Consider the following 72,089-nt stretch of genomic DNA (forward strand, 5'->3'; position numbering starts at 1 on the left):
GATATAAGCACTGAATCCTGTCCCTCCCCAGGAAGGCAGCACTTGGGATATGGGCCAGGCCAGCCTCCGTGCACCGCAGGTCTACCATGGTGGACCACCCAACACCCCAGACACCATGGCTTGGATCAGGCACCTTCACAAGTGGGGACACCAGGCACGCGTACCACCCCACCCAAAAGGCTAAGTCAGCTACGGGGATAGACTAGTTTCTAACCAGGATGGTAATCTTGACCCTTTCCTGTCTGGTGACAGCAATAGCGTTAAATTTTGCCCATGGATCCTGTCCCCTACATCCACCCCATCGTCCCCAGAACGCCTGCAGCCCCTGCTATGTCATAAAGCTGACATCATACTCGGGGGTCCCGACGGGATGGATGCAGGCAAAAAGATCCGCTGGGACGAAACCAAAGGAGGAAAAAAAAACCTTCAGAAAATCACCTCTATTTGAGGGTTCTTTCCCCATGTACCTTAGCTGTACAACATTCCTTCTCTTGGGGGGTTGGCCTGTGAGAGACAGGCCCCCAGATTGAGGACCCCTAGGAAAAGGGCCACAAGAAGGAGGCGCCACAGGTCTTTGTGCACCAGATACCACCCGGTCATAAGAAATTGGCCCAGGAACTGGACCTATGTCACGCTGTAGGCCTATGAAGGCTGAAGATAATTAGACACTAACCGGTATTGGCGCAACTGGTCAAACAGGCGCAAAGTCTAACGTACCCCTTGTGTTCACCAGGGACCCTCGCAAGGAGGTTTGGACTTCGCAGCAGAGAGCACGCAGGTCGCGGTCCTATTATCCAGTTACCAGTGTAGCGTAGAGAGGTCAGACGGTTCCGGGTCACAGAAATCAGGAATATCAGGTACAAAGGGTAATCCAAAGGAATAGTCGCCAAGCCGAAGTCACAGTACAGAATGGGTCACACAGAAGAGTAGAATGGTCTCCAAGCCAGGGTCACAATAGGTAATCAGGAAGCAGAATACTCAGGAGTATGGAGTATAAGGAAGCCAGGAACACTGGTGGTGAACCTGTTACTCTGGCACCCTAATGGCGCCAGAGACAGGTTTAAATAGAGGGCTGACTGCAGTGATTGGCGGAGAGGAGGAGGCGGAACTGGTAGGAGAAGCGGCGTCCCGTTGCCTAGCAACGGGACTGAGAACAGGGCGCATGCGCCCGAGTACCCGGAAGCGGAGTCCCACAGCAGCCGACAGGGAAGTCAGACTTCCGTTCCCCGTCTGACAGGGGATCAGCGGGGACGGCGTCTGACAGTACCCCCTCCCCTCCTCCCTCTTGGAGAAGGATTAACTTTCCTCAGAAATTTTGCAAGGAGACGAGGAGCATGAAGGTCGGCTTCCGAGACCCACGATCTCTCCTCCGGACCGTTACCTTTCCAGTGTATTAGATACTGAGGTTTGCGCTGGAAGAAACGTCTCTTCAGGATCCTCTCAATCTCGAATTCCTTCCCTAGAGATGTTTTAATAGGTGAAGGAGGAGCAGGTTCTCTGAAGAATTCGTTGAGAATTAGTGGTTTCAGCAATGAAATATGAAATGTGTTATGGATTTTAAGAGACGGGGGTAATGCAAGTTTGAAGGAAACAGGATTAATGACTTGTGCTATGGAAAAGGGACCAATAAACTTAGGAGCCAATTTCATGGATGGGACCTGAAGTCGAAGGTTGCGCGTAGACAACCAAACACGGTCTCCTACCTCAGGACTGGAGCAACTCTTCTATGAAGATCAGCCGCTCTCTTCTGTCTCTGTACTGAAGTTGACAGTGCTTCTTTGGTTTGAGACCAGATTTGAGAGAAGTCATGGATGAGAGTATCAGCCGCTGGTACTAGAGAAGAAGGAGCTTCGGATAAGAGAAGAGGAGTGGGATGTCTGCCGTAGATAATGAAAAATGGAGAATGCCCAGAGGAGGAATGTAGAAGATTGTTGTGGGCGAATTCGGCCCAATATAGAAGATCATTCCATGTTGTTTGATGATCAGAAGCAAAACACCGTAGGAAACACTCCAAGTCTTGATTCACTCGTTCTGTTTGTCCGTTAGTCTGGGGGTGATAGCCGGAAGAAAATTTGAGACTGACTCCAATCTTATTACAAAAAGCTCTCCAGAACTTATCGACAAATTGTACTCCTCTGTCAGAGATGATCTCTCGAGGACATCCATGAAGACGGAAGATGTTCTTTAGAAACAAATCTGTGAGCTTAGGAGCTGAAGGCAGACCTTTACAAGGAGTGAAGTGTGACATTTTTGAAAAGCGGTCTACCACGACCCAGATGGTATTGTAGCCATTGCTCAAAGGGAGATCGGTGATGAAGTCCAGGGAGAATACGGAATAGGCAGAGGAAGGAGAAGACCAGGAGGGCTCTGTCTTGGCACCTTGTGGCGTGCACAAGCCGAACATGCAGATACGAATTTTTGAACATCTAAAGCCAGTTTAGGCCACCAATAATATCTGGAGAGGAATTCTTTGGTTCTCTTGTAACCGGCATGGCCGGCAAATTTGGACTCGTGAGCCCAAGATAGTAGTTTAGAGCAGAGATGAGGTTCCACAAATGAACGCCCTGGAGAGGGAGAGGTCACTGAAGAATTGGTAATGGCCACTGTTTGTATTGGGTTTAGAATCATTTTGTTGTCTAAACAAGTGAGAATACCATCATTATCAAAGGACCTGGAGAGAGCATCGGCCTTGGAGTTTTTGGAACCGGGACGAAAGGTGAGAATGAGTTGGAACCTGGCAAAGAAAAGAGACCAGCGAGCTTGACGGGGGTTAAGACATTGTGCCTCCTGGAGATAAGTAAGATTTTTATGATCTGTCATGACCGTGACGGGATGTAAGGCACCCTCTAGTAAGTGACGCCACTCCTCAAGGGCAATCTTGAAGGCTAATAATTCCTTGTCACCGATTCCATAATTTAGTTCAGTGCTAGAGAATTTCTTAGACAGGAATCCACAAGTCTCTAATGTTCCTGAAGCAGATTTCTGGGAAAGTATTGCTCCAATCCCGACTGAAGAAGCGTCCACTTCAATAAAAAACGGTCTCCCCTGGTCTGGCTGTTTGAGTATAGGGGCCGAAAGAAATGCTTCTTTAAGAGTTTTGAAAGCCAATATGGCTTCAACAGGCCATGGTTTGCTGCAGGCACTTTTTCAAGTTAAAGCTGTAATAGGACAAATAATGGATGAAAAGCCTTTAATGAACTGCAGGTAATAATTGGCAAAGCCGATAAAGCGTTGGGTAGCTTTGAGACCAATAGGTAATGGCCAGTTGACAATGGCCTTCACTTTCTGCGGATCCATCAGCAGGCCGATGCCTGAAACTATGTATCCTAGAAATGGAACTTGTGAACGCTCAAAAAGGCATTTCTCCAGTTTGCAATATAAGGAATGTTTCCGGAGACGAGAAAGAACAGTCTTGACATGGAGACGATGAACATGTAAGTCAGATGAAAATATCAAAATATCGTCCAGGTAGACAATCACAAATTGATACAGAAGATCCCTGAAGATCTCGTTGACAAAATCTTGAAACACTGAGAACGCTCTTGAAGGCGAATATCTGAGATCCCGCCTTCATCAACCGATCTCACTGGCATTACATTACACATCTCACTCATACCTGCCTCCTGGAGAAAGGAGCCTGATGCTACTGCATCTACCCTCAGCCTCGGGATACCCGGATCAGGACTGCCAGCCATGACCGGAACTGACGCCAGAGGTAAGACCGCCGAACCAGCCGCAGTAACTACGGCCGATGCAACAACCACCCCGGCATCAGCTACAGCCCCCACAGGTTCCTTCATGGGCGGCTCCCCCTCCTGCCTCCTGATTTTATCATACAGGGAGTCTACCCCCGCATCAACAGGAGTACCCATCACCGGGTTAGAAGGTAAACATGATTGATCACAGGCAGAGGCATCCACATTACAGGACTCCATGTGTTGTAGTTGCTCAGTCAGGCGTTGCAGATTTTGTTCTTTCAGTAACAAATTAGCCAAAAGTTCCTCTATCTCCAAACGCATGACTACTCTTTCCCTGCTAAAAGCCCGATTGCTCTTTCTTTTCAGTGCAGATATTTGTCTTTTCAACCTCGCTATATCAGCGATCAGCCCCTCATGACGTTCCCTGGTAATTGGCTCTTCGACCTCTCCCTCCGATTTAGGTAAGTCAATACTACCAGGATCCACATCAACGACAAGAAGTTTCTCTCCTCGGGACATGGCGTGATCCACTGACAGGCTGTCCCGGATTTCTGCTTGCGGTAACTCCGAATCGTCCGCACCAGTTGTAATTTCATGGGTCTCATCAGGCGGTACCACGGTTGCTGGGGAGTCTGACTTGTTAGACTGAACAGACGGGCCTCCCACAGTCCTCGGTTGTGTAGACACTGGGACTTGTTCACTTGTACCACTCGGAGAGGAGTCTGACAAGTTAAGCAGCACAGACGGATCTATTGCGGTCCCCAGTTGCATAGTCACTGGGACCACATTGGCTTCATTCGCTTTTCCCACCATGTTTAATTTCACAAGTGGGAGTTCAATGCCGGCACCTATTTGCCTCACTAGGGACTGTACATGGGATGGGTCCTCAGATACAGCCTCCCCTGAATTCAAGTCCATGCAGGGGGAGCAATCTTCACCCAAGGTCATAGCCAGAGGCCCCGAGATCTCCCCCGTGATATTGCTTGGGGGGTTCATCATCAATAAGGCTGAAAGCTTGACTGTGGCTTTTCATGCTAGAGGGGTCATCAACCATGCTGGCTAAGACATTTTGAGGCTACAGAAGGGAAGAATTTATCCCAGAGATCACACTTTCTGCAGGTGGAGTAGGCCTGGAAACCTGGGGACTTTCCTCCTCACCTCCCCCAGGATCCTCCATCCTTGCTGGATCAAACGAAAGTACTATTCTGGGTCTGCAGGAGCTCTCCAACACACAACCTACTCAATGGAATTCACCCAGCTGTAATGCCCTCACAATATTGGTGGAGTTATCAGAAATGACATATGTTGAGGAGAGTCCAAGCGGAATAAGCCATGTTGCAATGACATCCCTTAGTTTTTGCAAAAAATAGACTTAGGGAAGCCGGTGATACACAGAGTAGCCTGCCTCTGAAAAATGTGATGTAGCTGGGTACATGCTGCTGCTGTTCCTTTTGGTGAATGTGAATCACCAATCCAGTGTGCTTCTTGTACAGGTGAGTAATAGCTTTTCTAGTAAAATGGTGTTGTAATGGAATTTGGTAATGGGTACACAAGACCTCAATTAACCTTCTAAAACTAGCTACATTAGTAGTGGGTATTAGAATCAGATCTAATACTAGCATTGTCGCTATTGCGTCTGTAATCAGCTTTGCGACTGGGTTTCAGCTTTCATACTTGCTTCCTCTTGCAAAGGATTGTTTAACAATAAATTGTTGTAAACTACTAGTAGTCTTCATCTTGGTCTGCCTCTGGGATGAAGATCCACCTCCAGCAGCAGCAGCAGTGGGACTAACGCTCAAGAATTCTTCTGAGAAATCCTGGATAGTGGAGGAGTCATCAAGCCTTAGCAACTTGGATGCAGGACTAACTCCGATTGCTGCTGAGGATATTGATGAGGAAGGTGTTGTGGGTGTAGATTGCAGGTGCCGGAATCTAGTTGAGAGAAGGGACCTAACTGATGCTGGACTGCTTGCTGTTATTTTTAAAGCATAAGTTTCTGATTTTCCTAACCGCTTGTCATGAACTCGCTTCAAATGGCGTAATACGGATGAGGTGTCTAGATGGTTAAGGTCGCTACCTCTACTGACTGTGGCTTTACAAATGCTACAAATGGCTAGACAACTGTTGTCAGGATTTGGGTAAAAAAAACCTCCACACATAAGAGGTGGATTTTTTTATTTTATGCCCAGGCATGACAATGGTCTTCTTATTGTCACGTGCAAGAACTGTTTCCACTGTTGCAGTACTTACACAAACAACATCATCCTCATCAACATCCTCATTAGCGCTGTTGTCAGCTATACAAATATCCCCCTCATCCTGTTGCAATTCCAAAGTGGCATCCTCAATTTGTGTATCACCGGCTATACGTGGGCTGCTCATCCACACATCTGCAGAAATGCTGAAAGGAGGCTTCTTTAGGAGTACAGTATCAGAAAGGTCAGGCTTACACATAGCACTCCTGGAGAGACTCTCCTCAGGGATTTGTGTCATTTCTGAATCTGAACATACAGCTTCGTCTAATGCCTTACTGTTTTCTTCCAGATCGGCTTTTACACGTATAAGTATTTGGGCGCCACTTTTTGAGTCAGAATGACAAGGTCTTGCATATACATTACTGACCTTACAAGAAGATGCCTCACTGACAGTTGCAGAACTAGTACTCATAGAGAAAGGTGAAGGCCTGATTGTTTCCTTGTCATTGTGTGTGTAGAATGGCATGTTGGTAATTAAATTTTTTTCTGCAGTTAACTCTGCCTTGATTACGGGTGTTTTTTTCTTTACCAAGGTAAAAGGTGTTTTTTTTCATTTTTGTTTCCTTGACATAAAAAACATTATGCAGTTTAACATAGGCTTTACCAGATGACGTAAAGGGATTACTATCATCATGACTGGTACCAGCAGCTGCTTGGTGGTCCTGGTCTTCTGTGGACTGATCTGAATCCATTTTGATGACATAGTACATTGTGACTGTAGACTTTTAAGAACACTGACAGCCCAATTATTTCTCTTTTAGCACTGACAATGAGTAATGGCACGTGGACTGTAAATTGGCAAGAAAACTGTAACCTCTCCTGTTTCTGTGTGAGCTATAATAACACAGTACAATGTAACTGGAAAATTTTAAGAACCCTCCACCTCTCCTGTTTGTGGGTGAGTTGTGGCACAGTAGAATGTGGCTGGAGACTTTTAAAAACACTGCCAGCCCCATTATTTGAATTTCTGTTTCAGCACTGAACATTGCCACCTCTCCTGTTTCTGGGTGAGCTATGGCACAGTAGAATGTGACTGGAGACTTTTAGGAACACTGGGCCTGATTCATTAAGGATCTTAACTTGAGAAACTTCTTATTTCAGTCTCCTGGACAAAACCATGTTACAATGCAAGGGGTGCAAATTAGCATTCTGTTTTGCACATAAGTTAAATACTGACTGTTTTTTCATGAAGCACACAAATACTCGATAGTTTATTTGTACAATGAAATTTAAAGTTGATATTTGTGTGCTACATGAAAAACAGTCAGTATTTAACTTATGTGCAAAACAGAATGCTAATTTGCACCCCTTGTATTGCAACATGGTTTTGTCCAGGAGACTGAAATAAGAAGTTTCTCAAGTTAAGATCCTTAATGAATCAGGCCCACTGCCAGTCCTATTATTTGACTTTCAGCACTGAACACTGCCACCTCTCCTGTTTCTGTGTGAGCTATATCTCTGTAGAATATCACTGGAGCCTTTGAAGAACACTGCAAGCGCTATAATTTCTATTTCAGTACTGAAAACTGCCACCTCTCCGGTTTCTGTGTGAGCTATAACTCTGTAGAATTTCACTTGAGACTTTGAAGAACACTGCCAACTCTTCTTTTTAACTTTCATTAATAATGCTGCCCAACTGCACTGGAGACTGCCAAGAACCCTGCTACCCCTTCTGTGTCTCTCTGTGAAATGGCGCCGGATCTCCGTGGAGGGCGGTACTTATAGAATCCAAGACTCGTGAGATCCAATGATACGACAATGAAGTTTTGCCTAGTTTTCGTGCAAAAGTACAGAGGCTTAACTCGGTACTCGGATCGGCGATGTTCAGGTGGGCTCAGTTTTCGAAAAAACCGAGCCCGAGCATCTCTATTGTCAAGGCATGTGATTATCCTCTCGGTGGTAATCATGTCACTGATGCTGACATGTCCGACACGCTTTATTCCTACAAAAAAAAATACGAAATGTGACAAAAATGACTAGAAAATAAAGAGAATTACCTGAAAACCGAAGGTCCACCTCTCTGATCGAAGCGCCATGCTGACGGGCAGTGATTCCGAACACACACGACTCCAGCCCTTCCCTTTTACGTCAGAGCCACCTAAATGAAGGTATATTTTCAACCGGCAATGTGTGGACCTCGCAGGTTAAGTGTTTAAACACTTAGCCTGAAGGGTCCACACATATATATAAATATATATATATGTATATATATATATATATATATATATATATATATATATATATATATATATATATATATATGTGCAAGGAACGGTTGCACACAAATCTCAAACTGTACAATTGCGCTGTGCATTGGAGTAATTTTTTTTCACATTATAGCTGCTGTGTACAATGCACATTTCATTCTAGCTACTTCAATATTTAGGACTGGTCCAGTCATCATTTAAAAGCTCTGCCTCTACATGTTGTCAGACACAAGAACACACTGTAGTTGTATCCAACTATAACATCATGGGTGAGACATCCCAATAGCAAGGGTTGTTGACCATGATGGTTTCTCTTTTTATTATTATTAACTTTTATTTTTAAGGCACCTCAAATGGTCCACAGGACCGTACATGACATATACAGAAAGTTGAGATCCATAACACTTTACATGATACTTGATGATACTTGATGAGCAAACCACAAAGGCACATCTATTTAGAGTGAGGATAACTTATGGTGAGGAAATGTAATTGCTAGCGATGAGCCAGCTGCGCTCATTATTGGGCACTATGATACCTGAAAAACCTCTATTTTTCATCGCACCTCTATGGGTTGAGACGAAAAATTTGTGATGTTCCATCACTGTGGAGTGCATTCGCGATTGTTCCTAAGGCACATTCCTTGCAACTTAATTCCCCCCATGGAGCGCAAAACAAGTAAAGCTTAGAGCAAAATAATTTTTGGCGGTGCTGTGTGCTTGAATGTGAGCAGGTGCACCAAGACTTCCATTGTTAGGAAGAGTTGGGTGGAGAGAGTGTGTTCCTTGCTAAGTACGGAGTATTTATGCAGTAGGATGCATAGCTAAACAGATTTCAATGTTGCACCAAGTTGGAGCTGCTGATGATTAGGTCTCATTTTAATGGGATGCATTTTAAGCTATCCAGTTTCACTAGAGCCAAAATGTGAATTTGTAGGCGTTCTTTGCCCAATGTTAATATAGGCTTCAAATACAGAAAGTGCCACATGCAAAAAGACAATCTCATGATTAATTCACGCCATAAATCAGGCTAAACTGAGTATTATATTAGGAGAAAAATGTAAAAGTGAATATAATGCAATAGTTGTGGCTATTAAACAGTGGGAGATTGGACTGTTATGTGACATTTAGACTTTTGCACAGTGCACCTCTTCAGGTTTTTCCAAAAAAATCCGCAAACCTAGGTTCACTTTTTTTGGCAGAGGTGTCTCCTGTGAATAAAGAGTAGGTTGGCGCCCTAAAGTGTACTGGTTACAAAGCCTTTTACTGTGAGGTTTGAGTGCATGGCGTGAATGAAGCCCATTTTACTTTTCTACAATTTACAAGATGTGAGCATTTTTTTAATGTGTGTATAAGCATTGCACAAAATATTCAGAGAGGCCAAATAAAAAATGTTATATATTTGATTTCAAAAGTATTAAAGCATGATATGGCATTCACAGTCAAAACGAGAGAATGCGTTCACTATCATTTTAGTCACAAACATAAGGGCGTCAGCCCTTCATTAGCCATTCATCAGTCATTTATTAAGGAAAGTAAAGCAAAAAAATTAGTAACTTTCTACCTTGGTAAAACCATGTTGGATTGGAAGAGGAGGTACATTTATTATGTGAGAACAGATTTATAATTGGGGTAGAGCATGCCTTAGATCAACTTTTAATTTCAGTGTAAAAATAAAGCTATCAAGTATTTTCAAGTTCTACATGAAAAAAAAGTCAGTATTTGTGCAAAATAATAAACTCTTTTGCACCCCTTGCATTGCAACATGGTTTTACCAAGGTTCAAAAGTTACTAATTTTCTTACTTTACTTTTCTTTAGGAGTCAAGCCCAAGATGTTTAAGGGATTTTATAGGGGTTTACAAGTTTATTAAATATTTTGCGGAAATCTATAATAGAGTTATACATGTTATTTGTTGCCTCTTTTAGGCTTTGTAACTATGGATTTTTGTGGCATTGCACACACTTTTTTACATAGAGTGCTATGCTATGTATGATACAGAAGAATACAATATATGCAGTAATTAGTTGCATCAATAGCAGGAAGTTAACAACATTATATTAAAATAAGACAATAGCATATTTTTTAGTACTCATATTACTCAAAAGCATTTACGCAACATTGCTGAGATATACCATGTTTATTATATATTTGACAATCTGGTTATAGGGATGTTACTGTGATCACTTTGGCACAATTAAACAGACTTCAAAGACTCTACAAAGTGACCATCCATAGCAGAGAAGTGACAAATATAATTGCATATTTACATCTGGTCCTGCACATGCATTTCTGAGAGATATCCAGCATGTCTGCACCTGTAGCCTCCACTGTGCTGACATGTGTTATTTCCTTTACACAGACAGCTCCATGGTGATCTCATTCAAAGTACTCCATTAGGGGGTCTTTTCTAAATATATTATTCTTTCTCTAGGGTTTCACATGTTGCTCACCCAACTATTCTTTAGTACAGCACACTTCATAGTTTTTTGCTGTCAGTTTGTGATAGGGTTCTTTTATTCAGAATAACTTTTATTCTCTTTCCAAAGATTTTCTCCAACTATAAATACAAGTACAAATAAAGACTAACACATTGTGGGGTCGATGTAGAGTTAGAAGCAAATATATCTAGTGGGTGACAAATTCGCACCTGGAAAAACAATTTTGTGTTGCAGAATGGGGGAATGACAAATGCAAAACCTGATCTAGAAACGCGTTTTGAAAAAATGCATTTGCTGCATATGTTCAGTAGGACACATCTTAGGAGACATCTGACTGTACATCACTGGCATATGTGCCAGGTTTACAAGTGGGTATATTTGCGTGTCATGACCGCATAGAAAAAGTGTAGAGATATCGGAGAAATACATAGAGATGTGACTTTACAGTCTTAGTAGTAAATGCAAAAGTCAGATTATCCTATGGGTACACATACAATGATATAATTAAGTGTTATATACGTAAGAGACAATAGAACTTGACAATGTTATTAATAAACGTGAAAGTCACATTTACCATTTAAAATATAATTAAATACAAGCATAAAATACAAAATACAAATTAAATTGAATTAATTACAAACATCTGTTGTTTTCCCCTTTACAAATTAAATGAAAAACTTAATTTGTGTCGCAATCCAAATGGAAATATCAATTAAGTAATGTGAAATTATATAATATAGCAGCCACTTTAATGAATGAAGTACTATCAGCTACATGGGTCAGTACAAAATCAGCCAATCAAAGGAGACTAGATAGTGCTGCTAATCATCATCACCATCATTATCATTGCATCTTATTGCACCTCCATCACCCGCAAGATATATGCACCTCTAAATCAGCTCCAGTATGTTTAGTCTAATCCTATAACTACAGTAACTCGTTCTACTCCTAAACCCAAGACCACATACATCAGAATGTTATAAGCTTGTGACTCAGTACAAGGTGTGAGTCTGAAAAGGGAGAATGGTTTCATGACACTTGGGACATTGCTGTGTCACTTTGGGTTGTGCCAAGTCGATAGGAGGCATGCCTAGCACTTCTGAAGCACTAGGATGCCCAAACCCCCTTGCCCTCCCTTAATAACACACCTCCATTGCTGTGCACACAAGTCAGCAATGGTGAGCAGGACATACCTTCCTGCAGTCCCAGCAGTCAAGATAAAAATCATGAGAGTCCTTTATAGCACCAAGGCAGGTAATGGGAGATATAGGACCAGACTGACTACTACTGCCTATGAGCAGCTTTTATAGCTATAAATTCTCAGTACACAATGCTTCCAAAATAAATATAATTTGAATATATGCAACTACTTATACATATAGGTCCTGATTCATGTTTGGACATAAGTCCGCTTGTGTGCCGTTTCTTGCATGAAATAGCTCTGTGCATGCTCAGAAAAGGACCTTATGCCAATGAATTCAATTGCATGCCACTTACTACTATCTACGACTTAAAGGGCAGAACATGAGTGGGAAGGGATGGGCGACCATAAGCAATGTACAGTAAGGGCTTGTTGAGGCCGTTCTGATAAAGATGCAGCTGATTCAAGTCCTGGGTTTCTTTTAAGTATGCTTGTTTCAACTGTATCATTTGCACCAGCTACAGGTCAAGTGTAAGTGCAGACTGATAGTGATGACTGGCATAATCTTTGTTTGGAAAAGTACACGTATGCGAGTCACTAGATAGCACAGAATATGTGTATGCAAGTAAGAAATAAAATAATAAAATATACTAATGTATGTACAGTACACACTAAAAGCATCTTGATTTAAAAAAAAAAAATGAAAGATATATTATTTTAAGCCAACCATCTTTTTATTAATGATGATACTATTTATAGTAGTTCATTTATTTTAATATATATTTTTTATGCATTCTGATGTGAACTTATAGGACACATATACTTGTGTGTATACTGCAGTCTGCTCTGTCTCTTATGGCAAGTACTGCTTAGGCAGAGCATACTTAAACCAGAATTCAAATCAAAATGTATCTTTAGATCCAGTCAGAACTATGCTTATGTTCTGTGCTTCTTTTTAAACCAAAACCTGTGTGCAAGATGGGTTTTCGACTTGAATCAGGCCCATGGATATTTATTTACACAATATATTTAAGTAAAGTATTCATGTGAAACAACAAAAAGATGGTGGTTATCAACAAAATGAGTCCCTAAAAAAATGTAAGGCAATGTCTATACTAGTGATGTGCGCAGACCCCTATGTTTTGGTTTTGCTTCTAAAATCATCTTCATGTTTTGGCTTTGGCTCTTGTTTTGCCTAAAAATCCTCATGTGCTTTGGTTTTGGTTTTGTAGTCGGAATTAATAAAAAATTGTGAAAAATAGGCAAAATTATGTGATTTTGACCTGTTTTTGTTCCTACGTTACTATTTGTAGTACAAACAGCAATGAAATAGTGCTTCCATTATAGTGTAATATCAACTGCCTTACACTAATAAATTGTAATAAGCCACAGCACACCACAATTTGTAGCGTCAGGGTTAATAACAGTATCCGCACTACTAATAAACCAGTGAACCATATAAGTAATAGCAATACCCCTGGCATCGCCTCTTACATTTCTAATGAATCAGTTGGATGGTTATGCAAAAAATGACTGTATTTATTCAAAGAATGTAAGAATGAAAATGATCTTTTAGATCATTTTCAATTAAAAACAATGGCATAACACAGGATGTACTGGTTTCGATTTATGGAAGGCAACTTTTGCCAGTCAAATTGTCTTCTTCCTTGCACCTATGTTTCCAAACCCCCTTTACCCTTGTCCTATTCCTTCTTCACCCTTCCCGCTCCGGCTGGCATCTTGCCCCTCCAATTGCATCATTGTAATCGACTATGGTCTGACTACTATTGGTACCAACCATGACTTTTTCAATAATGACCATTAATGTTAATGGTCTCAATACTCCACAAAAACGCACAATACTGATACAGTATTTAAAACGACACTCCCCGCAAATTGTAATGCTCCAAGAGACACATTTTAAGCATACTCATCCAAATTTACAATGTAAACAATACCCCCAGGTATTTTGCTCTACCTCTTCTCAGAAGGTCAAAGGTACAGCAATTATTCTTCATCATACCCTTCCTCTAACAATAGAATCCAACCATATAGACCCCCAAGGACAGGTTATCATTCTCAAAGGCTCTCTTTCACATACACCCTTAACTTTAGCTACATTATATGCTCCCAACACCTCCCAAAAGGTGTTTTTTTACTCACTTTTTTGCCAGACTTTCACAGCTTGGGGCGGGGAGAGTGATCATAGGTGGAGACTTTAATACCGTCTTAAACACTTGACTAGACAGCTCGCAATCAGCACGTGGTGGCAGTCACACTACTGATGAAGGATTAAAACTGCAATCCTTGCTTACTCAGGCTAATCTATACGGCGCATGGAGAGTACTTTACTCCGGTGATAGAACCTTCACACACTACTCAGTACCACATGGTACTTACTCCAGAATAGATATGCTCTTTGTAGATGCTCAGACGACACAGCACTTGAAATCAGCCTCTACCGCATCGGTCCCTTGGTCTGACCACTCGGCCATGACTTTGCGACTTGATATTTTGCCAACTTGTATCCCACGTATTAGGTGGAGATTAAATGACCACCTGTTCTTAAAACAGGATAATGTTAACACAATACGACAAGCCTTAGATGATTTTCAAGCAGACAACAGTCAGGATCACACTACCCCTAACATAAGATGGGAAGCTCATAAAGCAACTATTAGAGGCCGACTAATTAGCCTAGCCTCGCAAGAGAAAAAAATTCATAGGCAGACAATCACCAAGCTGGAATCCCAAATACAAACCCTTACTTCCCAACACCAGAAATATCCTAAACGTACAACATACCTTAAATTGCTAGCTCTGAAAGGACAATTAGGCAAACTGCTTTCCACAAAAGCTGCTAAGCCCCTCCAATGGCTTCAGCAGCATTTCTATGAAAAGGTAGATAAAGCCGACACATTACTGGCTCGTAGGCTTCAGAATCAACGTGCCCGCAACCGCATTGTAGTCATTAGGGATCAGACGCAGCAACTATTATACGACCCACAGGCTATAGCGGATAGATTCAGAACTTATTATAATACATAGTAAAACCTCCCTTTGGCTGTAGATTCTCCAGATATTAGACATGCACAAATCTCTGACTACCTCCGAGTGTGTTCACTTCCCTGCCTAACAGAAACACAACTAGCGACACTAAATGCTGATATTACAACAAAGGAGGTTAAAGTAACCATTAAAGCCCTTAGAAATTCTGCAGCCTCGGGCCCAGATGGCCTTACAGTATTATATTATAAAAAATTTAGAGCTGAATTGGCACCTATGCTTGTTTCCCTTTTCAATGCAAACTTGAATGGTAAATAATTTGAGAGGGACACCACCAGAGCGGACATTGTTGTTATTGCCAAAGAAGGACGAGAACCTAGTCATTGTGAGTGCTACCGCCCCATATCTCTACTGAAAGTAGATCTTAAGCTATTTGCCAAGATATTAGTGAACAGGCTAGCCCGAATGATTCCCGCACTGGTCCATCCTGATCAGGTGGGCTTCATTCCGACCCGCCAAGGAACAGATAACACAAGACGTGCAATTGCCCTAATCGAAGCTGCTAACCAGTCTCGAACGCCCTCCCTGGTGGTGTCTCTTGATGCGGAAAAGGCTTTTGACAGGGTCTCGTGGCCGTTCATGAGAGCTACTCTCAAGAAAATGGGATTCAAAGGACAATTCATGAGTGCACTAGTCTCCTTATACCATAACCCCTCTGCAGCAGTGTGGGCTAATAGCGCCGCGTCACAACCATTTCAAATAGCGAACGTTACTCGTAAGGGCTGCCCACTTTCCCCTTGGCTGTTTGCCCTAACAATGGAGCCACTAACCCAATGATAACAGGGATTCAGACAGGTGTGAATGACCATAAAATCTCCATGTACGCGGATGATATTTTACTGACAATCACCAATCCTCTCACTTCTCTTCCCTCTTTACAGGAGGACCTAGACAAATACGGAGAAGTCTCTAACTTTAAAATTAATATGAATAAATCTGAGATCCTCCCCCTTAATATATCTCCTAATCTATTAGACTCCCTCAAACGTCAATCAACCTTTAGATGGCAGTCGGATAAGCTTAAATATTTGGGGATCTATTTAACAAGCCAATATAGTCAGCTATATGCGGCTAACTTCCCCTGGCTCTTGAATGCACTTAAAAGAGATCTCGAGAAATGGGACAACTTGTACATCTCGTGGCTAGGCCGCATATATTAAAAAAAACAAAAAACAAAAATAATGGCATAAATATGTAGCTTCTAATCAGTCCTCAGTCCTTTACACTCGTCAGTGTTATGATAAAATCCTTTAAAGGATATGTGCACATATCATTACTTGCGTGAGCACTCACAGATGCGGACCGACGCTATATCTTGATTGTAGTGAATAAAATTCCATAGTGTAGAAACACTGTGCTCTGGAATGCAGTAATAATCCCTGGATGAATTCGTTCTTTAGCCAGCCCTCTCGTAGTCTCAGACTCTGAAAACCGCAACTTCTATATGGTGCTCACTTCCTGGTCTTTTGGAACGCATTATTATTATTCCAACTTCCATACTTCTTGTTTCAACAGTAGTGATTCTCGCACACTCGTCTCTATTAATACCAGCAACCTTACACAGATGCACAGTGGACAGAAATGTGCTGCCTGCTCTCCGTTGGAGCCCAGCTTGTAACCTCTGGACCACGGAGATGCCTGCTGAATACTACCTATACTGCTGAATGCTACCTATACTCCTACCTATTTTGCTCCTACCTGATGCCGGACCTCCACGCTCCACGCTGCCGGTTACATCGCCCGCCATCTACCTCCATGACTACTGCTTCCCGCTTCCTGCCTTCCCGCCTCCTCGTCGGTACCACTGTACATTACAGCCGACCAGTGTTGAAAAAGTGCTGGTAGTCTGTTAGTGCAGCCGATCGTCTGGATACTTCGCCTTTTGTCTGGACCACCACGATTGCTGCTTCCGCCTCCACGCCATGGACCCATGCTGCTCCGCCACCAGTCTTCCGCCTGCTGTTCCTCCTGTTCCGTGGCTGATGCCCTCCTGCTTCTCCGGACAGACGCTGCACTCATCTGGTCCCGCTGTTCCCTCCAGTGGTCGCTGAGCTCTCTGACTAAGGTGAGCCTGCCATCCCCTCCTCGGCATCCTTAGCGCCCTGCCACCACTGGCCGCGGTTTCTGCCTACTCCTCTCCACCGGACCCCTGCCCGCTGTGGGTATTTTAGTTAGCCCTTGGGTCCCTTGTGTGTCCCTCTCCCTCCTGCTGCCTCTCCATGTTGGCGCCCCTGTGCCAGCCCCCTGTGACCTCCATGGCTCTCCTGCACAGCCCTCCATCTCAGGCTGCCTCAGGATTCTAGGGCTCCTCTCCACCGGACCCCGCCTGATGCGGGTATTCTAGTTAGCCCTCTCCCGCCTGCTGCCTCTCCACGTTGGTGCCCCGGTACCGGCTCCCTGTAGCCTCTGTGGCTCCTCTGCACAGCCCTCCATCTTAGGCTGCCTCTGGATCCCCAGGGCTGTCCCACCAGTCTCACCCAAACTCTGACCCCAGGACCCACCTGCCCTTTTGCCTTCGGGGACTGAACTCTGATCTAAAGGTTCTCGACCCTCTGGAACCCTGGGACCGTCTCGACCCTATGGAACTCTGCTCCCTCCTCATCACTGGACCCCTCGGACTACTCCATCTCCTGTGCCTACCTCCTAATTGCTGGACCCCTTTTGGACTACTCCTGCGATTACCTAGTATCCTCCTGGACTCCCCGTTCCTGAGTTAACCTTCAATCTCTCTCGGTTTGGGCTCTCTGTAGCCCCATCTCAACTTACCACCATTTCAATTTGTTTACTTTAACTTAATTGAATTTATCTATTCCACCTTTACTTTATTTTACTGTTCTCCACCACACATTGTTTTGTTTGATTGTTATTTTATTCTCCTCCACTTTCATTGTCCGCTCTGCCTTGCCCCTGCTCTTCCCCACCTTGTATCGTTCATATTGTTTTGATTCTGCCCTCCCGTTTCACTCTGTCCCTCTATCCTGTACAGTCCCACTTCAGTATTTCTCGGCTCAGTCAGTACTTATTTGACTAGGCTCAGTTTTCTCCTCCTACCTCTGCTGCCCGTCTCTCTCACTCCTCTCTCCCATCTCTCACTATGCAACCCCGCTCCTTTCCCATACACTTCCTCTCCCCAGGCCACCTCCACCAGTCCCTCTCTCACAGTCCCATCCCTCCCTCTTGCTCCATCAACCTCTCCCACAGCCTCCTTCACCGGTCCAACTCTCACCCCTCCCCTAGCATCCCCAACAATCTTATCTACATCTCCCCCCTTCCTTCCCTCCCTTTCTCCTGCGCCCTCTGGAACTCAAGGTCCATCCGTAACAAACTGACCTCCATCCACGACCTCTTCATCTCCAACTCTCTTAACCTTCTTGCCATCACTGAAACCTGGCTCACTCCCTCTGACACCACCTCACCCGCTGCGCTATCCTATAGAGGCCTCTCCTTCACCCACTCCACCAGACCGGACAATCGTCCAGGAGGTGGCGTGGGCCTCCTCCTGTCCCCCTGCTGTACTTTTCAGGTCATTCCCACTTTACACTCCCTCTCTTTCGGCTCCTTTGCAGTTCACTCCATCCGTCTCTTCTCCCCTGTCCACCTCCGTGTCTCCGTCATCTACCGCCCCCCAGGGCCTACCTCCCTTTTCCTGGACAACTTCGCTGCCTGGCTCCCCCACTACCTTTCCTCCGACCTTCCCTCCATTATACTCGGTGACTTCAACATCCCCATTGACAGCTGCTTGGACCCTGCCACCATCAAACTTCTCTCCCTCTCCTCCTCCTTTGGCCTCACCCAGTTGACCTCCTCTCCCACCCACCATCTTGGTCACTCCCTCGACCTTGTCTTCTTTCATCTCTGTGATCTCTCTGATTTCTCCTACTCTCCCTTCCCACTCTCAGAACACAATCTCCTCTCTTTCACTCTGTCCTCCTCCCCTGCTCCTCCACCGCCCAAAGCCACCCTCACCAGATGTAACCTTGAAGCGATCAATCCCATCTCTTTCTCTTCCTCTCTTGACTCTCTCCTTTCCCCCTTCCCTACCTGGCCTGCCCTGACCAGGCCTCCTGTCTCTACAACCATTCCCTCACTACTCCCCTGGACGCTGTCGCCCCTGCCTCTCCCATCCGCCGACGCCGTCTTATTCCCCAACCATGGCACTCCAAACTCACCCGCTTCCTCCAAAGGTGCTCTCGCACTGCGGAACACCTCTGGAGGAAATCTCGTTCCCTGGCCGACTTCCTTCACTTTCAATTTATCCTCTCCTCATTCTGCTCTGCCCTCTCCCTTGCTAAGCAAACCTTCTTTAAGTCCCTCATTTCCTCTCAGTCCTCCAATCCACGCCGTCTTTTTGCCACCTTTAACTCCCTCCTTTCTCCGCCCCCCCCCCCCCTCCGGTCCCACCTTCCCTCTCCGCTAATGACTTTGCCTCTTTTTTCTCTTCCAAAATCGAAACCATCAGACTTAACATCTCCTCCTCTAACACCTCTCACGCTGCCCTTATCGCTCCACCCCCCTGTAACAACCAACTCTGGTGCTCCTTCTGCCCCACATCGGGGCGAAGAAGTTCGCTCCCTTATTCTTTCCTCTCCACCCTTCACCTGCCTTCTTGATCCCATCCCCTCTAACCTCCTTCGCTCTCTCTCTTCCACTGCCTGGCACACCTCTTTAACCTATCACTCTCCACTGGTGTTTTTCCCTCCTCATTCAAACACGCTCTTATCTCTCCTATCCTCAAAAAACCCAATCTTGACCCCACCTCCGTCGCCAATTACCGCCCCATCTCACTTCTCCCCCATGTCTCCAAGCTACTGGAGCGGTTAGTCTGCAGTCATCTCACCAGATACCTCTCTGACAACTCCCTCCTCGACCCTCTCCAATCTGGTTACCGCCCCCTCCACTCCACTGAAACTGCCCTGGCCAAAGTCACCAATGACCTCCTAACAGCCAAATCCAGGGGTCACTTCTCCTTACTCATCCTCCTTGACATTTCCGCTGCCTTTCACAACGTAGACCACCCCCTCCTTCTGCAAACTCTTCTCTCTCTCGGCCTCTCTAGTTCCGTACACGCCTGGTTCTGCTCTTACCTCGCCAACCGCACCTTCTCTGTCTCCATGTCTGGCTCCTCCTCCACCCCCTCCCGGTTGGAGTCCCCCAGGGCTTTGTCCTTGGACCCCTTCTCTTTTCGCTCCGAACTTCCTCCCTCGGAGCGCTCATCTCCTCCTTTGGTCTTCAGTACCACCTTTATGCTGACGACATTCAACTCTACATCTCTTCTCCTGATCTCTCCTCTACCCTCCTCTCTCGTGTATCTGACTGCCTCTCTGCCATCACCTCCTGGATGTCCTCACGCTTTCTCAAAATTAACATCTCTAAAACTGAACTCATTGTTTTTCCTCCCTCCAGACTCCCTTCCCACCACAATCTATCGTTGTTAATAACACAACCATTTCCTCTGTCACCCAAATCCGGTGCCTGGGTGTCACCCACGACTCTTCTCTCCCTTTTGCCCTTTCATGCACTCATCATCTCCCGCCTTGACTACTGCAAACTTCTCCTCACTGGCCTCCCCCTCTCCCATCTTGCCCCCCTCCGCTCTGTACTCAATGCGGCTGCCCGACTCATCTTTCTCTCACGGCGCTCCTCCTGTGCCTCCCCTCTCTAGCATGCCTTACACTGGCTCCCTTTCCCCTACAGAATCCTCTTCAAACTCCTTACCACCACCTACAAAGCTCTCTCCCAGTCTACTGCCCCTTGTATCTCTAAACTCCTCACCATTCACACTCCCACCCGCTCCCTACGCTCGGCAAATGACAGTTGCCTCTGCTCCACTCTAATTACCTCTTCCCACTCCAGAATCCAAGACTTCTCTCGTGCTGCCCCCCTGCAATGGAATGACCTCCCTCGCTCCATCCGTCTCGCTCCCAATCTGTGCTGCTTCAAACGAGCACTCAAAACTCATCTGTTCCTCAAAGCCTACCAACCTTCCACCTTGCCCCTCATCTCCTCCGCTCGTTCTCCCCTCTCTCCTCTGGTCCCCTCTGTCTCCCCCTTGCATCACCGCCTCCCTATCGTGCCTGTTTCATCCACCCTCCTTTAGGATGTAAGCTCGAATGAGCAGGGCCCCTCTCCCCTCCTGTCTCCATACCAGTTCTTCTGCTCCGTGTTTACTCCATTTGTCAGCCTGGAGCCTCTGAAGTTTTGGTACTTTGTGTTTACTGTTCTGTACTGTTCCACCCTGTATGGTTTACTGTTTTTACTATGTACGGCGCTGCGGATACCTTGTGGTGCCTAACAAATAAAAGATAATAATAATAATACCAGTTCTTATAATGTTTACATGTGATATGCTCGTCTGCTTGTAGTATGTAAGCTCCCATTCACCTCCAACACATTTCAACTATACAGGCTTCCTCAGGGATTGGGAAAACCGTTTGTAGGCTGGTCTGATATATAGTCGGTAGCTTGTGACGTCAGTTAAGGTAAACGCCCACGTTTTACAATTTGATACGCCAACTGACAGCACTATTCAATATATCTGTATAATAATACATTGCTATAGGCTCCAAACTCAATTAAAAGTAGATCATTATATATGGAATAGGATAATATCATATAATATACTTGGATAGTGTGTTAATATAAACCCAAAATATGATGTGCTTCTGTCTGCTGATGTTACTGCTTATCTAAAAAACTCCCCAGATCAAAATCTAAACTCAATCCTTTTGGTGTCGGAGTGGAAAGTTCAAATATCCATTTTGCTTCCGCTCTGGATATTTTAGTCAATAAATCCCCTTCTCTCCATGGTTTTTGGATCTTTTTTATACCCATAAACTTTAGACTTGAAGGGTCTGCATTATGTCTCTTAGCGTAATGATCTGATACACTGTGTGTTTCTACCCGCTTACGGATGTTTCTGCAGTATTCACTTAGCCTCACTTTTAGACTCCTAATAGTGTGGCCAACATACTGTAGGCCGCACGGACACTCTATGAGATATATCACCCCCGTAGTGTCACACATGATTTTATCTTTCACGGGACATATTTTTTCATTTGAATTTGACCTGAATTCCTCTGTTGGTTTAGTACCTATGGCAATGATAGAACCCTGACCTATTTTCATTTAACCATGTCCCTTCCTTTGTAGTTTCTTTTATCGGAATTGCAATCTGCACTAAATCATTCTTTATATTCTGACATTTCCTATAAACTACTGTTGGTTTCTCCTGTATCAACCATTCCAATTTATCATATTTTAATAGAATGGGTCAATGTTTTTCTACAATTTTCTTCAATTTAGTAGGATAGTCACTATATTGGGTGATAAATCTCACTTGCTTTAGATTATTATTATTATTATTATCTTTGACTTATAAGGCGCCAGAAAGGGTCCGCAGCTTCGTACATTACATATACAGAAAACAGAACCAAGACACAACATGATACAAAAATATATACAAACACAGGTGACAGGGTAAAGCAAATCACCCTCACCTTTAAAGCTGTTAGTCAATTTTCCCCTCCCTACATCTCCAATCTCATCTCTACCTACACTCCTACCCGCCCCCTCCGCTCTGCTCGTGACCGCCGCCTCACTACTTCACTGATCACCTCCTCTCACTCTCGTCTTCAGGACTTTGCCCGGGCTGCTCCCCTGATGTGGAACGATCTTCCACGTTCCATCAGGTTAGCATCTATCTCAAAGGCTTCAAGTGTGTCCTTAAGACTCATTTCTTTATTCAGGTCTATCTGTCCTCCTCCTAACTTCCTTGTCCTGGCTCTCTCCCCCAATTAGTAGCACCCTTTTTGTGTCTCCCCCCTCCTTTTAGGATGTAAGCTCTTATGAGCAGGGCTTTCTTTCCTTGTGTGCTCCTTCTACTGTTCCTTCACCCTCTGTACCTCTTGGCCTGCTTCGCTAGCCCAGTTTTCCCTGTTTTCTTAAGCCTTGGCCTTCTTTTCGCTGATTTCTACCATCCCTTTCACTATCTGTCCCAGAGTTAATCTGAGGAGTTTAAATTTAATTCTGTAGGGTATGGGGAGCCAATGTAGTGACTGTTGGAGGGAGACAGCAGATACAGAGCGGTGGGAGAGAAAAATGAGACGGGCAGCAGCATTGAGGATATACTTAAGAGGGTCAAGGCGAGAATCAGGTAGGTCAGAGAGAAGGAGGTTACAGTAGTCAAGGCGAGAGATAACAAGCGAGTGAACAAGGTTTTCGTGGCTTCCGTGGTAAGAAAGGGACGTATCTTAAATATATTCCAAAGGTGGAAGTAGCAGGATTTTGAGAGGGACAGAATGTGAGGCTTGAATGAGAGGGAGGAATCAAGGATGACCCCAAGGCATCGGACTTGAGGGACAGAAGCAAGGGTAGTGTTATTAACAGAAATAGAGAGGGGGGGTGGGAGAGCCCTAGGAGGGGGAAAGACTATAAGCTTGGTCTTGGAAATATTGATTTTAAGGAAGCGTTGGGACATCCAAGATGAGATGGCCGAGAGACAGGAGGAGACACGAGACAGATGGGAAGGGGAGAGGTCAGGGGATGAAAGATAAATTTGGGTATCATCAGCATATCGGTGGTACTGAAGGCCAAAGGAGCAGATGAGGACACCAAGGGAAGAGGTGTAGAGGGAGAAAAGCATGGGGCCAAGAACGGAGAGTAGATTATTCTTTATACCCTTCTCCCTGTGACATGGCAAGAGTTCTTGTCTATCAAGCTTATGTCTGAATATTCAGCTTTTTCACTGCTGATGTGGGCTGTGAATTCTAAATTTAATGTATTATAATTTATGTATGCCACAAATCTTTCTACTTCTTCCCTATTTCTTGGCCAAATACATATCACGTTGTTTATATATCTCTTCCATTCTACAATATGACGACTGTATGGGTTGTTATGCCAGATTCTGTCCTTCTCCCACAGGTCTACGAATAAATTTGCATACCCTGATGCAAAACGTTTCCCCATAGCCATCCCACGTTTTTGTCTATAATGTTTACCTTTAAACCAGAAGCAATTATCCTAATATGAACATAATTCCTTCTAAAATAAATTGAACTTGACGACTGTCCAATGTAGACTCTTCCTGAAGTGTCATTTCTATGTACTCACAAACCTTCCAATGATCAATCACGGTATAAGGGGATGTGATGTTACAAGTTATAATGAAATTCCCTTCCTCCCATTCAATATCCTAAAGCATGGTAAGACATTGCGTCGTGTCTTTGAGATAACTCCTCTGTTTTATCACAAGTGGTTGTAAAAATTTATCGATGTATTCTGATAAATTGGCCGTTACTGAACCAATTCCCGACATAATGGGTCTACCAGGCGTATTAATCAGATTCTTATGAATTTTAGGTAAAAAGTAAAAAACTGGAATTCTTGGTTATTTTGTGTTTAGGTATTCATATTCATCTTTAGTTAAAATTCCCGGTTCTAAACCAGAATCTAGAATTCCTTTTAATTCCTTTTTGTATTGTTCAGTTGGATCTCCCTTCAAAATTTCACATGTATCCTGATCATTAAGTAATCTGTAAGCTTCCTTAAAATACTGAGATTTATCCATATGTACCGTTCCTCCCCCTTTATCAGACGTTTTATCACCAATTCTTCATTCTCCTTTAATTGGCATAGACCTTCTTGTTCTAATTTGTTTAAATTAAGCTTTCTCTTTCTCTTTTTAAATCTGTATGTATGAATGGATTCTCTGGAAGTTGCTTATATTGCAATTAACAATCATTTACAGTCATTTACAGTGTATTCTCTAATGACCTCTTCACAACTGCCACCACACATCTGAAATGGTTTGAGAAAATCGCTGAAGCATGTAAAGTGTGGAATTCCAAATCTTTACTACCTGTTGCTGTATATTGTTAGAGTACAACTAATAAACTAGGAATTTAGCGCTCAAGATAAGGGACACATATACCGAGAAAGAAAGGGCAATTGAATATATCAAACTCGAACATTTGCTTACGATATTATAATTGAAATAATTAAAAAAACGTACCAATATAGGATTAATGATACGAATAAGACATTTAGATAATTGTATGTAAATTACACCCTTATAAAAGATCATATGTGCAGAATGTAGTTATATGGTAAATATCTCACTCTACCACTGCTCAAGCGATCTGTAAAAGATCATATGTGCAGATTGTAGTTATATGGTAAATATCTCATTTTACCACTGCTCAAGCTATCTGTAAAAGATCATATGTGCAGATTGTAGTTATATGGTAAATATCTCATTCTACCACTGCTCAAGCTATCTGTAAAAGATCATATGTGCAGATTGTAGTTATATGGTAAATATCTCATTCTACCACTGCTCAAGCTATCTGTAAAAGATCATATGTGCAGATTGTAGTTATATGGTATGGTTACCCTCTATTTGTTTGTTTACGAATTTTATTACTTTGCTTGTAGTGTGTGATTAGTGGGGGTTAACTCATGAAAATGGTGACATGGCTATTTGAACCTATTTAAACAGCAGTGTTAGGCTGTTTAAGCCTATAGGCTGTTAGCTAGTGAAGATTCTTCTAAGTGTATTAACTAGTACAGTTAGAGATATACAAGAGATGAACAGGAGGGGAACATTCTACCTGCAAACACTGCTACATGAGGACAACATTCAACAATCAGCCCTGAGCTCTGATATACTTCACCACCTGGATTGTTAACTGCCTGGACTCTCCCTGCTGAACTGTTTCTCACACTTATTCAGGCCTGCTGCAGTATTATCACTTGGTGATTCGTCTTATGGTGCTTGGATTCCCACTTTAAACCACACTGCTGCTCAACTTAGAATGAACTTTGAACTGGCTCTCTCTTGTCTTGTGGACTTGTATAACCAGCTCAGTGCACCTTGTATTATGCCATATGTTATACTATTGCCTTCCAATCATGCCTAATGTCACTGTCTCATTTAACTGTTTTTTCTAAACACACCCATCTGGTATCTCTGCTGTCCTTTCTGCTTCTTTTTCCCTGACTCATACTTTACATCTCTTCTCCCTCTTTTCTCTCTTTCTACCTTTGCATTCTTTCATTTTGCTCACCTCTTGTGCTCTCACCATTTCCTCACTCTACTTGTAAGCCCTTACCATTCTTGATTTCTGAATTCTTTCTACTGTCTATTCCACACCTTCTCTAGCGTTATCATGATTTACTCCTCTCTCACTTCTCTCCTCTCCCTCTATCTCCCTGCTTCCCATATTCAACCTTTCCATATTCTTCCTCCTCCTCACTCCCCCCTCTCACTTCCCATCCCCCTCCCTATTTCACTCCTCTCTTCTCTTCTGTGCCTCTGGGCCCCTGATCTAACATGCTGCCCTCTCTTCTATATTCTCCTCTCTCCTCCCTTTCCCCACTCACACCATTTCCCTCTTGTCCCCTTCGCTGCTCTTCTCTCAGCGTCAGTCTGCTCCTACCTACCACCTCCCTCTCTTTCCCCCCAGCTAATCTTCTCCCTCAGGTCACTCCTACCTTCTGCCTCTCCCACTCATAAACCCCCTTATCTGCCCCATCTCCACTCCTCCCCTACCTCATGCTCCCCTGCCCCTCGTCTCCTGTCTGCTGACAAATCCCCTCTTATTTCTGCGTCTCGTCCAATTCAAACCCTCTCTTCCTGTCATTCCCCTCGCTCCTTATCATACTCACCCTTGCAGACGAGCAACCCCAATAATCTCATCCACATCTCTTCTCTTCCCTCCCTTCCACTATCCTGTGGTCTCTGGAATGCCAGATCAGTCTGTAACAAATTGACCTCTATCCATGATCTCTTTATCTCTAGATCCTTCAACCTGCTTGCCATCCCTGAAACCTGGCTATCCCCTGAGGACACTACCTCTCCAGCTGCTCTCTCTTTCGGGGGCTGTCCTTCTCCCACACACCCAGACCTGGGGAGCGGCAAGGTGGTGGCGTTGGCATACTTCTCTCCTCCTGCTGTTCTTTTCGGGTTCTTCCCCCTGAACCCTCCCTCTCTTTTTCCTCCTACACTCTATCCGCCTATTCCACCCAGTCCACCTTCGTATTGCTGTTATCTACCATCCTGCTGGTCCTGTCTCCCAATTTCTTGATCACTTTGCCACCTGGCTCCCTCACTTTCTCTCCTCTGACCTTCCCTCCCTCATCTTGGGGGACTTTAATATCCCTATAGACAATCCCTCAGACCCTGCTGCCTCCAAACTTCTCTCCATCTTATCCTCCCTTGGTCTCTCTCAATGTACCTCCTCTCCCTCCCACCGCAGTGGCCACTCCCTAGATCTGGTTTTTTCACACCTCGGTACTGTCTCTGACCTCATTAATTCACCTTTTCCTCTCTCAGGCCACCATCTCCTCTCTTTTAGCATCTCTCCACCCCTCTCATCATCCCCGTCCCCCAATGTTACTCTCACCAGGCGTAATATTGACACAGTTGATCCTACCAGTTTGTCCTCCTCCCTGGGCTCGCTCCTCTCCCCCATCACCACTCTTTCTTGCTCCGATAAGGCTGTCTCCTTTTACAATCGCACTCTTTCCGCTGCACTTGACTCTGTCGCCCCAGCTGTCACCGTCAAGCTTCGCCGGTCCTTGCTGCAACCGTGGCACACTAAACTTACCCGTTATCTTCAAAAAAGCTCCCACAGTGCAGAACGGCTGTGGAGAAAGTCACGCACTCATGCTGACTTCCTCCCCTTCAAGTTCATGCTTGCCTCTTATAGTTCAGCCCTATCCCTCTCTAAACAATCTTTCTTTAAAGCTCTCATTTCTTCACAATTCTCCAACCCCCGTTGGCTTTTTGCCACCTTCAACTCCCTCCTCTCCCCTCCCCCTCTCCCACTCCCACCCATGCTCTCTGCTGTCGACTTTGCTACCCACTTCACCTCCAAGATTGAGTCTATACGTCATGACATCTCCCAGCAGTCCCTTCTTACCCCACCCTCTCCCCTCTCCATGCCCATTCTGTCCCCCTTCTCACCCTCCTCTGGTGCTGCTATCTCCTTTCTCCCCTCCCCTCCTGCTAGCTCACCCTCCTTCTCTTCCTTCACTCCGGTATCTGCAGATGAAGTCCATACCCTTCTCTCTTCCTCTCTCCCCTCCACTTGCACACAGGACCCAATCCCCTACCACCTCCTCCGCTCCCTCTCTCTCGAAGCCTGCTCCCACCTTGCACACCTCCTCAACCTCTCCCTCTCCTCTGGAATCTTCCCCTCCTCGTTTAAACATGCTCTTGTCTCCCCATACTCAAGAAACCGTCCCTTTAATCCGCTTCTCTCTCTAATTACCGCCCTATTTGGCTTCTTCCTTTTGCCTCCAAACTCCTTGAATGGGTTGTCTATAACCGTCTCACCTCTTTTCTTTCCTCTCACTCACTCCTTGACCCGCTCCAATCTGGTTTTCGCCCCCTCCACTCCACTGAAATTGCCCTCACTAAGGTCACTAATGACCTTCTCCTTGCTAAATCCAATAGACACTACTCCCTTCTTATCCTTCTTGACCTCTCTGCTGCCTTTGATACCGTTGACCACGCACTCCTTTTGCAAACTCTCAAATCTATAGGCCTATGTAACATTGTCCTCTCCTGGTTTTCCTCTTACATCCCCAACTGCTCCTTCTCAGTCTCTACCCATGATTCTACATCCCCCCTCTTCCCCTACCTGTTGGTGTTCCTCAAGGCTCCATTCTTGGCCCCCTGCTTTTCTCCCTCTACACCTCCTCCCTTGGTGTCCTCATCAGCTCCTTTGGCCTCCAGTACCACCTCTATGCTGATGATACCCAAATTTATCTTTCATCCCCTGACCTCTCCCCTTCCCTTCTGTCTCGTGTCTCCTCCTGTCTCTCGGCCATCTAATCTTGGATGTCCCAACGCTTGATTACATTGAATTTACAATTCACAGCCCAAATCAGCAGTGAAAAAACTGAATATTTAGACTTAGAGATCTTTGTGGAAAATGGGAGACTTGAAATAAGAACTTACTTGAAAAAGGTAGATTGCAAAAATCACATACTTGCTACAAGCAATCACCATAGTAATTGGATACGAAATATTCCAAGCGGGAAATTTCTGTGAGTAAGGAGGAATTGCTTTAAAGATTCAGACTATGTAATACAAGCAGGACAAATGCAAGAGAGATTTTTGGAACGGGAATATAATCCCGAGACTGTGAATGCACAGTTTGAGAAAGCACATAAGCTTGATAGACAAGAACTCTTGCCATGTCACAGGGAGAAGGGTATAAAGAATGATATACTCTCCGTTCTTGGCCCCATGCTTTTCTCCCTCTACACCTCTTCCCTTGGTGTCCTCATCTGCCTCCAGTACCACCACAATGCTGATGATACCCAAATTTATCTTTCATCCCTTGACCTCTCCCCTTCCCTTTTGTCTCGTGTCTCCTCCTGTCTCTCGGCCATCTCATCTTGGATGTCCCAACGCTTCCTTAAACTCAATATTTCCAAGACCAAGCTTATAGTCTTCCCCCCTGCCAGGACTCTCCCACCTCCCCCCTCTCTATGTCTGTTAATAACACTACACTTGTTTCTGTCACCCAAGTCCGATGCCTTGGGGTCATCCTTGATTCCTCCCTCTCATTCAAGCCTCACATTCTGTCCCTCTCAAAATCCTGCTACTTCCACCTTCGGAATATATCTAATATACGTCCCTTTCTTACCACGGAAGCTACGAAAACCCTTGTTCACTCGCATGTTATCTCTCGCCTTGACTACTGTAACCTTCTTCTCTCTGGCCTACCTGATTCTCGCCTTGATCCTCTTAAGTCTATCCTCAATGCTGCTGCCCGCCTCATTTTTCTCTCCCGCCGCTCTGTATCTGCAGTCTCCCTCCAAAAGTCACTACATTGGCTCCCCATACCCTACAGAATTAAATTTAAACTCCTCACCCTCACTTTTAAAGCTCTTAGTCAATCTTTCCTCCCTACATCTCCAATCTCATCTCTACCTACACTCCTACCCGCCCCCTCCGCTCTGCCTGTGACCGCCGCCTCACTACTTCACTGATGAACTCCTCTCACTCTCGTCTTCAGGACTTTGCCCAGGCTGCTCTCCTGCTGTGGAATGATCTTCCACGTTCCATCAGGTTAGCATTTACTCTCAAAGGCTTCAAGCGTGCCCTTAAGACTCATTTCTTTATTCAAGTCTATCAGTTTCCTCCTAACTTCCTTGTCCTGGCTCTCTTCCCCAGTTAGTACCACCCTTTTTGTGTCTCCCCCCTTTAGGATGTAAGCTGTCATGAGCAGGCCCCTCTTTCCTTGTGTGCTCCTTCTACTGCTCATTCACCCTCTGTACCTCTTGGATTGCTTCGCTAGCCCTGTTTTCTTAAGCTTTGGCCTTCTTCTCGCTGATTTCTACCATCCCTTTCACTTTCTGTCAGATATAATCTGATTTACTTTACTCGGTCACCTGTGTTTGTATTAATTTTTGTATATTTGTTGTGTTTTGGTTCTGTTTTCTGTATATGTAATGTACGGCGCTGCAGACCCTTTGTGGTGCCTTATAAGTCAAAGATAATAATAATAATAATAATAATAATAAATATAGACAGAATAATGATAAATCAACAGGCTGGTCTCACTAATTAGGGAGATAAACTGCGGCCTGATAAAATTTGATCTGACTCTAATTGACACAGTGGGGTAAATGTATCAAAGTGCGATTTTGCAACTCCAGCGATTTTCTCGGGAGAGTTGAAACTCGCCGATGTATGAAGCTGAGATTTCATACAAAATCGCCAGAGTTCTGCTTCTGTCAAAATCGCTACTTGCAAAATCGCCAGAGATCAAACTCACCACTGTTTGCCACTGCAGCTATACAGCTCTCAAATGTATGAAGCTGCGAGTTAGCAAACTCAGGAGAGTTTGCTTCTAAACACGCCAGATACAACACGCTGCTTGATAGCAGCGTGTTGTAGAAACACATCACTGTTACACTGCCGTGGCAGTGTTAAAATGTTAAAGAATAGATAAAAGTTGAAAAAAAAAAAAGCGTGAGGTCCCCCCACTATTCATGCTTAACCCTAGTGCTGCCTGACTAGTGCTGGTCCCATGAAAATCGAGGAAAAATTTTGCGTGGGGTCCCCTCGATTTTCACTTTACCAGCACTAGGCAAACCAGCCAGGGTTGGCGGCACTATAGCAGAGGGACGTGCGGCAGGGGTCCCCCTGCCATAATGACTAACCAACCCTAGACTGTTCAGCGCTGGGCTGGATTCCCTAGGGAGTGGGGTCCGCCAAAAAAAACGAGTGGGCCTCCCCCTAGAAAGAACCAGCCCAGTGCTGATAGCACTAGGGCTCTTCCTACTACCCCTGGGCTGTGGGATGTAGGGTAATACGGCGATAAAGTATAAAAAAAACAAACGGACGCTATTTGTCGTGATTTAAACACGCTGGCAAACTCGCACTTTGATATATTTACCCCAGTGTGTTTAGTGTTAGCATGTAAAATAAATATTAGAGTCCAGAAAAACAAACTGATTAGATATATAAGCATCCCACAGCTCGATTGTTTGCAAATAGTACATATGCTATTATCTTAACAAGCGGTACATTCAACTCCATATTGTTCGCAATAATTATGCCAGTCAATGAGTAAAACTTATGGGTCTTGGTTCCCCTCCACTTCTATTACCTTTATGGTCAGGCCTATTTTGTGGGGGTTAGTAAGCGGGTTAGTATTCACATATTACCATCCGATCACTACTGTGTTAGTACATAAGAGAGAAGGATATGGTAATATGGTTTTGGTCCACTAAATAAATACTTCAGATGTCACTGGTACCGCCCCTCACACAACTGCTTGCAGATTGAAACACTTGGGGGTAAATGTATGAAAGTCCGATTTCTGCAGCTTTAATTTAAAGCGGCGATGGCTTGTAAAGGCAAACTTGCCTTTACAAGCCATCGCCGCTTTAAATTTTCACTGCAAAGTCGCCGATTTCCGGCGACTTGCAGAAATCGGACTTTCATACATTTACCCCTTTGGGGTTTTAAAAGCAAGAAATCTATTTGTTTTTTGGGTTGTGTTGCTCAGAGTCATACAGCAATCTGCTTTTTCTCCACTAGATTGTTCTACTATACTATATATATACCAGTGGTTCCCAAACTATCTTAGGTTCTCCATACTTTTTTCAAGGCACCTCTAAGCAAAATGGTTACTGAGTAATCCCATTTTTTAAGTAGTTGGGTCAAAATAACATAATAAGTATTTAGGTCCCATCACCATTACACTGTGCCCCATCATAATCACATGTGACCCTTCATAATCACATGTGACCCTTCATAATAACACTGTGCCCCTTCACGATCACACGTGCCCCTTCTTCGGTTTCCCTTGTAATACACTGCCCCTTTAATTCTCCGTTCATTTTCTTACCTTTTACTTGCCATTCTTTCTTCTTTTTTCTGTTTTCTTCTTTTTCTCTTCTGTGGTCTTTTCTTCTGGCTCCTCTCTGTGTCGCTCCTTACTGAAAATGTCAGGCTTGATGATGTCACGCCTGAAAGTCAGTACAAATGGAGCGAGGAGGGGAGCAGGGAAGAGGGAGGAGGGTGCCATGCACCGTACTGGTGAGTATTTATTTTTTATTTATTTTTCTGGCCGATGGACAGGCAGAGGGGAGCGCTTGGCGCCGTCTCTTGCTTACCCTGCTTATCGCCGACCCCTGGGATTTGGGAAGAACTGATATATAGTACAATATACTATTATAACAACCAGTAGCCACTGCCAGGGGCAAAGTCAAGATTTATTGGGGGGTAGGGGGGTAAATGCCATGCTGCCATAGTGTCTACTTCACACTGTACTAATTATTAAGAGTGAGCTGCTTGCATCTAACAATAGTACACACAGCTTAACCTTAATGAGCAGTACAGTGGGAAGCGGGACATACCTCCCAGCTATGGTTGCAGTCAGGACAAAGTCCTGACTGAGCAGGGCATCACCCAAAATTGGAACTGCCCCACTAGTATTAAGACAGTTGGCTGACTGTGCTGATCTCTCCTTTCTTGAAACTTCCACTACTCATTACTGCCCATGTCTTAAGCTGAGTTGGTGCTTGTCTGGATCCTGGAATGTTTGTTCCCTGTTTGGAAAAAGGTTTAGCAACATAATGTAACACCCCTTTCCCTAGCACTCTGAAAGTGGTGGTGAAATGTCATCTCTCGCCTCTTCAGTGCCTCCACCAAAATCTTCTACAAAGTATGGTGGGATGCAGACTGTAACTGAGTCCACCAGGGGTTGACTCAGGAAGCCATTTGTACTCGACCACACTAACCCTTTCAATAATAATGGGCCACACACTGTGGTTACAAACAATCAACTGGGTGTTTATTTTGGGGAAAATAAATGGGTAAGATAGATTTAAATAGGGGAGATTCTGGACTGAGTAAGACTAGGTACACACTGGAGAATTTTCTGACCAATCTGTTATCTACAATGATTGTTCCTATGACTGAAAGTCCAACCGCTCATGCGATTCATGCATACACACTACACATGATTCACCTTCAGATTTTTGCTCTTCATCAGGTCTATAGTCGTTTAGAGATTGACAGCACAATATGCATTCAATCATACCCGGCACACTGATTAACCGCCTTGTTATAGCTATCCATATGTCATAAGGAATTTTGCTAGCTTCTGTGACTGTGAAGTGAAATATTCAGTCTCAGAACGAGCAAACAAATGATTCCATCTACAGAACTCTCTACATTTAGTTACCAGGACATGTTCATTGCCTCATTGGCTGAAAAGACTATGAGGCAATGAACTTTAAATTGCGGGTTTGAAAAAGTGGAGATGTTGCCTATAGATAGCAATCTGATTCTTGCTGCCATTTTGTAGAATGTACTAAATAAATGTTAAATCTGATTGGTTGCTATAGCAACATCTCCAATTTTTCAAACCCGCAGTTTAGTAAATATAGCTCCATGACTTTGTAGACTCTATGGAGATCGTGAACATGAGGGCATACAGACTTCATGATTGGAAGGTGATTGAAACAAGATTATTAAACAGTACCACTAGCCAAATGAAACACCAGTCGGCACTTTGGAATGACTGTCGTTCATTGTGTAAGTATACACACAAACGCGACATGTGGCAGAGCAGTCGATTATCGGGTGATTGGCCCGATAATTGGCTGAAAAACCTCCGGTTTGTACCTAGCTTAAGTGGGGCAAAGGGGAAGGTAACAGTATGGTGAACAGTAATGACAAACAGACAGGATGGCCACCACACATGCATTTACTGGCTCCCAATCTCTCCCACAACTCACTAGCACACAGTGTGAAAAATATAAAGCAACAATTATTTAAATCAGTAATCACAGTCCTGGCAACATTAAATAATTTGAAAGTTTAAATAGTTAACATTGGTGCACTTGTAGATGCGTTGGTAACCTGGGCGCTTAAATTGGGTAGCTTTAGGTGCATTTGATCTCTGATGCTTGAAATGTCTCTATATCTTTGTATCTTTGACAGGTAATACAATCTCTGATATATGTACAGATTAATGTTAGGAGGACTAACCTGTGAAAGTAGCGGTACAGGACCTGTTTCATTAAGAAAAGGAAAGCAAAGAAAAGAAGTAACTTTGCACCTTGGCAAAACCATGTTCCATTGGAGGGGGGAGTAAATTTCAAATCTAGGGAGAGATTTATAGTTGGGGTAGGGCATGTCCTAGATCAAATCTACATTTCAGTGTAGAAAATAAAGCTATCAAGTATCAAGAACTCATTGTCTTTCCTCCGCCCAGACTCCCATCCCACGATGACCTCTCTATTGTCGTCAACAACACCACCATCTCCTCTGTCACCCAACTTCGCTGCCTGGGCGCCACCCTCGACTCCTCTCTCTTTTGCCCCTCACATTCATTCCCTTGCCCAAGTCTGTCGCTTCCAACTACGCAACATCGCCCGCATCCGTCCTTTTCGCTCTCAGGATGCCACCAAAACTATCATCCACGTGTGTCTGGTCTGTTTACCCTCCCTTAGGATGTAAGCTCGTATGAGCAGGGCCCCCTCCCCTCCTGTCTCCATACCTGTTCTTCCGCTCCGTCTTTACTGCATATGACTAGCCAGAGTTTCTGAAGTATTGGTACTTTTTGTTCATTGTTCTGTATGGTTTCACCCTGTATAGTCTACTGTTAGTACTGTGTGCGGCGCTGCGGATACCTTGTGGCGCCTAACAAATAAATGATAATAATAATAATAATAATAATAGTTTGTGCTATATGAAAAAGCAGCTAGTATTTTCCTTATGTATAAAATAATAAACTAATTTGCACCCCTTGCATTGTAACATGGTTTTGTCCAGGATAAAATGAACTTCTTTTTTGCTTTGCTCTCCTTAATGAATCATGCCTTTTCTTAATGCAGCAATAATGGAATCACAGAGTTTGGTGTGTTGTTGCTTATTTTTCTCCCTCTGGATGAAGATGAAGGGTCTCAGCCACTATTGGGCTGTGGATTACCGGTAAGACTGATCTTGCTAGCTGTCCCTCTATGCTAACATGCAATTCACTAATCGCAGGAGTCTGCCTCTCCACACATAGGCTTACTATGCTGTGCAATCTCCCTCAGGCTGCGTGACAGCTGAATTTCTGCAGGTATTCAGCTAGAAACACTTCTCTGCAACGCTAAACTCAGCAACACTTTTAATAGCTCTGATGTCTCACTGTTTGCTGGCACAAGCTGTCTTTCCAGCAAACTCTCCTCTCTCACCTCTTTCCTTCCCCTGTAGCTGCCACACATGTTTCTGGCTATTAGCATCTCTCACTGCCTGTTTTATCTTTCCTTCCTATCTTTCTTTCTAGCTCTGCTTCACTGCAGGGGCTGACCTTTGCTTCACCCCGTGTTTCCATGGCAACATGTTGTCCTGTTTACATAGCACTACACAGCCTTGCTACAATAAAAGTTGTGAAGTCTAGCAGTGAGTGAACCATTTAGGTCTCACTTCCCCCTCAACCAGACTCAATATTAAATAATTTGCATCTGCGTTTAATAATTAGGCCTAACTACCTGAAACCAATGCTGATATTAAATGAATAGCATTCACAATTAATAAATAGACCTATTCCATTTCTGCCACCTCTGATATTAATTAGCATTTCATTTATTAGATCCATTACCCCCAATTAACACCAACATTAAATTAATAGACCTACCCCTCCCAACATGCCTCTACTTTAAATTTACCCCTGAACGGCCCCAATTTTAAATAATTAGTATACCCATTTAATAATTAAACATATTTCCATGCAAAATGCCAAAATATTCAAAAATTGGGATTCAAAGCTTAAAAATAGCCCTCCTTCTCCCTAAACTCAGCCCCACATAAAATTAATAGCCAACAAACCACCCTAGCATTAATTAAATAATGCCAAAACACCACCTTAAATTAATACTTATTGCTATGACCCACTATTAAATTATATTGTCCCATTCATCAAATAAATTGACAACTATAAATATATTAATATTTCCCTCTCACTATTAAATTATTAACACCCACCATCGCAATAAAATTAATACCCAGCCTCCACCCCTACTACAGTAAGAGCCCTCCCCCACACACTTACTTTCTACCATCTGGCTCTATGGCTTTCAGAGGCAGACTCTTTTGTCTGCCTCTCTTTATTTCCTTACTGTCAGCACAAAATATTAGCAGACTGATCTCTTAATAAACTATAGTAAAATCACAACTATTCCAATATAAATAACCTTTTTAACCCTGTCCTACCATCTCCAAGCGATTTTCTTAGCACAGAATTGCAGCCAACCTCCTATCCACATGCTTTCACTTCTAAAATGATGTCTGGGACAAAGGATACTGCACGGCCGCATGACCAGTGAGAGGAGAGGAGAGCGATAATGTTAAGCTCTGAGGTGAGACACTATAATCTAGATCCTCCCCAATGCTGCCTCTCTATTATTGTGTAACATGCAGTGCTTGTGAGTCAGAAGCAGAGTGATTGAGAGATTCACATCTGAGTAGTGAGGTCTATGTTCTGGCAGAGCAGTACATTAAACATGTGCTCCTGACTGCTGTCCTTTGTTTTAATTACATGTAAAGATGTGCAAACATACTAACATGTACAACTTTCTGTGGTAAGCTTTGTAAGTATATTTTGTTGCCATTTTTACTAGTGGTGACATTGCTGATTTAAAGGCTTGTATTCACCTAAGTCTGGTTACAGGCTCTCATTTACTATAAAAGAAGTGTGGCCATCAGACTAAACGTAGTTAAAATCATGCGGGTGAGTGACTGGCTAAATCACCTATTATCTGTGGACCCCAAAGAGTGTCAGCCAATAGGAGCAGGAAGGGGATGGGACTTGTACACAGTTATAAGTCAGTGCAGACAGGATAAGGTTCTTCCTGCTTCCTGACTCCGTGGAGTCAGGCTAAGTAGAGGACTAGGAGCTGTGCAGTATTTTGTAATATTGAATACTCTTTCTGTTGTTTTCTTGTTTTGTTTACAGGTTCCTATTCTGTGTGTCTACCCTCAGTCTTTTTTTTCCCCCTTTCTGATTCTGCCCGTCTTTTCTCCCCCCCTCCTCCTTCTCCTTTTCCCTCTTCGTTTCCTTGGGTCTCCGTGCCTCCTCCTCATCCTACCCGCCCCTCCATCCGCTCTTTGTTTCTTTCCCCTTAGGTTTTCCTTACCTTTGAGCGCCGTCATGTCGCGGCCGAGCCTGGTGCGTAGTGCACCGGCTAGGTATAGAGAGTTGGGTGGTGTGGGTAGTTCGTTCCCAGCCCCTTCAGCTTCCCTTGGTGCGCAGGCACGGTCCTTCCATGGTAGCGGTGTGGCCGCTAGGGGGACCCGCAGCGCGTCTCCCTCCCCCTTTTCTCGAGACATCTCAGTAAGTAGGGGGCGGCGGGCTGGGAGTGTCTCGGCTGGATCTGCTTTGGCTACATCTGCAGGGACAGCGGGTAAGGGAGCTGCTATAGCGGGGGGGCGGGTGGGAGCACGCAGATAGAGGTCGGGCTGAGGGCCTCTCCTCCCTAGGAGCTAGTGCGGTCTATCTCGCAGGTCCCGGCGGGGGGGGCATTTTTAGGGCATGGGAAACATCAGCCCAGAGAGATCCTTCAGCAGTCGGGGGGCAGAGGGTGGTATCCCCTATAGAGGGTTGAGGCCAGTTATATGGGACCCCCTAGTGCCAGAGGAGGGGGGTTTGCGGCAGAGGGGTGGCGTTAACCCGGAAGGGAGGGGGGTGGGATTGGCAGGACCCAGGCTGTTTTACGCCCCAGGGAGTAGAAGCGGTTGTGGGGTAGGGGAGGCAGGGGGCGTTAGTGCTTATGGGCAGAGTAGCTCGGTGGTACCTGCATCCGGAGGAGGGGTAAGTATTGGCCTGGGCAGATATCCAGCACCCCTGTTGTTGGCTAAGGGGCTAGCACGCGGGCTCATTTGCAGGATGGGTGGCCATGGCTCATGGGTTCCAGCCCTCCATTTCAGGGCAGGGGAGACCATGGGCCGATGTTGGGGGATCGCAGGCTGGGATCAGCATGACGGTCGGGGGGGGCATGGAATTTACCCTATCCCCCCACAGGGGAGGTTCGTCGTTCGTCTCTGAGTGCCTCGTTTGGAGCTGCCCCTCCTTATCCTACCCCGTCGGGTGTTTATACGCATTCGTATCCGGTCCCTTTCATAGAGGGTGAAGGTCGTAGTTCAGAGCCAGGGATTGCCATGCCGTTTAGACCCCCCCTCCCAGGCTTCGTCGGGGCTTGGCAGTGGCAAACAGAGGGTGTGGCGGTGGGTGCAGGAATCCCTAGGGGTGATATGCAGGTTGCCTCTGTTTCTAACGTGCCTCTGTTTGCAGATACGTAAGTGCAGATGGAAAGGTCACCAGCACAGGCATCGCATTCGGTCATGATCGGACCAGGATCCGAGGGCCGAACAGACGTCCCAGCAGAGTGTCGGGTGTTACCAGCAACTGTTTCCGCGGGAGTTTTGAGGGGACGGGAGCCACAGCAGTCGGGGGCCACGGAAGCTTCATCGGGCCCGGTACCTTCGGGGATGTCTGGAGCAGGGCAACAGGCAGAGGCGAGCACAGACGGTGAGTTATTGGTTGGTAGTCTGTCACACGAGCGTACACATAGCCCGCCAATGTCTTTCACTGACGAGAATTGCCCCTCTTCATTGGGGGAGGGTCAGCGGAAGTTGATCAAGATTCTCAACACACACTTTAGCAGATCTAGATCTCAAGGGGATAGAAGAGGAGCAACAACGAAGTTGGCAGCAAATAGAGCCCCCATGGTTCAGTGTTAGAACTCCGCTCTTTTAGCAGGTATGCGCTCTAGCATTAGGGATAGGATTAAGAAGGACTGGTTTGTGAAAATGTTTGAGCTTACAAAATCAGCAAAGAAAGAGTTGGACGCGGCCTGTGCAAAGGGGGCACTTATGGCCAAATTGGATATTGAATCAGCATTCAGGCTGCTTCCCCTTCACCCAGACTCATTTCACTACATGGCATTTAAGATCAAGGACAAATATTACATCGACAGATGCCTTCCCATGGGGTGTATCTCTGAAGTGCTTTCTTTGAATCCTTTAGCTCTTTTCTACACTGGGCGATTCAGGTGGGCCCAGGGCACGAGGGCATTGCTCACTATCTGGATGATTTTCTGTTTGTAGGTCCGGCTAGTTCCACATTGTGCTCGGATACGCTGTACTCGGCGCAAGCACTTTTCTCGGTTATGGGGGTACCTATAGCCAAAGATAAGACGGAGGGCCCAACAACTTGCTTGTCGTTCCTAGGGATAGAAATAAATTCGGTCGCAGGCTGTTGTCGTTTGCCAGTGGATAAAATAGCTAAAATGGAGAGTTTGATATACAACACTCTGGCCTTTCCCTCTCGTACGCTTAGGCAGGTTCAAGCTTTGCTAGGATCTTTAAATTTTGCATGTAGGGTCATACCCATCGGTAGAGTTTTTTGCAGGAAATTACAGTTGGCCACAACGGGTAAGAACAGGCCTCACGCATTAATTAAGTTGAGTGACGAGATAAGGGAGGATTTGGCAGTCTGGGTAACATTCTTCAAGAAATTTAATGGTTCCTGGATTTGGCCTTCCCCGCCTGTTTCCGTGTTAGAGTTAGCTCTGTTTACTGACGCCGCAGGTGCTAGAGGATTCGGTGCTTTATTTCAGGGACAATGGAACGCTTCCCCGTGGCCTCAGTCTTGGTTTGAGAGTGGTCTGACAAAGAATTTATTGGTTCTAGAGCTTTTTCCCATCATCGTGTCTCTGGAGTTGTGGGCCCCTCAGCTTAGTGGGCGCAATGTGTCCTTTTGTTGCGATAATTTGGGTGTGGTTCAGGCAATAAACCGTCAGAGCGCTTCCTCTAAACCGGCAGAAAATCTGTTGCGCGTTCTGGTGCTTCGTTGCTTGGATTGCGACATAAATTTTCGCGCCAAACATGTTCCAGGTATAGACAATTGTATAGCAGACTCTCTTTCCCGATTTGAGTGGGAGCGTTTTAGGCCTCTTGCGCCTCTTGCTGACCCCGTGAGTACAGCCTATCCATCTTATGTTTGGCAGATGGTCGGGCCGGCTTAAGATTCTTGGCAGATGCTTCTCTAGCTCCGTCCACATGGAAGGCCTATCGGTCAGCTTGGAAACGATGGGAAAGCTTTCTGCTGTCCGGTTCCGCTCGTGCCCCGGGGGACTCTCACGGTATTGACGATTTTATGTGGGGTGTTATCAGGAATGGATTAGTAAAGCATCAATGACTGCTACACTAGCAGGTATATCATTTATGGCTAGATTACAATGTCTCCCGAACCCCACTAAATCGTTCCTCATTAGCAAGGCTTTAAAGGGGTGGTCAAGGAATCACCCCGCCCCTAAAGATAATAGAAGGCCTATAGATCACGCATTACTGTCCCGTATGATTTTAATTTTGCCAGAAGTGACATCAGACCATTTTGAAGCTTCATTGTTTGCTACAGCATTTTCTATGGCTTTTCACTGCGCTCTGAGAGTTAGTGAGATAGTTGCGCAGTCCAAAAACAAGTTTGAGTCAGCTATTTTGGCTAAGCATGTAGTTTTGTCGGACGACAGCATTCAATTTAATATTAGACGTTCCAAAACAGATCAGGCAGGAGTGGGGCACTTGTTTACCCTTAATAAGCAGCAAGATCAAGTTATATGTCCAGTCAGGCTCTGTCATCAATTAGCAAGTATGCGGCCACATCAAGCAGAAATTTGGTTAGTACATAAAGATGGGTCCCCCGTTTCCAAATTTCAGTTTCATTCTGTTATGTGCAGCGCTTTAAATGCATTAAGCTTACCAGCATCAGAATTCGGTACACATTCTTTTCAGATTGGAGCAGCCACGGCGGCTGCATCAAGTGGGGCTTCTGTAGCTTCAATACAGTTGCTAGGAAGGTGGAAGTCCGATTGTTATAAATGTTATATACGACCTGATGTTTAATCATGTTGTTTTTTCCCTTTACGCAGCTCTTCTTTACCTTTTCTTTCTCTACTAAGCTAGTTAACCCAGGGCCCTTTGCTGCTCGCCGCTATTTGTGGGGGCGTGAAGGGATTTTTCCCTCATAGGTTTTTACCTTCACTTGGGTTGCTGCTTTTCCTTTTCGTTCTGTTAGGTTTAAGGTTGGAATTAATGTTAATATACCCCCCTCTTCTTTACCTACAGCGTGGTTCTAGTTATGTTAGGGATAGGTATGTCCCTTTTAGTTTTGGTTGACTATTGTATAAGGGGTTAGGGGTAGCATAAGGCATTTGTGTGCCTTGATAGTTGGTTTGTAGTTTGTTTCGGTTGTCCTTCTGTTTCGTTTTTTGACTCATGTTTTATATTTTGTTGTAGGAGTGCAAAATTCGAAGATTGATGTTTGGGTGTTGGGCCACTCTTATGTTTATTGGGCGAATAGACATGCATTATCACAAAGATGCCCCTGGTTACCTGAGCTCGTTTCCATGAGATGGATAGGGAAGAGAGGCATGAAGTGGGCAGAGTTTATTCCATTTCTTTCTGAGGAAATTTCTAAACATGGTGTTCCTGACGTTCTGGTTTTGCATGTTGGTGGTAATGACGTGGGCCAAATTAAATCCCGAGAGCTGATCATTAGAATTCAAGAAGACATGACAGTTGTTTCAAGTAGATGGCCAAAACTGAAGTTGTGCTGGTCTTACATTGTTCCAAGGCGTCAGTGGAAATCTGCTATTCCTGCTATTAACATAGCGGCGTTTGTCCGAAAAGTAAATCAAGCTGCCAGCAAAAATTTTCGGGCGCTAGGAGGTTCTGTGATAAATCACCCTTTGTTAAGAGCAGAGTTTGCTTACTTGTACAGAGCAGATGGTGTTCACCTGTCGGATGAGGGCGTACGTTACTTTATAGATCAGTTATGTTGGAGGTTAAAAGGTGTTGTTAGGTCTGTAGTTGGCGGGTCGCATATATAGTTATACATGCGGCGTGGTAGGAGAGCAGTGCAGTCGGTAACTGTGCATATGGTGCTCGGTTGATCTTGTCATAGGTCACTACCCCTCTGTGATTATGGTGTCATACTATGGTTGGTCCGCCTGTGAGGAGGACCCTTTGACCGGTATTGTCTGGTTTATACTGGCGGTTAGAAAAGGGGGCATAGTCTTGCCATTGGACTTGATTTTTAGCACCGGCCAATAGATAAGGTATGATCCTGGGTTGGTGGTACTATGGTCTGACCTTTCCACCTTTATTGGTGTTGCGTTTGCTGACTGCCCTACTCTCGTCCGCCTTACAGTCCTCTTTAGTTTAAAGTTCATATTCCAAATTAATAAATACTGTCATTCATTCCCAACTTTAATTTTGGTGTCCGTGTCTTTATTGGGTATGGTAAAAGGATATGCCACAGTGTGTTGTGATTTAGGGGAAAACTTCTCCGCTATGCATTTTAATTATTTTTCATAATTTTCTTGACTGAATGACAATCTTACACACCTATTTTTTTACCTTTTGCTTCCCCTCACTTCTAAACCTGGCTATACCCCTGACTGTTGTATATGTAAAACGTATCTTAAAACAGTTTGTTTATTTATTGGCTCTCAAAAAGCATTGGGAACTCAATCTTTAATATGTTTGTGAGGAGGCAGGTGCTAGGAGAAAAGAGGATAGCTGTGATAGTTTGCAGTATTTGAGGTATTTCTATATTGATTTCTGAGAATTGTCTAGTCCTTTTGGGTTGTCTTGTTCCTTATTATGTTATTATTACTGTTTACTGTCTTTTATAATTTGAGTCCTTTCAGTGTTATTTGTCTGTGAGTTGAGTGTGAGTATTAGTGTAGTAAGTAGGGCTGCCAAGAGGAATTTGAGTCCCCAGTACAGCAATTTATTTGGGATTTGGGTCCCTTCCATAGATGATCAGTATAGAGTTTGTGGGACACACGGTGCTGGGTGCGTGGTTACAGTATGGCCGGTGGGGAGGTAGAAATACAACAGGGGTACAGAACATTGAGGAAGGTGAGAGATAGAGGACATTAAGTGAGAAGTGGAGAGAAACAGAAAAAGAAAGAGTGAGAGAGCAAGAGATTGTCGGGAAAAAACATAGGAAAGCTAACGTACTAGACTAATGGACTCTGTGGACAAACTGTTATTGTAGCTTTCACAATCTGCTGCTGGCTCCTTGTCTGGAACCTGGAATATTCAGGTCTGTTTTGAATATGTAATTTGTACATAAAATATGTAAAGTCAAGCAATAAGACAAGGAGCAACGTTGCCTGGTAAATATAAACACAATTGCTATAATAAGAGAAAACCTTGGAAAAAAAGGAGTAAATGTTCTCTGGGACAAACCATGTTAGAATACAAGGGGCACAAATTAGTTTATTATTCTGTACATAAGTTAAATGCTGCCTGTTCATCATCTAAAACACAAATACTTGATAGCTTTATTTTTACACTGAAATTTAAAGTTAATCTAGGAGATGCCCTACCCCAACTATAAATCTGTCCCCACATTTTAAATTCACCACCCCCTCCAATGCAACATGGTTTTGCCCAGGTGCAGAATTACTCATTCTTTATGATTTGCTCTCCTAAATGCAAACTAGCTGACCAACATAAGTATAGGGATATAAAATGTGTAAGATATGTTTTTACTTCACAGGATATATATTGCAAACAATCTACATAAAATAATAGTATTAATGTCTCATAGTTCAATCTATAGGTCTCTCATGCAGAGAACCCCTGCCGACAACACCAGAGCCTCCATCAGTTGAAGAGGCACCTGATGAGTCCACCTATGAACAAAAATCAGTGAAATCAACATGTGCCAAAATAAACTTACACATATGTTTCCATTTACAGGAGCAGCATGGCAACAAGATGGCCACAAAGTTCAGCAGCAAGGTTTGGTAGAATCCCACACAATAATAATCCTGGATTTTGTTGACATGGAAACAGAACAACCTGCTCTTTCTGATTAAAGGGAGATAGATGTAGTGGCTGAGGAGGAGACTACTTCTTCCCCATCAACAGATCAATGCTGTAAATGGTTTAAGGCACATCCAGGAAGTTTTTATAGAGAGCCAAAATAGACAGGTGACCCAAATGTTGTCAAACTTAAAACGTGGCTTAAGATATGATAGCCAATAAAACAATCCCTACCCAAGAACAGTGTTTGCACTAGAGAGAATGGACAGCAAATTTGTGGCAGTTATTGGGGCATTAAAAGCTCTAATAGGGGCAGTTGGAGACATGAATGTCAACTGTGTTGGACAGTGACACAATTGCGCCATCATTTGTGGTCAAGACTTCCTCTGCCTCTACAGAGATTAACGCTGGTAGCACACTAGCAACATATATTCAATGTGACTTAGTAAGAAATAGACTTTGTATGTTAGTCTCTCTCTCTCATTTACTTAAGAGAAAGTCGTAACAGGGGGTCAGCTGTAGTGTTCCAAAATTGTTTAATAAAAGGGATATTGGATATCAAGCAATATGAACTTATTGACTGGAAATGAGACATATCCATTTAGTTTGCCTGAATGCTATAAAATCACTAGGATTCTATTTTCATTTATTCTATTATGAAAGGGATAATAGATGTTAAACAGCATGTTCTTATTTACTTGAAATGATACAAATCCATTTAGTTATCCTGATTTTTACAAAATCGCTAGAATTATACCTTCATTCATGCTTTAATGTATGTATCTCTAGCGGATTCATGTCCTATCTTGCCTTAATTTTGCAAATTCTATTATAAAGCAAAGATCACTTTGACAAGGCAAAGCAATTGTAGCGAACCACGTATCAGTGTTTTGCTTTGTTTGTCTGTGGGCTCAGCTGAGCCTCTGTTACTACTACTCCTTAAGGAAATCAAACAGAGAGATTATCATACTAGTTTCTCATTATTGGGACAAAGTTTATTTTTTACACAATCAAAATTGAATATATAGATGAAAAATTATATAGAGCCTTATTGATCTGAAAATAAAACTATATATTAACTAAAATACAAATACAGACAACCATTTTTACTCACCTTATTGCACAAATATTACACACGTTTGTTATGCCTTCAACAATGTTGTTTTACATATGCATTTCTTTCTGTGTAAACTCCACCTAGTGGCAGGCCTAGTATCAACTTAACTGAACAACGCAGGCCTCTGTAGTTAGCTCACAATGCAACTTGGGTAACGACAGGAAGGCTCCATCTTTAGATCTCACATGTTATGCCAGAGATGCAGTATATTTCAAGTTATGCAGTTATGCCATGTTTTCATGTTTGCATTGCATCATATCTGTTCATATTGTAATTTCATTCTATAATTTATTTATTACAGTTTTACTGCTCAAGTTAACATGTTCTTTATCACTAAAATAAACACCATTATTCAGATCGTCACATCTAGATTGAATTATTAAAGTAGGAGAAGTTAAGCTGTCTGTCTGAATATACTCAGGCCAAAGGGAAGTTTATAGTGCAGACAGAACAGTAAAACATTGTCTCTCAACAAGTAGGACATATATATTCTGATTCTAAGATCTGCTATAATGCCAGCTCAAATATCTGCACATGACAACATAGTCTGCAACAGTGGCCACTGTTGACAGAAACTTACACCTTGTCAGTGCAGCCATCTACATACGGCAACACAGAAGTCCATGCATAGTCAAGCACCTCTTTAACAGTACAAATACCCTGACTGCTCAGAAACCTGCAATCCATAAGCGAAGTTATCACCTCAACATCATGTCACAGAAAACATCTTAGAAACATTGAATTTGACGGCAGATAAGAACCATTTAGCCTATCTAGTCTGCCCATTTTTTAACATATGGCATCCTCCAACCCTATTTAATCCTTATTTTTTTTAAGGTTATCCTTATATCTACCCCAAGCAAGTTTAAATTGCTCTACCATCTCTGATGGGAGGCAATTCCACTTATCCACTACCCTTTCTGTGAAGTAATTTTTCCTCAAATTTCCTCTGAACCTACTTCCTTTTAGTTTCAGTGCATCTCCTCATGTTCTAATACTTCTCTTTCTTTGAAGAATGTTTCCTTCCTGTACCTTGTTAAAGCCCTTCATTTATTTGAAAGTTTCTGTGATGTCCCCCCTTTCTCTTCTCTGCTCCAAAGTATACATATTAAGATCTTTTAGTCTATCTGGGTAGGTTGTGTGATGTAAGTCATTATTATTATTTATTTATAAGGTGCCACAGATTCTGTAGCGCCGGATACAGAAGCAAGTAACAAATAGATGAGGTAAAACATGCCAGTAGCACAGATGAGTGTGAGTAATGGTATGGGGACTCACACAGAGTGCAACAAAAGATGTGACCGGACGTACGAGGGACAGGAGACAGACGTGGAACAATAGGTAGAGAGGACCCTACTTGCGAGAGTTTACGTTCTAAAGGGAGGAGTGGTGAAAGACAGTAGGACCAACTGGGAGGAAATTTTAGATGGCAGACGAGGAAGAGCAGGTGATGGATAGAATGGTTAGGAGGTGGTAGGATAGGCGAGCTTGAAAAGGTAAGTTTTGAGTGAGCGTTTGAAGGACTGAAGATTGGGGGAGAGTCGAGTGAGATGGGTAGGGAGTTCCAAAGATTAGGGGCAGCACGGCAGAAGTCTTGGAGGTCGAGCATGGGAGGAGGTAATGGGAGGTGAATTGAGGCGGAGGTCTGAGGCGGAGTGGAGTGGCTGGGTAGGTATGTATCTCGAGACAAGGTCAGAGATGTAAGGAGTTGAAGTGTTGGTAAGGGCTTTGTAAGTGAGGGTAAGGAGCTTAAACTGGATTCTGAAATGGATAGGGAGCCAATGAGGATTTACGCAGAGGAGAAGTGGAAGAGGTGCTGTGAGAGAGAGTCGTAGCTTTCTGTATGGATTGAAGGTCAGAAGTGCGAGAGCGAGGGAGACCAGAGAGAATGAGGTTGCAATTGTTGAGACGAGAAATGATGAGTGAATGATCCCGGATTTTGGATGCTTTCTGAGAGAGGGAGGGATGGATTTTCATAATAATTATGGAGGCAGAAGTGGCAGGAATTGGTGAGGGACTGGATATGAGGGGTAAAGCTGATGGCTAAGTTAAGGGTGACTCCAAGGCAGTGGACTTGGGTGACAGGAGAAAGATTGATGCTGGCAACCAAGAGGGAGATATTGGGATGGATAGCAACATTAGCAGGAGAAAAGATGATGAGCTCAGATTTACAGATGTTGAGTTTCAGGAAGCGCTGTGACATCCAGGTAGTTACAGTACAGAGACTTTTAGATACCTGAGTTACGGCAGCAGGAGAGAGGTCAGGGGAGGAAAGACAGATTTGCGTGTCATCATCTTTGAGGTGGTATTGGAGACCAAATGATTGAATGAGTTCAAGTCATGCACCATTTTAGATAATATTATTATTATTCTTTATTTATTAGGCGCCACAAGATTTCCGCAGCTTGATACACAATACAAACAGTAGACTATATAGGGTGAAAGAGTACAGAACAATAAACAAATAATAATAAGATTTCAGAAAATCCCGGCATGGCTATTGCAATGAAGTTTTAGCAGAAGAATAGGTATCAAGACAGGAGGGAAGAAGGTCCTGCTCAAAGAGCTTACATCCTAAGGGAGGGTAAACAGACATTAGGCAGATAAGGGTGTTGGTTAAGGGGATATAGTGTGGGAGGAATGCAGAGAGAGGCCAGGAGGAGAAAGGAGATAAAAATGAGCATAGGAGATAAAAAAGGGTTAAGTGGATGGCTGGTAGGCTTTAAGGAACAGATGAGTTTTAAGTGCCCGTTTGAAGAAGCACAATTTAGGGGACAGATGGATGGAGCGAGGAAGGTCATTCCAGTAAAGGGGTGGCAGAAATCTTGGATTCTTGAGTGAGATGAGGTGATCAGAGTGGAGGAGAGGCAACAGTCATTGACTGAGGGCAGGGAGTGGGCGGGAGAATGGAGAGGAGGTTAGAGATATGGGGCAGTAGAGTGGGAGAGAGTTTTGTAGGTGATGTTGAGGAGTTTGAAAAGCATTCTGTAGGGAAACGGGAGCCAATGTAAGGCATGGCAGAGAGGGGAGGCAGAAGAGGAGTGGCGTTAAGTATTGAGCGAAAGGGAGGGAGACCATTAGGAGTGGATAAGCTGTCTGTCTGAATATACTCAGGCCAAAGGGAAGTTTATAGTGTGGACAGAATAGTAAGACATTGAGTATTGAATGAAAGGGAGCGAGATGGGAGTAGGGGAGGCCAGTAAGGAGAAGGTTGCAGCAATCAAGATGGAAGATAATGAGTGCATGGATGATATTTTTGGTGGCATCCTGAGAGAGGAAGGGCTGGAAGCGGACAATGTTTCATAGTTGAAAGCGACAGGGATTGAATGTGGGGGCAAAAGATAAAGAGAGGAATCGAGAATTACACCCAGGCAGAAGAGTTTGGGGACAGAGGAGATGGTGGTGTTGTTAACAGTGATGGAGATATCAAGGTGAGAGGAGAATCTAGGAGGGAAGATATTGAGTTCAGTTGTAGAAATTTTAATTTTGAGAAAGCGTGAGGATATCCAGGAAGAGATGGCGAAAGGGCAATCAGATACACAAGAGAGACGGGAGGAGGAAAGATCAGGAGAAGAGATTTAGAGTTGAATGTCATTAGCATAAAGGTGATACTGAAGACTGAAGGAAAGAATGCGAGCACCAAGGGAAGTAGTATAGAGCGAAAAGAGTAGAGGGCCGAGAACAGAGCCCTGAGGGACTCCTACAGGGAGGGGGTGGAGTAAAAACCAGACATGGATACAGAGAAGGATCAGCTGAACCAGACCAGGACAGAGCTAGAGAGGCCAAGAGAGAGAAGGGTTTGCAAAAGAAGGGAGTGGTCCACAGTGTCAAAACAAAGAGGTCCAGGAGGATGAGTAGAGAGAAGTGACCTCTGGATTTAGCTGATAGAAGATCATTAGTAACTTTGACCAGGGTGATTTCAGTGGATTGGATGGGGCAGAAACCGGATTGGAGAGAGTCGAGGAGGGAATTGTCTGAGAAGTGTCTGGTGAGGCAGTTGCAGACAATCCGCTCTAGTAATTTAGAGGGATAGGGGAGAAGTGTAATGGGGCGATTGTTAGCAAGTGAGGTGGAATCGAGATTGGTTTTTTTGAGGATGGGAGAGATAAGGGCATGTTAAAAGAGAAGGGGACAATGCCAGAGTGACTGGTTGAAGAGGTGTACTAGGTAGGGGCAGGCAGTGGGGAGAGAGAGCGAAGGAGGTGACATGGGGTGGGATTAAGGTGACAGGTAGATGGAGGAGAGGAAAGAATAAGGGAGGGAACTTCATCACCTGAAGTAGGGTGGAAAGAGAACCAGAGTTGGTTGTTTGGGGGGAGGTGGAGATGTGAGGGTGGCAGGAGAAGCATGGGAGGAGGAGATGTTGACTCTCATGTCCTCGATTGTGGAGGAGAAAAGGTGGCAAAGTTGGTAGCAGAGAAGGAGCAAGGGACAGGACTGGGGGGGAGAGAATTGAAAGTGCCAAAGAGGCGACAGGGATTAGAAAACTGAGAAGAAATGAGAGATTTAAAGAAAGATTGTTTAGTGAGGGAGAGGGCAGAGCAGAATGAAGAGAGGATAAATTTAAAATGAAGGATATCAGCCAGGGAGCGAGATATCCTCCAGAGGCGTTTAACAGCGTGAGTGCACTTCTGAAGGAAGCGGATGAATTTGGAGTGGCAGGTTTGGGGAATTAAGTGGTGTCAGTGGACAGAAGATGCAGGGGTGACAGCATCATGGGTAGTAGTGAGGGACTGGTTATAGAGAGAGGACATCTGATCAGACCATGGTGGGAAAAGGGGATAGGAGAGTTTCAAGAGAGGAGGAGAAAAATGTAGGGTCAATAGCATCAAGATTGCGCCTAGTGAGGGTACCTTTAGGCAGGGGGGAGCAGGGGAAGAGGACAGAGTGAAGGAGAGGTGATAGTGGTCAGAGAGTGGGAAGGAAGAGATAGAGAAGTCGGAGAGATAATAGAGATGATAGAAGACGAGGTCTAGGAAGGGACCAAGACAGTGGGTGGGGGATGAGGTCCACTAAATGAGGCCAAGGGAGGTGAAAAGTTTGATGGAAGCAGGGTCAGAGGGGTTATCAATAGGGATGTTAAAATCACCTAGTTGCCCTTTTTTGTACATTCTATAATGTGTTTATAGCCTTCTGGAGATATGGCCTCCAGAACTAAACACTGTATTCTAGATGAGGCTGTACCAATGACCTATACAGTGGCATTAGTACTTATTTCTTTCTACTACTAATTCATCTCTCTGTGCAACCAAGCATCTGATTTGCCTTTCTCTTTGCTTACCTGCCTTTAAGTCACTTGAAATAGTGATTCCCTGATCTCTTTCCTCCTCAGTACTTTCCATTACAGTGCCATTAATACTGTATTTAGCCTTAGGGTTTTTGATACCCAAATGCATGATTTTGCATTTTTTGGCATTAAACTGTAGTTGCCACGCTCTTGACTATTCCTCTAGTCTACCTAGATCATCAATCATTTTATCCCTCCTGGTGTGTCTACCCTGTTGCATATCTTTGTGTCATCTGAAAAAAGGCATACTTTCCCTTCAATACCATTTGTAATGTCACCAATAAAGATAGTAAAAAGCACTGGTCTAATCAGAGACATTGGGGGTGGCTCTCCCACAGAATACACTACGGTCCTTAAAGTCATTATATAAATTCCAGTGGTGCCTCACTTGTATGACATACCTAGGAATACGTATCCCTGAATCCTGCCTTGATTATTGAGAGTAATTAACTACCGCTCTTAAAGCACTTTGATACACTCACTAAATCTTGGATTAACTATGAAATTTCTTGGCTGGGGAGAGTGGTCATCCTGAAAATGATCCTGCTTCCGAAGATCCTGTGTTTGTTCCGCTCTATCCCCTATTTGGTTCCCGGTTTTCTTCTTAACAAATTTTACACAATAGCATTCCACTTTATTTGGCGTAATAAACGCCCTAGACTCTCTAGAGACCGAATATTTCGCTCCAAATTGAGAGGTGGCTTAGTCAATCCTAAATTGGAATCATATCAGCACGCAGCTCTACTAGACTAACTCAGAAATTGGCAGGCCCCTTCCCCTCTCAAACCTTGGTTTACCATTGAACTCCACAACTCTTCCCCCTTCCCTGTGAGCAGACCTCCTTTGGTTAGATAAACCTAGCAGGCCATGTTATACAAATATGCTCTGGAACATCAAAGACTCTTACGTTGTTTGGGATAAGTTGATGCTCTTATCACCAGATACCACTCTCCCCTTCTCTAACCTTTCTACCATTACTTTGTCACAACTAATCACAGATCTTCACCTTGAATTTGGCACAGACAAGGATCTGAACGAATACAGGATCTTTTAGAGGATGGCTCACTACTTTTCCCATCTACAAGCTAAGTATGACATACCAGCCCGAGACTTTTATAAATATCTCCAGATCAGACACTGGATACAGTTTTACCCGGCATATGTCCCATCTCTGAAAATTGCCCCCTCTTATGAACAAATGTCATTCTCCTCCTTCTCTCATGCGGAAGGTATTTCAAGGTGGTATCAGACCCCTTTGTCCCCTGTTGACTCCTGGGACCTCCTGGTCCAAACTACATGGGAACATGACCAGGGGATTACACTCTCAGTGGAAGATTGGAGGAAAATTTTGCAGAACATCTGCAAAATGTCCAAGAGCATTAATCACTCAGTGATGATGATTAAGTTGGTACATAGTATATATTTTACCCCAGCTAAGCTTCATAAAATATGACCCACAGTATCCAAACATTGTTGGAGAGAATGTGGTGGTGTTGATACCTTTATACATATTTTTTGGGCATGCCTCAAACTCAGGTCAGTGTGGACCGAGGTTTTCCACCTCATATCCCAAGTTACTAAGACCAATGTACCTCCGTGATCTGCTGTTGCACTGTTACAACTATACCCGCCTCATATTCAACACCATAATCACTATGTTACTGGGCATATACTCATTGCCACTAGGGCAGCTATAGCACAGCATTGGAAGTCTCCTCTATCCCATCACTTTCAAAAATTATCGCCACAATACAACGTAGCTATAAAATGGAAACCATTGGCTTTAGATACTCAACTGCTGTAACTTCTCCATTTATCAAGTGGTTCTCATGGCATGAAAACGATTAAGAACAACTCCCTCTACAGTAACTGATCCAAACTCCAAGAACCCTACTATTCTGATATTTCTAAATTTGCCATTTTGAAATGTTGATTATCTCTAAATATGTCTCCTTCCTTTCCCCCTTGCTCCTCCCTTTTTTGTATCCCCTCTATTTTTTTATTCTGTATAAGTGTCTTTACTATATGTTAACAATGTAAATGCACAAATCTTGATATTATTGATTATAACCACTATACATTGTTATATCTGTTTTAATTTACTTTATAAAAACAATAAAAAACTTTCTATGTTAACAAAAAAGCACTGGTCAAAATACAGGTCCCTGGAGTATTCTACTTATAACCTTTCTCTCCTGTCAATGCATTCCATTTACTACATCTCTCTGTTTTCCATCCTGCTACCAAGATATTATCCATTCAAACATCATAGAATCCAATCCCAAACTTTCAAGTTTATTTAACAGTCTGCTATGTGGGACAGTGTCAAAAGCCTTGCTAAAATATAGAAAAGTTACATCTACGCCCCTCCTTTGATATATTACTTTAGTCACCCAGTCAAAAAAGTCAATAAGAATTATCTGACATGATCTCCCAGTAAATCTATTGTGTTTGGGATCATGTAAATTGGTGGATTTGAGATATTCTACAACTCTTTCTTTTAAGAGTGTTTCCATCAATTTCCATATTATAGGTATAAGGCTCACTGGTCAGTTTCTTCATACAAAACAAGGTCCCAAACCTGTAGCATTGCACGCGCAAAAGCTGAAGACGTAAATGTATGAGTCAACTTTACAGAGGAAGAATTGCAAATGAATGTAGAGAAATTATTTCAGGAAGCACAGAAAACCTCTTAGAGGCAATTATGGAGAAGCTCACTGCAGAAAAGGAAGCAGGGGCTGTTATATCTGAAGCAGAATTCTTGGAGACTGCCTGATATAAAAGGAATCTTCAATGTACTTGAATCAGAGCTTGAACTAAACTGGCTCTACTGAGGCAAGATGTCAACCTCATCCTCATCATCTGATTCCTCGCCCCCTTCAGTGTGTACTTCCTCATCCTCACACATTATCAATTTGTCCCCGCTGGACTCCACAACCACAGGTCCCTCTGTAGTCTCTGGAGGCCAGTGCTGTTCTTGATTGAGGAATTGATAATTCATTTTTATGAACATCATTTTTTCAATGATTTGCGGAAGCAACCTCCTTCGCCGCTCACTGACCAGGTTACCCGCTGAACTAAAAACTCTTTCCGAGTACACACTGTAGGGGGGACAACTCAGGTAAAATATAGCCAGTTTGTACAGGGGCTTCCAAACTGTCTTTTTTTCCTGCCAGCAAAAATAAGGACTGTCTGATATGTCTACTTGGATGGTGTCAGCAAAGTAATCCTCCACCATTTTTTCAATTGGGACAGCATCCAATGCAGCGACAGTAGACATGTCTGCAATGGTTGGCAGGTGCTTCAGTCTGGACCAGATGTTCTCAGCATCCTCGCCAGTGGGTCTTTTAGGAAAACTGAGCTTTTTCCTCGCAGCCACAGGTGTTGAAGAAAATGGAGGAGCTGTTGGCATGTCACGGTCCTCTTCAGAGGACAATCTCCTGACCAGCAGGTCTTTGCACCTCTGTAGACTTGTGTCCACCGGAAACAGAGACACAACATACGCTTTAAACCGAGGAACCAGCACCGTGGCCAGAATGTATTCCTCTGACTTTAAAAGAGTGACCACCCTCGGATCCTGGCAAAGCGTACAAAGGGCTTCATCCACAAGAGCTACATGCTTGGTGGAATCGTAATGCTTTAACAGCTCCTCCCTCACTTTCTCCAGCTGCTTCTGCAACAGCCTGATCAGGGGAATCACCTGACTCAAGCTGGCAGTGTCGGAACTGACTTCTCGTGTGGCAAGTTAAAACGGCTGGAGAACCTTGCACAACACGGAAATCAGTCTCCACTGTGCTTGACTCAGGCGCATCCCCACTCCTTTGCCTATATCGTAGGTGGCTGTGTAGGCCTGAATGGCCTTTTGCTGCTCCTCCATCCTCTGCAGCATATAGAGGGTGGAGTTCCAGCGCATCACAACCTCTTGTTTGAGGTGATGGCAGGGCAGGTTCAGCCTTTTTTGATGTTGCTCGAGTCTGCGGTAGGCACTGACAGAATGCCGAAAGTGTCCAGCAATTTTGCGGGCCACCGCAAGCATCTCCTGCACACCCCTGTCACTCTTCAGGTAATGCTGCACCACCAAATTAACGGTGTGGGCAAAACATGGGACGTGATGGAAATTGCCCATATGTAATGCCCGCACAATGTTACTGGCGTTGTCTGACACCAAAAATCCCCAGGAGAGTCTAAGTGGGGTAAGCCACTGCGAGATTATTTCCCTCAGTTTCTCTAAGAGGTTGTCAGCGTTGTGCCTCTTATTAAAACCGGTGATACACAACGTTGCCTGCCTTGGAATGAGCAGCCATTGTGGAGATGCTGCTACTGATGCAGCTGCTGCTGTTGCTGCGGAAGGCGATGCATCTACCCAGTGGGCTGTCTCAGTCATGTAGTCCTTCGTTTGCCCTGAACCACTTGTCCACATGTCCGTGGTTAAGTGGACAGTGGGTACAACCGCATTTTTCAGAGCACTGAGCACACTTTTTCGTACTTCTCTGTACATCCCGGGTATCGCCTGCCTAGTGAAGTGGAATCTCGACGGGATTTGGTACCGGGGACACAATACCTCCATCAACCGTCTTAATCCCACTCCACTGATGGCGGACATCGGACGCACGTCTAACACCAACATAGCTGTTACAGCCGCAGTTATCCGCTTTGCAATATTGTGACTACTGTCGTACTTTGTGCTCATGGCAAACGACTGTTGGACGGTCAACTGTTTGGTGAAAGACGTAGCGTTCTTGCGACTTCCCCTCTGGGAAGATGACCGACTACCAGCAGCAACAGCAGCAGCAGCAGCAGTAGTAGGCGTAACGCTGCAGGATTCCTCGGATGAATCCCGGATTGAAGAGGACTCAGTCTGGCTGGTGACATGGCCTGCAGGACTAAATCTGATGGAGATCGTGGAGGAAGTTGACGAGGAGGGTGTTGGTGGTGTGTATCCAACAGGACCAAGGGATTTAGGTGTCCCTGGACTGCTGACGGTCCTAGCCACAGTTCCTGAACTAAATACAGAATTATGAAGGTTCTTCAGGTGACGTATAAGGGAGGATGTCCCTAGGTGGCCAAGATCCTTACCCCTGCTTATTTGAGCTTTACATAAGCTACATATGGCCATACATTTGTTGTCCGGATTGGGATAAAAATAACTCCAGACAGAAAGGGTGGAATTTTTAGTCTTCTGACCAGGCATGACGATGGGCTTTTTCATCCCATGGACAACAACTGTTTCCCCCCCTGGTGCCTCATTTAAGAAAACCACATCAGCATCCTCCTCGTCAAGTTCCTCCTCAGCACCAGCTACATCAATATCCTCCTCTCGGTGTACAACATTCACACCTTCATTAGCCAAATCTGTAACTGGACTGTGGGTGATCCTTCCAGCATATGCAGAGGGCGTGCTGCAAATGGTGGAAGGGGCCACCTCTTCCCGTACAGTGATGGGAAGGTCAGGCTTCGCAACCACCAACACCCTTGGACTCGCCTTGGGGATTTGTGATGACATCTCTCTAGAAGGCAGAGTTGTTTGCTGTGTTGTTGATGACAGCTTAAGTCTCTTAATTTTTTTAGAGGAGTGGGGAGGAGGAGGGCTTAGATCCTTGGGTGAAGCTGAACCACTAGTCATGAACACGGGCCAGGGCCTAAGCCGTTCCTTGTCACTATGTGTCGTAAATGGCATATTGGCAAGTTTACGTTTCTCCTCAGATGATTTGAATTTTCTTTTTTTACTAATTGTAGTGAACTTTGGCTTTTTGGATTTTACATGCCCTCTACTAGGAGATTGGGCATCGCCCCTGGCAGACGACGTTGATGGCATTTCATCGTCTATGTCATGACTAATGGCAGCAGCTTCAGCATTAAGAGGAGGTGGGTCTTGATCTTTCCCTACTTTATCCTCCAAATTTTTGTACTCCATTATATGCAGCACAAGAGAGCGTACCCCTAAACCACACACACTTTGAAACTGCAGAAACAGTGAACGTAGTAATATAGATTGCAGTTCCTATTTTTTGGGACTGCACAAACAGTGAACGTAGTAATATAGATTGCAGTTCCTATTTTTTGGGACTGCAGAAACAGTGAACGTAGTAATATAGATTGCAGTTCCTATTTTTTGGGACTGCAGAAACAGTGAACGTAGTAATTTAGATTGCAGTACCTATTTTTTGGACTGCAGAAACAGTGAACGTAGTAATATAGATTGCAGTTCCTACTTTTTTAGGACTGCAGAAACGGAACGTAGTAATATAGATTGCAGTTCCTATTTTTTGGGACTGCGGAAACAGTAAACGTAGTAATATAGATTGCAGTTCCTATTTTTTGGGACTGCAGAAACAGTGAACGTAGTAATATAGATTGCAGTTCCTATTTTTGGGGACTGCAGAAACAGTGAACGTTGTAATATAGATTGCAGTTCCTATTTTTTGGGACTGCAGAAACAGTGAACATAGTAATATAGATTGCAGTTCCTATTTTTTGGGACTGCAGAAACAGTGAACGTAGTAATATAGATTGCAGTTCCTATTTTTTGGGACTGCAGAAACAGTGAACGTAGACAGTAATATAGATTGCAGTTCCTATTTTTTGGGACTGCAGAAACAGTGAACGTAGTAATATAGATTGCAGTTCCTATTTTTTGGGACTGCAGAAAAATTGAACGTAGTAATATATATTGCAGTACCTATTTTTTGGGACTGCAAGAATATATTGCTCTAGAATATTTTTTATACTTTTTAAATTATTTTTTTATCATTTTGTTTTTTTTATTTATTTATTTTTTTTATTGATTTTTTTAGAATTATAAAATTACTATGGACTTAGCAGAAAAAAACACAGGACAAAAGCACCACTGTACTCAGTAGGACAGACATTGGCCTAAGCACCACTGGAATCAGCAGGACAGAGCACTGGACAAAGTACTACTGGACTCAGCAGGACAGAGCACTGGACAAAGCACGACTTGACTAAACTAATCAGCAGGACAGAGCACAGGATCTCAACAACCTCCCTCTTCAGTGATTGCAGGGAGAATGAATATGGCGGCCGCGAGCAGGGCATTTATGACATCCGAGTCTCGCGAGATCCGACGCGAGACTTGGATGTCATAGCCTCGTTTTGGATTCCTTTGGTGGCCGGAAGTGCCCGAACAGTGCTCGGATCCTGTCGGATCTGCACTGTTCGGGTGGGCTCGGATTAGCAAAATCCGAGCCCGCTCATCTTTAAATAACACAAGGACTTTCAATGTTTAAGAGAGCTTCAGAGCTTGGTGATCCTTCTTCAAAAAAGCAATCAGAAACTTAGACCTTTCATATAGTGAGGAGAAAGACCTCTTAATTAAATGGCTTGGAAATGCGTCTGTTGAACATGTTAAAAGGATCAGAGTGATCAATATAAATTACCCAGAGTCTGGCCTTAAAATGAGGATAGCCTTGATGAGTATTATGGCTCACCAGAAGCTATAGAAAGCATATTATTTAAAAGAATTGATGATTTCCCTAACAGAGGCTATCAGAGACTTGGAGAACTGAGTGACTTATCAATGGAGCTTCAAGTAGACAAGCCTAAAGGAGACTTACCAGGGCTATCTTGACACAGTCAGAGGCATTAACTTCATAGTGCAAAAGCTGCCTTACAATCTACAGGAACAGTGGAACACCCATGGTTCCAATTACAAAGTATTAGGGGTGTGCACCGGCCTCTTTTGGTGTTTTGGGTTTTGGGTTCTGATTAGCTTGAGGTTATGGGTTCTGATTTGTTTTGCCAAAACACCCCACGAAAGGTTTTGGTTCTGATTTTGGGTTTTGGGTTCTGATTTTTCTTTTAAAAAAAAGCATAAAAAGTGCTAAAATCCATATTTTTGATTTTTTTTTCACTCCTACACTATTATTAACCCTCGATAACATTCATTTCCACTAATTTCCAGTCTATTTTGAACACCTCACACCTCAAAATATTGTTTTTAGTCCAAAAGGTTGCACCGAGGTAGCTGGATGTCTAAGCTAAGCTACACAAGTGGGCGGCACAAACACGTGGCCCATCTAGGAGTGGCACTGCAGTGGCAGACAGGATGGCAGTTTGCAAGAGTTTGCTAGAGGTGCAAGATGGAATTGTCCATTGGGATAGAAATAACTCCAGACCGAAGAGGTGGATTTTTTGGTCTTCTGCCCAGGCATGACAATGGGCTTTTTCATCCCATGGACAACAACTGTTTCCCCCCCTGGTGCCTCATTTAAGATAACCACATCAGCATCCTCATCGTCAAGTTCCTCCTCAGCGCCAGCTACATCAATATCCTCCTCCCGGTGTATAACATTGACACCTTCATTAGCCAAATCTGTAACTGGACTGTGGGTGATCCTTCCAGCATATGCAGAGGACGTGCTGCTGTCGTGTAAGTGTCAGATTATCAGTTATGAGCTCATCAGCTGGAGAGAATTAAATACACTGCATGGTTTGAGTGTACAATAAACTCTGCTTTATTAGTTACAAGTTCCTATCTATATAGCAAAAATCACGTATTATAGAAAACTACGCCCCAAAACGTTTTAACCACTCATGTTGCCTTCACACAGATGTTAGTATATTCTCTCATTATCCACACTAGAACTCCCCAGGGGGGTAGGGGGGGGGGCTGGCTTATCTCCTGTCTGGTATGTCCAAGGTTATAAGCTTAGCCTTGCAAATAATGAATTACTCCTACAAAACAGGTGCATCTAATTGTATTTAAGCTATAACATAACAAAATGGCTATAAGGCAACAAGATGGCGTCAGCTTAGCAAAATCACATTTCTCACTGCAAATGGTGGAAGGAGCCACCTCTTCCCGTACAGTGATGGGAAGGTCAGGCTTCGCAACCACCAACACCCTTGGACTCGCCTTGGGGATTTGTGATGCCATCTCTTTAGAAGGCAGAGTTGTTTGCTGTGTTGTTGATGACAGCTTAACTCTCTTAAATTTTTTAGAGGGATGGGGAGGAGGAGGGCTTAGATCCTTGGGTGAAGCTGAACCACTAGTCATGAACACGGGCCAGGGCCTAAGCCGTTCCTTGTCACTCCGTGTCGTAAATGGCATATTGGCAAGTTTACTCCTACAAAACAGGTGCATCTATTTGTATTTAAGCTATAACAGAACAAAATGGCTATAAGGCAACAAGATGGCGTCAGCTTAGCAAAATCACATTTCTCATTTCCCATCTTTTTATTCATTATTTGCCCTAACACTACTTATTAGAGATCACATTCTTGCTGTCGCTTTTAATGGGTACTTATATGCATACACCCTTCTAACAGAACATATGAATAGGATTGCCTAAAACTGGATACATAGAACAACCCATCCCCCATCAATAACAAGTCCATGACCCCTCTTCCAGCTGATAGATGGTCAATGAGTCGACAACCGTCTTGCACCCGACACATGTCCTGATGTCAGATCTTCACATATATCAGTGAACATGAGAGGCTCTGGGGCCTCTTTTACTTCCTTATTGTCTTTTAACTATGGAATTTTTAGGGAAGGAAAAAGGAAAGGGAGGGAGAAAATACACAGTGCGCTCGGCAAGTGTTATATGTCACTTATTTTACAATAGAAGGGATTGTCCATTGTGCTGTATATCTTCATAAGGATAAACTTCAGTAACGAGCATGTGGATTCCAAGGAAAGGTTCTTGGTTTCTGCACTGATCACAACTGGCAGTAGTACTGAGAGTTCCACATGGTTCACACTCATTAGATGGGGTGTACAGTACAGCGGTTAAGACAGATGTGGTAACTTTATTTTTTCTGGAAGAGAAACACTTCGCTTTAATACACTTGCTAATAAGCCACATCATCAGTTTTATTAGAATAAATATATATTATAATAAAGATTAGTAACAGTCCTTGAAGTACAACATGTATAAAACCTGATAACCATCCTCCTATACCCTTGAACCAATCGGCCAGGTACAGCCATGAAAACTATCCTTCTAGATAAGCATCTCCAGTGTGCTCCTTTTAAAAATTATATTTCATGTCTTAATTTTTTGTAAGTGTTCATCAAACATTTTCTCTGGATCATCTGCGTCACTAGTTAAAAAGGTGCAACCCTGGGCTTCAATTTACATATTTAGGGTCAGACAGTACCCTCTAGACTAAGCTGTCAGGTAATCCAATATTAACCTATTGTCTTGTGTAAATGTAATAATGTGTTGGGCCACAATACTCACAAATACATTTCTGTATTGGGTGTAAACCCCTACAGTCATGGGTTGCTCTTTTCTTATTTGGTTGGGTTAAACTTTCATATTAGAATTTTTCTCGTTATGTATAATTATCTCTACATTACTATTGGCATGAGTCTGGTTCTTTCCAGACCTAGCTTTCCTTTCTAGACTATTACACATCTACAGCCTACAGCAAAGGAACACAATGTGCAATCAATATTCCTCCTGCTAATATCAATGAACACCACTCCCTGGTCTCCCTTGGACCTTTAAAAAACTTGTAAAATACATTTTACTCAGACTCCCCTTGTCTGAAGATCTTGCAGTGGGATGCATGTATTCAGGTTTCATTTCCCTGTACTTCCACTACCATGGGAGTCGTCAATAAGACCTGGAGAGGACTCTCGTATCTGGGTTCAAGACTCTTCCTGACGTGCTTTTTCACAACCAGCCAGTCCCCCGGTTGCAGTTTATGGGTACCTGCATCAAAATTAGGGCCTGGAATGGAAGAAATCACTTGACCATGTATTTCAGTTAGTTGTTTCTATAATAAAGCAACATAGTTCAACAAATCACCATGTACATGCTGTAGTTGCTATGGAAAATAACAGCCTGTTCTGTGTGCTGTGCCAAACAGTGTCTCATTTAGTGCTAAACCAGTGTCTTTCCTAGGAGTGTTTCTTACTCAGTGCAGGTAAACATGAGATCCATGACAGACCTGTTTTAGCCATTATATTCTGCATTTTCAATTTCAGAGTACCATTAAGGCGCTCCACACATCCCGAACTTTGGGGTCTGTGAGGGGTGTGAAGGGCAGATATGATTCCCATGTCTTTTAACAGTTCCTTGAATCCTTGCCCCGTAAAGTGTGTCCCTCTGTCACTTTCAATGACGTCTGGTATCCCATATCTGCAGATTACCTCACTCGTAAATTTCATGGCTACTGCTTTAGCATTTGCTTTTCTATACAGCCATGTCTCCAGCCAGTGACTAAAGAAGTCGACACAGACTAGCACATTCTCAAAGACCGAGCATTTGGGAAGTTGTATAAAGTCTATCTGCATCCTCTTATAGGGATACTGTGTCTGGGGTGCGGTTTTCCATAGGACAGACTTACCTACCCGGGTTATTCTATGCACAGATTAAGCATCCTGCTACTAACACCTGTGCTGCTTGGACAAACCCTACTGCTATCCATAACCTGTTAGTGAGAACAACCATAACATCTTTCCCCAGATGCACTTTCTCGTGTGCTATATTGGCCATAATCATGCGCAATTACAAACGCATAACTTGAATCAGTGTAAATATTTACTTTGTCCTTTTGCATATATGCATGGAAGTGTCAGGGCCTTTTATTCAGCTTCTTGTGCTGACATGTGACTCTGTAGATTCTGTTGAATCACTCTTTCTGTGTGTGCGGTTACAGCACACCCTGTATAGGAAACGCCATCTATGTGGTAGCGTAAGATGACTGCACTTGGTAGCAGTGTATCTATGTCAGATAAAACCAAAGATCCTTGTCTCATTAGTTCTACACAATCATATTCAGAAAAATTTTGTGTTTGCATTTTTCCCTTCCTGTTCAAGCTGGGATGGGATTCCCCAAATCCCTAGGGGAATCCCGATATATACAGGTACTTCTCCCATCTTTTGAAACTTGCTGCAATAAGGCAGCAGGATTCAACATTGTGCACCACTTAAGTGTAACGCTACAGGGAGATAACATTGCTACTTAGTCTGGCTGCTGAGAAGTGTTTTGTTTGTGCTTGATTTAAAATTTCTGTTACCGCATGTGGCACCATTAGGGTTACTGGGTGTCCTAGCACAATATCTGTACTTTTTCCAAACACTATGGCCGCTGCAGCCATTGCTCATATGACTGGGTCTAATTGTGCAGAGTAGTATGCAAGTGACCTTAGCTTGCGACCATGTATCTGTGTCAGTACTCCTTGTGCATGTGCACTTACTTTACAACAAAATAATGTGAAAAGCTTGTCATAATCTGGCAAAGTCAGTGCTGGCGCTGAAGTTACTTCAGCTTAAAATTAGTTAAACATTTGGCTCTGCTCAGAGGAGAGTATAAATGGCTTGCTATCATCCAGAAGTGCTTTTGCAGGAGCACAGATAATAGCTCATAAAGTCTTAAGGCTTTTTCATTTATGTACAAACATTGAATTCCCATCAATGCATTACCATACCCATGATACAAAGAGGTATTTACAGTATATGATGATTATAGCACAGTAAATAAGGGCAGTGAATATCTTTACAACACTGATTGACTCAAAACTATTATGAGGATAAAATAATAAAAACCTTTGTTATCTACCATAATTTCACATTACATTGCATTACTTTCTTTCAAACCATCTGATATAAAATTTGGTTAAAAACCTCCAAAAATAAACCTAAACACTGGTTCATACATTTCATATTCATTTCATATTCAACTATGTTAGTCCATTTCTCCTTTTCTCTTTAGAAACATCTTCTCACCTTCTTCGACATACAGAAAAACCACCTAGTTCATGCATTTGCTATGCGAATAGCCCATAAACTTTAATATTTCTTTCCAAAACAAGGTAATCATTACTCAGCAGAATCTACGTTCTTTAAATCCTTCATTAGTTTATACTTATGTTTGTTGTGGCTGTAGACCAAAACATATTGCAACTTCTATTCATTGGAAGTTGGATCAATGCAATCTGAATTGAAAGGGTGCTTTGTAGCTGGAGAGCTTCTGTGAAGAAAAAATACTTTTGCATAGAGATTAACATTTATTCACTAGGAATTACAGTAACTGTTATTAATTCACATTGAACAGCTGCTAATGCGACACTTGTTTAAAAGTTTCTCTTTGTAGCTTAACTGTGACGCTATGCGTTCCATGCAAAGAAAAACTGATTTCCTCAAAGGGGCAGTCCCTAATCTCACAAACAGGGAATGTCAAAGTGACGAGACCTGGGCGAGTGTTCAAAGCCACTCCTTTCTCATCATCTCTTTGTAAACCAAATATTCACACATATTTCCAGATTCTGTGATTTCCATGTATAAAGTACAAATATATATTCACAATTCTCGCTCACAGACGACATTTTATCTCGTAACATTTCTTTATGGGCATAACAAACCCTCCTGATTTCTGAGAACATTTATCAGCGCCATTTTACACAGATAAAAACAGCTTGTAATATCTCTCCATGTAAAGCTCACTCCCACAATCCTCAACTTCAGAAACAAGATTACTTGGTTTAAATACAAAAAAAGGCTTGTTGGACCCCAGCCAACTTTGTTCTGACACCAGTAATAATAGTGATAATGTACATTATTTACAGTCTTGTGACGGACCAAAGATTTTAAAACTTCTTTTGCATCTCTTCAAAAGCATTACATTTTCAATTGTACAGCTTTTTCAACCTTGAAACATGTCTCTTGTAAAACGGTCAGGACAGACAAACACGGATCTCCCTCACACGCAGTAAGACGGAGATAAAACTCACATACAGAGAGAGAAAAATTAACTGCTATCTTCCAGCCTACTGCTGTGGAACTACAAGTCCCAGCATTAGACTAAATACACATTAGCTTCAACATGTTACTATCAATCAGCACTCCGGACATATTTTTTCTCTTGAAATATTGAAGCAATGTTACATACATTGTCAGATAACAAAAAATAGCGTGCTTCTTATCTCAACACACTGAAAACTTTTACACAGAATAAGGGAGGGGCACATCTCACTCTTTAAGCTGCGCAACATCAAACATACATTTTTAGTACACAACCTACTTGATTCATTGTTTTAGTCATTATATCATTTGGCTTGTGATACATTTAGCCTATCTACATATTTTGCAACTTTCTAGATCAATTAACTTTCCTTTGCCACCTCAAACTATCTCTTCGGGTTTGGGCTCAATACCCCTTTGTTCTTGTCACATTACCACTTGCAACACCCTTGTTTCTTCATTAACACATATCAATTCCTTTTTTGGCTATCCCCGCTTTCTTGATAAATTACTTGCAGACCTTCTACTCCCCGCACATCCCAGAAATCTGCGCATCATTTCTATGGGGGGGGGGGGGGGGTTGCTGTCATCTATCTGCTTACTGTCTATATTCCCCTATATTGACAGTACTTTTGAGTCTCAATAGAGACTCTGGTCTAGTTTCTGTGGGTTGTCCCAATAGTGGACGTCTTGTTCTGTGGACTCCTAACAGTGAATGTCCGGGTCTGTGGGCTCCGTACACTAGATTCCCCTGTTGGGCTCCATACACTGGATGCCCCTTTTTGGACTCCTTATACTGGATGTCCGGTTCTGTGGGCTCTGTGCCCTAGAAGCCCCTTTGGACTCCTTACAGTGGATGTCCCTTTTGGACTTTTTACACTGGTTGTTCGTGCAGAATAGCCTGACAGCATCTGGGATGAAGGTCTGAAAACTCTTTCTAAACTTCTTGACAAAGTTCTGGGGATGGTGTATCACACATGCACTCAAAATTCACTAATCTTTCAGAAATCTAATTACCAATACAATTACAATACACAAATTGTTAGTAACTGTATAATTCTGAGACTTACAGATCTGCGTGCCTGATACCTTAGACGGACATGAGATAGCTCTAAACAGAGGAGCCTGACGAGTAGAAAACTACTCACCCGGGTTATAGTCAGGGTCCTGTGTCCAGGGCGACCTCCAGTTCTGTCTGTCCTTGGCTCATGTCAGCAGTCTCGGTGTGGACCTCCAATGCTGTCGAATCTATATCAGATTGTTCACCTGTAAGTGTCAGATTATCAGTTATGAGCTCATCAGCTGGAGAGAATTAAATACACTGCATGGTTTGAGTGTACAATAAATTCTGCTTTATTAGTTACAAGTTCCTATCTATATAGCAAAAATCACGTATTATAGAAAACTACGCCCCAAAAGGTTTTAACCACTCATGATCCCTTCACACAGTTGTTAGTATATTCTCTCATTATCCACACTAGAACTCCCCAGGGGAGGGCTGGCTTATCTCCTGTCTGTTATGTCCTAGGTTATAAGTTTAGCCTTGCAAATAATGAATTACTCCTATAAAACAGGTGCATCTAATTGTATTTAAGCTATAACAGAACAAAATGGCTATAAGGCATCAAGATGGCGTCTGCTTAGCAAAATCACATTTCTCACTGCAAATGGTGGAAGGAGCCACCTCTTCCCGTATAGTAATGGGAAGGTCAGGCTTCGCAACCACCAACACCCTTGGACTCGCCTTGGGGATTTGTGATGCCATCTCTTTAGAAGGCAGAGTTGTTTGCTGTGTTGTTGATGACAGCTTAACTCTCTTAAATTTTTAGAGGGGTGGGGAGGAGGAGGGCTTAGATCCTTGGGTGAAGCTGAACCACTAGTCATGAACACGGGCCAGGGCCTAAGCCGTTCCTTGCCACTCCGTGTCGTAAATGGCATATTGGCAAGTTTACGTTTCTCCTCAGATGATTTTAATTTTCTTTTTTTGCTAATTTTTGTGAACTTTGGGTTTTTGGATTTTACATGCCCTCTACTATGAGATTGGGCATCGGCCTTGGCAGACGACGTTGGTGGCATTTCATCGTCTATGTCATGACTAGTGGCAGCAGCTTCAGCATTAGGAGGAAGTGGTTCTTGATCTTTCCCTACTTTATCCTCCAAATTTTGGTACTCCATTATAGTTAAATCTCTGGTACTAATATTTCTGGACTACAAGAACAGTGAACGTAGGTAAATATTGCAGTACTAATATTTCTGGACTGCAAGAACAGTAAACGTATTTTAATTTAGCAGTACTAATATTTCTGGACTGCAAGAACAGTGAACGTAGGTAAATATTGCAGTACTAATATTTCTGGACTGCAAGAACAGTGAACGTATTTTAATTTAGCAGTACTAATATTTCTGGACTGCAAGAACAGTGAACGTATTTTAATTTAGCAGTACTAATATTTCTGGACTGCAAGAACAGTGAACGTAGGTAAATATTGCAGTATTAATATTTCTGGACTGCAAGAACAGTGAACGTAGGTATTGCAGTACTAATATTTCTGGACTGCAAGAATATATTGCACTAGAATTTTTCCTATACTTTTTTAATAATTTTTTTATATTTTTTTAAAATTATTTTTGTATAATTTTTTTAAAAAAAATGTTTACAAATTTTTTATGATTTTTTTAATAATTTTAAAATAACTATGGACTTAGCAGAACAAAGCACTGGCCAAAGCACCACTGGACTCAGCAGAACAGAGCACAGGACAAAAGCACCACTGGACTCAGCAGCACAGAGCACAGGACAAAAGCACCACTGGACTGATCAACAGGACAGAGCACAGGAGAAACTAACTAACCACTGGATTAAGCAGGACACAGGACACAGGAGCACCACTACACTACAACCTCCCTCTTCCCTGATCTCAGCCAGAATGAAGATGGCGGCCGCAAGCGGGGAATTTATGACATCCGAGTCTCGCGAGATCCGACGCGAGACTTGGATGTCATAGCCTCGTTTTGGATTCATTTTGCCGCCGGAAATACCCGAACAGTACTCGGATCCTGTTGGATCCGCACTGTTCGGGTGGGCTCGGATTAGCGAAATCCGAGCCCGCTCATCCCTGTTACAAACAGTAGAACAAGGTGCTTTTTCCCCCATTCTCTGTTTTACACCAGCTAGCTAAGACCAGGAATGATCATAGTTTTGCCTTTATCCTGTCAGGTGCTAACCCAATGCTACCTAACCCACACAAAAAGTCAGTTGCAGTTCACAAGACAAATGTGTATGTTCCATATTAATTTTACAGATTTGCCAGATATATCAACCAAGAGACTAGAGACATAGATCCTGGCAAACACTGTCCTCTGCATCAGAGACCACATCCTCTCCTGAAATGCAGAACCTTATGAGAGAAGTCCCTGGAGAGCCGCAAAGCCTTAATAAGAGAAAATGACTACTGCTACTGTATGAGCCGCGGCGACCCGCGTTTCGTCCTTCCTGCTTGCCCCCATCTGTCATGGACGTCACTTCCTGTTTCTAGGTCCCGGCGCTCTCTCTGACGGTGCCGCATCCCGGCATTCCGGTTATAGCTGCTGACCTGCTCCGTTCTACTGTGCTTATTCCTGGATTATTTTCTGTATACGACCTTTGGACGTGTTCCTGGATTTCTGATAACTTGCTCGTGACCCTGACCTTTGCTTGTGACTCAGATACCCTTGTTTGCTGCCGGTCCTGATCTTTGCCTGAACCCGACTTTACTAATTTTTCCTGCCCTTGGACCCTGGCTTGTTCCTGACCAGGTTATCTGCTGTCATCACCTCATATTTCAGTGCTGTGGCATTACTCATAAGCTTGCACTACATTGAGTTTAAGACCTTGGGGCATCTAAGTACCTGTGAGCATATCCAGCTCTGTGGGAAAGGCGGCTGCTATAGGTGAGGACCTCTGTCGATAGTTCTGTAAGCTTATGAAAATAGCTGGTAGCCATAACATTATGACTGGCCAGTGAACTTTGCTTGGAGGGAATTTTTCCATGTATGACAACGGAACAAATTTTTCTCCAGCCCAAGCCTTGGCGGGACAGATCCAAACTCACAGATGGTTCAAGGATTTTTCGCATCGGTTTTCTGTGCAAAAAGAAGCCTCAAGAACCTCGCAAGCCCAGCAAGCTCCCTCAGGCCCCGCATTGGCTGGTAGCTGTAACAGCTACAAGTGCTGCTCTTCAACATCCCATTTCATTAGTGTCAACTGCACAGCGTGCAAAAACACAGCTCTACACCCTGGTCCTGACAGTCTAGACAGTCACAGTGACACTGAGCATGGCGGGCAGCACAGTGGAGAGAAAGAAACACTACTGTAGTCACACCAGAGATTACATCACAATGTACCTAAGTCTGCAAAGAAGTTATAAGTGGCAGATCTTGTTCCAAAATCTGTTTAGTCAGAGTCTACTGAAAGGGCCAGCCAGACTAAGCTGTCAAACTTTATGCAATCCTAGATGATCAAAGTAACAGGTCTATAGCCAGATCAACAATAGGTCTGAAATTCCTACACCAGACGCAACTATTCATCATAAACATTTAAACTGTATAACACATCTGATACCATATCTGAGCCCTCAAGCCCCGATAATTCTACTCAAAGGGAGTAAATATCTTAAGGGTCTACAAAGTCAGATGGCAGATCAATGGTCCGCACAATGCACCTTATGCTCAATGGTTAGATCTAGGAGATGTATGTCTAGGAGACATATACAGACCAGCTTCTGTTAAGAGCTTGCTTACCTGTACTTTAGAAAATGTTCATCCTTCTCTTTTCCAGCCATGTTACAATCGCTTTCTAATAAAGGACCTGCCACACCATCCTGTCATAGACTCCTCTAGTGACAACCATGTCTGTGACAACTATCAAGATCATCTATTGTGCACAGTCTTCCAAAGAACAAAGAAGAATGATCAGGTGGCCATCTAGGACAACCTATTCTTAGAAATAATGGAGAACAGACTACTCAAACATGAGGCAAATATCTGGGTTACACCACTACCCTTTAGTACACACAGATTTTGCCTAACAACAGAGAACTAGTAATTAAATGCCTCTCTACATATAGATGTAGCTTCCACAGAAAACCAGAGATGAGAGATCACTACTTCTGCTTCATGGGAAAAATGGTCACAGCAAGATAGCTCCCATCCTCAAAGAGAAAGAAGAATGCTGGTACCTACCAATGTTTGGAGTATATCACCCAAATGAACCAGGTCAGATCAGTCTTGTGTTTGATTCCAGCTTCCAGCGCCAAGTTTGAAGATATCTGCTTAAATGATGTTCTCTGACAGGACAGGACCAGATCTTAGCAACAAACTTCTCTGAGTACTCATCTGCTTCCGGAAGTACGATATTGTCTTCACTGCTGACATTCAACAAGTGTTTTGTTTCTTCCTTGTTGAACCAACTCACGCATGCGCGATAGGACATATTGAAGGACATAGGAGCTCACCCTCTTACCCGGGAGTTCAGACGGAAGCTATGAGGTACAGGACCGGATCTCGCCGGACAATCACCGCTACCAAGCACCACACAGCCCGAGGTAACCTGTAGTATGACTGATATGTCCAAGAAAGTTACCAAACTCCATGGGTGAGTGTTTCCTCTACTTTTATCTGCAAACCTCAGTTGTACTTTATCAGTTCTATCATAATCAATCAATAAACTGGATTAACATCGTCACATTTGAGTAGTCACTATACTGGATCAGGACTCGTACGTTTTCTTTACCAACTTGTCTAGAACAGAGGCGACCAATCTCTAAGAGATACAGACATTAGATCTGTTTCTTCAGAGCCATTAATATTGACATTTTACTTGCATCCGCATGCACACTTAATATATGAGTGTTCATGTTAAATGACAGTTGCAGATATTTATCAGTCAACCTGTACAATATTATTCATATGTTCATATGGTTATTTTTATGGTCTAATTGTGTATATCATATACAGTTTTCCACCAGTGCACTGGCTTTGATTAATATTAAATATTGCTTGTTTTATTACTGTTGTGTTTATATGTATCATCTAGGGTGCAACTATTTTATTTAAATTTGCATCAAGCTGCTCACCTATTACACATATATATGAATATATGTTACTATATCTATTGCTTTCAACCACACCTGTCCTACTTTGCACCAGTATGGTCTGTTTATTTTATCTTTATCTGTGCGGCATTGTAGGCTATATATCTTGTAGTTGCGCAATTTGGTATTTTTTGTTTTATGTGTATTCATTGATGCCTCATTTAAGGCCATAGTTGCTGTTGCATGTCTTAAAACTGCGGACATAAAAGGACAATGTTATATCCTATTTGTTATGTGCAAAGCAAAGTTAGCACCACATCCAGAGCACACCGAACTATATGTTACGGCTAACGGTCTAATCATAAACTCGTAGAACCAGATGGAGAGGTCTTCACCTTTAGCAGCTGCCTTTCCCGTAGAACTCGATATGCTCACAGGTCCTCGGATGCCCCCAGGTCTTATTCTCAAGGTAGTACAGGTGTATGGACGTACCATAGCGCAGAGTAGTAAAAAGCGTCTAGCGTGGTCAGGAAACAAGTTGTGGTCTTGGTCCGAAGCAGGTAATGTGGTCGGGGTCAGGCAAGATGTCAGAGCTGGCAGAAGACAAGGAGAATCCAGTACCGAAGCAAAAGGTCAGGGCAACAGGCAAAACATCCAGTCCAATAAACGAAGCCAAGGGTCATACACAGGAAATACAAATAGAAGCAGGTTCAGGAGCAGGCAACTACACAGCACTGAGAACTATAACCGGCAGGAAGGCTAAGCCCTCCCTGCGTAATATACAGACACTGGCCAATGGTAGTAGGGAACAGCAGCCTGAGTAATCAGCCACAGGACTGCCTAATAAGTTTAATAAAATTGCGCATGCACCCGGCTGGACCTAATACGGCGCTCGCTACACAGCGTGGACGAAAGCAGGAAGTGATGTCCCGGTCGTCATGGAGAAGGCCGGGATGCAGGTGAGTAGAGAGTCACGGCAACTGGGCACTGCCGTGGCTCGTAACACTATACTGGAACTTTGTGCTGCAGTACTAGCTCTTGAATTAGCTGAACTCGTTTAACCTGAGTTGCCTATTGAACTTGCAGAAACAGGATTCTACACAGACTGTAAAGTAGTGATAGGCTACATTTACAATAAGACTATACGATTCCACATTTAAGTCAACAAAGGGTGGTAACGATCAGGGGATCCACCAATCCAAAACTGTGACATTATGTATCGACTGTTCACAATGCTACAGACAATGCTACAAATAGCTGTCACAGCCAGTCTATTTAAAGGGCTATTTATTAAATGCAAATATTAATTATTTAATGCCAGGGATGGTTGTGGGGGAAAGGGCTATATTAAACGTAAATGCTATTAATTTATTGCTGGGGCTGTTTGGAGGGAGGTAAATAGGTTTATTTATTAAATGGGAATACTATTAATTTAATGTTGGGGTTGGTTGGAGGGAAATAGATCTATTTATTAAATGTGTATACTATTAATTTAATGTCAGGACTGGATGGAGGGAAATAGATCTGTTTATCAAATGTGAGTAATACTATTTTAATATTGGGGCTGGAGGGAGGCCTAATTATCAAATGTGGGTGCTATTGATTTAATGCCGGGCATGGCTGGAGTTTTCTACATTTTATATACTCATTTTTTTTTTCCAAATAGGGCCTCCAACATTCCAGGATCCAGATTCTTCCTATGCACTGAGGCCATGCTGTGCTGTCCCTGGA

At 43.5% G+C, this 72,089-nt stretch overlaps 1 protein-coding gene and 1 long non-coding RNA gene across 3 annotated transcripts; both read left to right on the forward strand.

Moving 5' to 3' along the window:
* Positions 1 to 16,326: 16,326 nt before the first annotated feature.
* Positions 16,327 to 52,612, forward strand: LOC142100759 (uncharacterized). Of its 2 annotated transcripts, none has more exons than XR_012678896.1 (3): positions 16,327 to 16,871; positions 38,620 to 38,856; positions 44,103 to 52,612. It is a non-coding gene; the product is annotated as an uncharacterized LOC142100759 (long non-coding RNA). The 2 variants fall into 2 exon arrangements; XR_012678897.1 differs by lacking the exon at positions 16,327 to 16,871 and adding an exon at positions 34,792 to 36,688.
* LOC142101636 (uncharacterized) lies at positions 25,058 to 32,517 on the forward strand. Its single transcript, XM_075186042.1, has 2 exons — positions 25,058 to 27,229; positions 32,347 to 32,517. Exon 1 carries the CDS (start codon positions 25,975 to 25,977, stop codon positions 26,890 to 26,892), a length of 918 nt encoding a protein of 305 aa, XP_075042143.1. The 5' UTR covers positions 25,058 to 25,974; the 3' UTR covers positions 26,893 to 27,229; positions 32,347 to 32,517.
* Positions 52,613 to 72,089: the final 19,477 nt, after the last annotated feature.

Source organism: Mixophyes fleayi, chromosome 9 (assembly GCF_038048845.1).
Source record: "Mixophyes fleayi isolate aMixFle1 chromosome 9, aMixFle1.hap1, whole genome shotgun sequence".
NCBI classification, from domain to species: Eukaryota; Metazoa; Chordata; class Amphibia; order Anura; family Limnodynastidae; genus Mixophyes; species Mixophyes fleayi.

Coding starts and splice junctions, on each gene's coding strand:
- LOC142101636 (XM_075186042.1), top strand. CDS start 25,975: ATGATTTACTCCTCTCTCACTTCTCTCCTCTCCCTCTATCTCCCTGCT.